Source organism: Eupeodes corollae, chromosome 3 (genome assembly GCF_945859685.1).
Source record: "Eupeodes corollae chromosome 3, idEupCoro1.1, whole genome shotgun sequence".
NCBI lineage: Eukaryota > Metazoa > Arthropoda > Insecta > Diptera > Syrphidae > Eupeodes > Eupeodes corollae.
The window spans coordinates 56,966,691-57,037,772 of record NC_079149.1 but is presented as its reverse complement, the minus strand read 5'-3'; the positions used below and the strand labels follow the sequence as shown (position 1 = coordinate 57,037,772).

General features: G+C 31.8%; 9 protein-coding genes across 9 annotated transcripts; 8 read left to right on the top strand and 1 right to left on the bottom strand.

Moving 5' to 3' along the window:
- Nucleotides 1–1,943: 1,943 nt before the first annotated feature.
- Nucleotides 1,944–2,989, top strand: LOC129951401 (uncharacterized). Its single transcript, XM_056063526.1, has 3 exons — nt 1,944–2,100; nt 2,172–2,495; nt 2,559–2,989. Exons 1-3 carry the CDS (start codon nt 2,047–2,049, stop codon nt 2,802–2,804), a joined length of 624 nt encoding a protein of 207 aa, XP_055919501.1. The 5' UTR covers nt 1,944–2,046; the 3' UTR covers nt 2,805–2,989.
- A 9,804-nt stretch (nt 2,990–12,793) lies between these two features.
- LOC129951733 (uncharacterized) lies at nt 12,794–13,763 on the top strand. Its single transcript, XM_056064038.1, has 3 exons — nt 12,794–12,952; nt 13,015–13,335; nt 13,400–13,763. Exons 1-3 carry the CDS (start codon nt 12,902–12,904, stop codon nt 13,604–13,606), a joined length of 579 nt encoding a protein of 192 aa, XP_055920013.1. The 5' UTR covers nt 12,794–12,901; the 3' UTR covers nt 13,607–13,763.
- A 4,382-nt stretch (nt 13,764–18,145) lies between these two features.
- On the top strand, nt 18,146–19,153 carry LOC129951892 (uncharacterized). Its single transcript, XM_056064250.1, has 3 exons — nt 18,146–18,301; nt 18,375–18,704; nt 18,779–19,153. The coding sequence occupies exons 1-3, from the start codon at nt 18,251–18,253 to the stop codon at nt 19,070–19,072; spliced, it is 675 nt and encodes a 224-aa protein (XP_055920225.1). The 5' UTR covers nt 18,146–18,250; the 3' UTR covers nt 19,073–19,153.
- A 4,066-nt stretch (nt 19,154–23,219) lies between these two features.
- Nucleotides 23,220–26,459, top strand: LOC129950476 (uncharacterized). The gene has a single exon (XM_056062414.1). It carries the CDS (start codon nt 23,220–23,222, stop codon nt 26,457–26,459), a length of 3,240 nt encoding a protein of 1,079 aa, XP_055918389.1.
- A 240-nt stretch (nt 26,460–26,699) lies between these two features.
- On the top strand, nt 26,700–28,476 carry LOC129950475 (uncharacterized). The gene is made up of 2 exons (XM_056062413.1): nt 26,700–26,751; nt 26,891–28,476. Exons 1-2 carry the CDS (start codon nt 26,700–26,702, stop codon nt 28,474–28,476), a joined length of 1,638 nt encoding a protein of 545 aa, XP_055918388.1.
- An 11,699-nt stretch (nt 28,477–40,175) lies between these two features.
- LOC129951241 (uncharacterized) lies at nt 40,176–41,183 on the top strand. The gene is made up of 3 exons (XM_056063315.1): nt 40,176–40,334; nt 40,408–40,740; nt 40,806–41,183. The coding sequence occupies exons 1-3, from the start codon at nt 40,284–40,286 to the stop codon at nt 41,121–41,123; spliced, it is 702 nt and encodes a 233-aa protein (XP_055919290.1). The 5' UTR covers nt 40,176–40,283; the 3' UTR covers nt 41,124–41,183.
- A 1,139-nt stretch (nt 41,184–42,322) lies between these two features.
- LOC129952630 (uncharacterized) lies at nt 42,323–43,253 on the top strand. Its single transcript, XM_056065361.1, has 3 exons — nt 42,323–42,407; nt 42,517–42,849; nt 42,912–43,253. Exons 1-3 carry the CDS (start codon nt 42,357–42,359, stop codon nt 43,206–43,208), a joined length of 681 nt encoding a protein of 226 aa, XP_055921336.1. The 5' UTR covers nt 42,323–42,356; the 3' UTR covers nt 43,209–43,253.
- A 12,609-nt stretch (nt 43,254–55,862) lies between these two features.
- On the top strand, nt 55,863–57,046 carry LOC129951555 (uncharacterized). Its single transcript, XM_056063775.1, has 3 exons — nt 55,863–56,020; nt 56,076–56,396; nt 56,454–57,046. Exons 1-3 carry the CDS (start codon nt 55,964–55,966, stop codon nt 56,877–56,879), a joined length of 804 nt encoding a protein of 267 aa, XP_055919750.1. The 5' UTR covers nt 55,863–55,963; the 3' UTR covers nt 56,880–57,046.
- Nucleotides 57,047–63,384: 6,338 nt separating this feature from the next.
- Nucleotides 63,385–64,228, bottom strand: LOC129952034 (uncharacterized). The gene is made up of 3 exons (XM_056064456.1): nt 64,006–64,228; nt 63,783–63,947; nt 63,385–63,718 (listed from the first exon to the last, which is right to left on the bottom strand). The coding sequence occupies exons 1-3, from the start codon at nt 64,051–64,053 to the stop codon at nt 63,452–63,454; spliced, it is 480 nt and encodes a 159-aa protein (XP_055920431.1). The 5' UTR covers nt 64,054–64,228; the 3' UTR covers nt 63,385–63,451.
- Nucleotides 64,229–71,082: the final 6,854 nt, after the last annotated feature.

Genomic DNA, 71,082 nt, shown 5'->3' with positions numbered 1-71,082 from the left:
TTAGTGAGACGGTCACCGTGAAAAGCGAGCGATACATAACGATGATAACTAATTTCTTCTGGCCCAAATTGAACCATATGAACTTAGACAAAATGTGGTTCCAGTAGGACGGCTATATGTGCCACCACGATTGACATTTCGTGTTAACTCAAATCGTTCGGGTAAGGTTATCTCTCGCAGGGTTGATGTGAATTGGCCACCAAGGTCATGTGATTTGGCACAGCTAGAATTTTTGCCTGTGGAGTTTCTTGAAGTCGCTGGTCTATGCAAATAAATCACAATCGACCGATTTCCAAAAGTGAACATAACACAAGCCATCGCTCAAATTCAGCCGGATCTTTGCGATGTTAATTGTTAATACTTCACACGCAGCTTGTTTTATTCCATTTCAACATCTACCCGCCTTTATTGAAAACCCCTTTACTTTGGCGTTTTCTTTGAGAATTTCTCGAGTTATTTCTAGTATTGGACTTGCAGGAATACTTAACATACGATGCAATATATTGTCAGACATGTCATTCTTATATCTCGACCCTAAATCATTTGAATTCCAGGAAGAAAATGAGGATATGATGATGGCTCACGTTTGTATAGAATATGAGCGCTAAAAACAATAGTTTTAAATTAACTTGAAACACGCATGGGCTCTTGAAAGACTTTGATAGCTACAGAAAGAGTAAAGATAGATTCAGGACGTGAATTGCAAGGAGATTAAACAGAAGCAAGAAAGTTGTAAGCAATCATGTTGCTGATCCACAAATCCACATTGCTTGCAACTTGTATTACTATAATTTGAGAAAAGATTAGCTTTTTGGGAAGATATCATTAGCCGTATATCGTGTATAATAGTGTGGACAGCTATAACCTACTATGGCACAAACAAATTTTAGTTCTTGTCAACAATAATAAGCGTTAACCCTAGAAAGATAACCATATTTTATAGACTATAAGTGATACACATGATTTATACGTCAATTCAACGGAGGTTATCTTTCTAGGGTTAATAACTATTAATGTTTGCTGGAACAGTTATTACCAAAACCGAAAAGCATTTTTGAACCTCTACCTCGGATTTTCCAAAAAAAAAACAATACCCCCATTTACACTTTGAGGGTTGTTAAACGTTCACTGCATTTTAACAATTCCAAATAGTTAGTCAAGGATATCCTGTAAAGTTTAAGAAGTTGGAAGAAAATTTGAAGACAAAGACACCTTGATCAAATTTGTTCGTGTTTCCTGGATAAAAATTTTATGTGGATATTATTCCATTCCAAACCGTTATAAATGAATGTTGTTAAACCATACAATTTAAATATTTTATTAATTTTCGTTTTTTTTTCAGAAATTTTGCATGGGGCCTGATCTTAGTGACGCACTTTTTATACTTTCTAAAGTAGTTTAAGTTTTGATCTTGGGGAATTCCAACGCTCGTTACCAATTTACCTTTTTATTTGATACATTTTAAATGGCGAAGAACGTACCTATTCACCGGTAGTGAAAGTATCCTGGTACAACACTTTCATCAGCTACTAAAGCGAAAATCGGTTCCAAAATTGTCAATCACTTCTTCGTTTAATGCAGTTCAATGACCACTTTTGTCACAGAGATAAAACAAAATTTTCATACTTTACAAATACCATTTTTGTATGGAAACTGTTGTAAAAGATCTTTTTTTCGGTTGTGTTATTTTGATTGATATGAAAAACAAAATAACTGAAATAATTTTTAATGAAACTAAATCTTTGTTCAATGAAAATAATATTGATAACAAACAGAAAATTTAATAGTTGGTTTTTAATAACTTTGAGTATCTACACTATTAAACACATAATTCAATGTATTGATTTTATTAGAATGTAGCTATCCTTATCATCGATAGTAGGTAATTGATAAATGATTAGAGTGTAACTTTATTATGCAATCACCTGCATTCTATAAAAGCCAATTACAAACACAAAGTCTATTCAAAATCAAATAGAAACTCATAATTATTGAAGTTCTTAATTTTGTTTGTCTAAAGTGAGCTAAATTTTGATAAAAGAAAAAATGTGCAGTAAAGTATTATTTCTATCGGTGATTCTTGCAATTGAACTTTTCAATGTACATTAAGTTGGTTTAAATTATTTCTACGCTTTTTATTTATCAAATATTATTTCTTACTACATAAACAGGTGAATGCTTCCATTAGACCAACTACTCTATTCATAAAACAAAGAGCCGAAGAAGCTCTTCAGGAGCAAATTCTGAAATCAAAATCTGACATAAGTTCATGTCATACTTACTATTCGGAAATTTTGAAAAATCTTCTGGAAACTTACGATGCAGCTGTTAAGCAATGTGAAGATACTGAAAAAGAACAACTTTCTGATCTTCTGACTCAAGGGCAACAATCCAGGGACACAACAACAGAACTTCTAGATAAAGTCTGTTTAAATCTCCAAAGGTGCAAAGAAGAACCTGAAAATTTGGAATTCTTCGATTGCGTCGATGATTCAGTATGAGTCTTTTTTGTTGTTGTATTTATTGAAATTTTGTTGATGATTTTTATTTATAAACAGGGTGACTCAAATACTCGTTCTATATGGAAAGCATCAAGGGATTCATCAGATATCGCAGCACACATTAGAGAACAGAATCATGCGATTAAATTCGAAGCCGAAAAATGCAGTAGTGATGCAGAACGAGAGTATATTGTGGGCACAACCAAAGCTACTGATGAAATGGTAGCTTGCTATGCTAATGGAGGCAGACCACCATCGACTGCTTCATCAGAACCTGATCAAATTGATGAGAGCGCTCGTTAAAACAAAAAAAATAAAGAAACATCTTGCTAGAAACTAGAAAACTAGGATTAGAACACTCTTAAAAATCAATATAAACAATCATAGTGTCAAAATATTAAACTGATTTGTTAAAATTACAACTAGTATTTTAGATAAAATTTTCTATACACTTTATGTGTGCTTAATAAAAGGTGTTCCAAAATTAAGTCAAGATTCTAATTTTTTCTATTGGCGGTTTAACTACACAAACATTCTCAACATTTTTCTGATTTCTGTATTCTTTCTTTCAAAAATTATGACAAGAAAAATGGAAAAACGAAATATAACTGAATCATTATTGGAAGATGCTGCTGATGGAATTTTCTGATTGTAGTGTGAACTCTGCCGATCATACATTTCTAACGGAGAATGAAAGCTGACAATTTGTGAACAAATCTCGATATATTTTAAGCCTTTGTATGTCTGTTGAAAAATAGGGTTAGAGAAGAATCTAAGCAAATTTCATTGTCAGTATATTTTATTATAGACTACCAAAAAATATAGATTGATTTTTAAATGTTACATTTTGATGATTGATTGCAAGAAATAAATCCAAGACACTATAACGAAATAAGTCAATAATCTATTTAGAGAAATTAAAATAAACATTAATTCGAATTTATTAATATTTTTGTCATTCGAAGTGTTTTTATTTTGAATATTGTAAAATTTCGCAACCACAAAATCAATACTACATAATTTCACAATATTAAGCCCTCACAGTGTTAATCATCATCATCTTTTCTTATAAAGTGACGAATATATTTTATTGTTTATGATATGATTAAGTATCTATTATTAACTAAAATTTTGCAAACAAAATTTATTGCACTGATACAGTTTCTTTTATTTTATACACAAAAATTATCAAACATTAACGTAGGTATACATAGATTCTACATTTACTATAGTTATTGATATTATCTTATCACAAACATATTAGTTTAATTAAGTTATAATTTTAAATCTATGACAACATTTTTATTATAGTTAAATGTTGGGCTCTCTATAATGCGTACACCTACGTACATGCGTCATTTAATAAGTGGCGTCAATTGTATGAGAATGAGTATGTAACGACTTCATATCGTTTTGGCAAAGAATCACATAATGTTGTTGTATGAGTATGAGTCAGCCATGTCAATGAACTTCTTTGAACGTTTACAAAATTTTCAACTTCCCATAGGAAGTTATTGTAATCGGTTCGACTTTTCGATTTGAAAATTTTGATATTTCTCGACTTTTCAAGTTCCCTAGAAACTAAATCTTTATTTTCTTAAAGATTGATGTGTATGCTCTTACATTTACCTTTTTCAGTTTTGTTTGGCAGACTTTAATATCTAGATGTGCAACGAGAACCTTTTTTTCTATTTATTTACCTGACATATGTATATAACTTAAAGTTAATATCTTTCTTTGGTCGGTCTCCTAATACTTGAGTTGTAGGCTTTCGCAGTTTGTTAAAAAGTTGTCACTTGATTTTTTCAAGAAATCATCTTAAAATTACCAACAATCAATTAAAAAAAAACCGTCTATTGATTTTCCAAAAAAAAAACTTTTTGGAAGACATAAGCAAATTCTAGTTCTTAAATAATTTTATAACTAAAGTTGTCACTTTAGCCCTTGAAATGTGCAAATGTAAGGTTAAGATGAACATTATTATTTATTATTTATTTTATTATTTATTAATATCATATTCTCCTTACAATTTTTAGATATCTTATTTCTAATTTAATAATATATGTATTTTGTACAATTTTTTTATGAAATGATCACTATGATTGATTTGAACTGCATAAACAAAATTTTAATTATTATATACGTAAATAAATAAAGGGAATAAATATTATCAAATGACGTAGTTTAACAAATATTCAATGTTATAAATATCGAAATCAAGAAGACATAATTTTAAGAACTGTGGACGGTTTCTAATGCTTCGTAATTGAGCTGGAAGACTGTTGTATAATTTGCGAGACACAATAGTGTAAGAATTCCTAAAAAGTGTAGTTCGAAAAATGTTTAATCGTACCGAGTTAGAATTTCTCATATTATATGTATTACTCATAGGGCTTTCCAAAAAACCACTCCTCATAAAAAATATTTTGAAAACCTTAAAATAAAACAAGTGTCTTACTGGTAGAATACCTGTTTGTCTAAATAAATCAGCAAAGTGAGTGAGGCGGGCAGCGTTGTATATTTTTCTTAGGACAATTTTTTGAAGAACTGTTAATTGTTGGATTATTGTTTGCTTCAGAATTAAAGGTATTTATTAAATAAGATACTAGAAATTTGCTATTGAAGAGTTTAAAACTAGAACAAGACGGAGCATGGAACAATAATTCTATGTCATTTAGTCCATTGTTGAACATCATAAGTTTGGATTTGTTACTGACTAAAAGTTAATGGTCCGCAAACCATAGCCTTAATAAATGTACATCATGGTTTATATCCGAAACCAAATTTAATGGACTAAGTGTATTGTATCCAATTGCTGTATCATCAGCAAATGCGTTAACTTTCCCTAAAAATGGCAGATTGAAGATGGAATTTATATAAACCAAGAAAAGAATGGGCCCAAGAACTGACCCTTGTGGGACACTCAAGTTAATATTCTTGAAATCACTTAGAACAATACCTACTTTGACTATCTGAGACCTTTTACACAGGTAGGATTCAAATTGTAGATGAATCCTCGGAAACCAACATCATGCAATTTTTTCAAAAGTATAGAGTGACTGAATATCAAAGGCTTTTGTAATGTCAACAAAAAGCGCAGCATATTTCATTTTTTTGTCCACTCCTTGTTGTATTGAACAGCAGAAATTTAATAAAGCATCTTCTGTTGACATTCCCGATCAAAATTTAAACTGTAAGAGCTTGTGGGATATCGCTAGATTCTACTTTTTATAATTTTTTCAAAAATGTTTGAAATTGATGGTAATAATGAAATAGGTCTGTAGTTCTTTACATCTTTTTTGCTCCCTTTTTGAAAATGGGTATAACACAAGCAGATTTTAAGTCATTTGCGAAGACACCTGAAAAAACACTTTTAGTAAAAATATGCGTCAAAAAATCCACTAAATATAAAGCAGTTTTTTAAGCAATGTATTAGAAACGCCATCAACGCCAACTGACGTTGATTTATTCAGTGTATTTATAGTTTTCAGTACTTCAAGGCCATTTATTGTTTCGAAGACGGAACTGTTTTCACTATGTACCACATTTGAAGAGCTGAAGCTATTACAACATTCACATGGAAAAGAAGTTTTACGAACATTAGTAAAATAATTGTTAAATAAATTTGCAATTTCTTTTGGATTTGAAATATATGTATCTCCATATTCAACTGTCATAGAATTAAACTGACTATTTTTTTTTCTGTTTATAATTTCATTTACGACTTTCCATTCTTCTCTTGGATTATTCTTGGGATTAATTAAAGCGTAATTTTAGATTTGTATAGATTTTAAGAGCAAATTATTTATCCATGGCTTTAATTTTATATTAGTCCTTTTTTTGATGAAATAAAACGAATTGTTCATTAGCTGTTTAAAACGATTCAAAAATAAACTATGAGCTTTGGGTCCTCTTCCATATAAACCTCTTCCCAACTCTCCAACGTTAAATACTGAATTAACTTTCCAAAATCGATTTTAGATTGCCTATAATTACGTTTAACGTTTGTTTGCTGAACATTTTTTAAAACCTTGAAGACAATACTCGTCATGAAATAATCAGTAATACCAAGATCAAAGACTACTCCGGCACAATCGTTAAGATCAATTTTTGAAAACCGACCGAAGATGTGGTCAAGACAGGTACCTGAAACAGGTCTTGTAAGTTCATTGACAAATGACGTAAGTATATTATTTTAGTCTTCAATTATTATGTTATTTAAATTTGTTCAGCGTCCTTTAGATAACATTAAAGAACATTTTTAAATGGTGAGTAAAAACTCATCAATATGTTATTTATTATTTATTTACATCATTTAGAGATTTTAAATCTACAGTTAGACTACCGAATACATGCTAATACATCAAGATGGACTTATAGCGTATTACATACAATAAAATATTTTTAATAAAATAAAAATAAACATTAACAATATGACAACAGTAAAATTATATTGTAAAATTAAAAAATCAATTAAAATGAAAATACAATAACAATCTATTTTTTAAAGAAGATCTACTCAGATGAAAGTCAAATTCAATATGAGACGCAATAAGATTAGTTTCACTGACACAGCGGGTTATAGGTTCATTTTTTGCATAGTTAACTCTATGATCATCTTCACGAAATAAAGAACGTACTCTCAGTTGTCGCGATGGAGCATATAAATTAATTAAGGATAAAAGAAATGGGCACTTAATATGGTACGATAAAATATCACTTATAAACATAACTGAATACATTTTTCGTCTATTTACAAGTGATTGCATACCTAAAAGTTGACATCTGGTAGTATATGATGGAGTTTCGATGTTCAAACCTAATTTCCTAATTGCCAACCTAGTAAATTTTTTTGAATCATTTCAATTCTATTTGAATGAACGTTATAGAATGGATTCCAAATAACATAGCAGTATTCTAATATGGATCTGACATAAGATGAATAGAGCGATTTAAGAGCAAAAGGGTCTTTGAAATCATTACTATTACGTTTAATAAAGCCTAGCATGGAATTTGCTTTGGATACACTGAACTCTATATGCTTGGCAAAGTTTAATTTAGAATCGAAAATTACCCCCAGATCTTTCTTTTCACAAACTCTATCAAGAACATGGCTATTAATCTTATATTCAAAGATAATTTGGGAAAAGTTACGACAAAAAGTAAAACATTCACACTTAGAGGCATTTAAATATAATTGGTTTACAGAGCACCATTCAGATAATTTACGAAGATCATTTTGTAACAGATGACAATCCGTAATGGACTTTATACATCTAAAAAACTTTAAGTCATCAGCAAATAGAAGTTGAACAGAATTTTCGAAAATATCAGGTAAGTCATTGATAAAAATTAGGAAAAGAAGTGGCCCAAGATGGCTACCTTAGGGAACACCTGAGGTTACCAAAACTGGACTTGAAACCATATTTTCAATTCTAACGAATTGAATACGATTCCTAAGGTAAGAGTCCAACCATTTCAAAAGATTTGAATGAAAACCAAAAGAAATTAATTTTTTCAACAAAATTGAGTGATTTACTCTATCAAAAGCTTTCGCAAAATCAGTGTAGATTACATCAATTTGGTGACCTTTTTCGAGTTTATTTAAAATAAAATTGGAGAAAATAGATAAATTGGTTGTTGTTGACCTTCCCGATACGAAACCGTGTTGAAATGGTGAAATCTGTTCTTTCACGAGGAAAGCTAACTTATTGTATATTAATTTTTCGAACAGTTTTGGTATACATGACAATTTACAAATTGGACGATAATTGTTTATTTGATGCTTTGATCCAGATTTATGAATTGGAGTTAAAAATGATTTTTTCCACACTGATAGGAAGTCACCATTAGATAGAGAGCTTTTGAAAATAAAAAAAAGAGGTTCAATTATTGCTAATGCACATTTTTTAAGGATAATCGGTGGTATTTCGTCCGAACTTGGATTTATGTCCTCATTCAAACTCAAAAGGCCACTTTCTATTTCAGACATATTTAGCTCTATTTGGCCAATATTCACCTTACAATTTTGAGATAAAAATTCCCTATTACTTGAAGTTTCTTCGTCAGATCTGGTGTAATTTGATTGAAAGTAATGAGCAAATGAATTACAAATAGATAAAAGATCTGAATGCGTTGAATCAAGGTAATGCATATTACTAGGAATGCCACAAGAAGATTTTTTGTTTTTAATATAAGACCAAAAACTTTTACTGTTTTTTTTAAGGTTTGATTCAATTGCTAGAATATAAGATTTAAACAGAAATTTGTTAAGAACATCGAATTCTCGTTGTAATCGTATATAAACACCTTTTAAGTCATTATTATTACCCGATGCCCGCGCTCGTTTATAGGCCTTGTTTTTTTTTATTACATAAATTACAAAGCCTTATATTAAACCAAGGAGGCTTCGACTTATTTTTTACTTGAACTTTTGGTACATATATATCAATTGCCGATTTCATATTATCAATAAAATAATCATAAAATTGCGATAAATTGAAAGAATTAAAATTTTCTTACCACGGAATAACGGACATATAACTCGCTATGCCTTCGAAATTAGCTTTTGTGTAATTAAATTTTACCTTATTATAATTTGAAGACTTAACGTACTCATAAAATGAAAAATGTATATCAAGAGCAATATGGTGGATCGAGTTAGAAAAAATTGGATTTAATGATTTTTCTACATTAATAAGTAAATCTTTATCTACAAAAATAAGATCTAGAATACGATTTAAATCATTTTTGCAAGAATTAATTTGAAGTAAGTCATAACTTGTAAAAGAATCAATTAATTCGCTTTCAAAATCAAAATTTACATTAAAAGGTAATAGATGAAGCTCTTCGGGATCAAAAACCCATTCTAAATTAGAGAGATTAAAATCACCTAGAATTATAATATGTTCATTGTTTTTAAGATTTGATAAAAAATATTCACAATTTTGTACATGTAGTTTATAGAGATCGAGTGAACTTTTTGGCGGTATATAACTTACAATGACAATCAATACATAATTTTTATTAAAATTGATTTTAATTATTATTTGGTCTATATCATATAAATCAAAAGAACGAGAAGACGGCAATTCTAATTCAATACAAGAGTATAAAGAGTTCACTGCTAGTAAAACCCCTCCTCCTCTTTCTAATCCAGTTGTTTGCGGACAGCGATCTTTGCGAAAAATGGAATAATTGTTGTTGCAAATTTCTACATTGTGATGAGTTTTTGCTAGCCAAGTTTCTGTGAGAGCAATGAAAGTGAATTGAGAAGATGACAAAGACAAGAAAATGTTTTGTAATTTTGTGCGCATCCCACCAACGTTTTGCTAATACCCGAATAGCTGATTATTATTAATACATTTATCCGTGTGAGAAAACGAGTAAGAATGCGAACAATGAAGAGACGATGATGATTGTCAATTGAGAGGCGGCTGTTGTAATGGTTGTATGGTTAACAATGACGACGACGGCGACGTCGCCGCACCCGAGGTAGATGGTTGCAATGCCGGTGCTGGTAACGGCTGAGATGGTTTTGATGAAGATGACGACGACGACGATGGTTTAGTATGCTGAGGTGTATTTGCATGAGTAGAATTGAGCGACAGTATATTATTGATATTATTGTTGATATTACTGATTTCTCGCAAGACAAATTTTTTTATGCGGATAAAACATGGCCAAATAGATGGATCCATGACAACTGAATATTTAAAAGCTGGAACTCCCAATTTAAAAGTTATAAACTTCAGAGTTGTCAAATCAGTTTCTTTTTTCACTAACGCATAGCATTTAAAATTAGAAGGCGAAATGTTTGTTTTTTGTGAAATATGATTAATTATATCATCGGGTTTAGTGTCTTTGCTAAATTTAGATAAATAAATCCACTTGTATTCTGGTAAAGCACAAAGGGAAGTTGAAGAGTCCGTTCCGATTAGAGTGTTTTTAATTGACGAGTTTGAGATTTTTTTTTTATCACACACTTGAATCCATTCAGAGTTATCCTTGATAAGAGTAAGTTGAGATTCAGCTACTGTCGGTTTTGATAAATCAGGGTTAATTTGAGAAGAAGATGAAGACAAATTTGAAGCTTGTTGAGATAAATCTGTTTCCCGAGGTATGTTAAGGGATGGAGTTGGTAGGACAAGATTTTGAGAGTCCAAATTAAATGATGTGATTGAGGATGAGTCGGTGACTCTCTCAGAGTTTTTACAATTTTTTTTTGCGGTTTTACGTGGGGGGGAATTGATTGCAAACAATGACTTGAGAGCACTGAGATCATTTTTGATATCACTAACACTTAAAGAAAGATTATGGAAATTATTGATGAATGCTGAGAAGTTAATGTTCAAACAAGAATCACATTTCCAAAACAAATTTCGATTAGTTAATGAGTTAAGATTTTCTTCAGATAACTCTACACAATTTTTGTGAAAATGACGACCACAGTAAAAACCGCACTCGACGGATTCACAAGTTTTCGAACGCTTTATAGCAAGATTGCACTTAGCACAGATCTTAGACATTTTAGAAGATAATCTCTGACAGGCTCGGAGAGAAGTTAGTCGTAGACTGATGTTAAGTGTGTGACTCCCACGACCCCCCACCTCCCCTGATTAAAGTCTGGATCCAACCTTTAACAAGTTGTTACTTAACAAATTTTCAACTGTCGCAATTGTCAATTTTTATGAAAGAGGCCTCCGGTCACTATATTCTACGTACACATATGGACTGATCATAATATAACCAATTTGCAGTAATTTACAATAAAATTTTGGAGCTTTTGAAAATAAGTCTTTTTATTTTCTCCTTTTTGTTTCGCTATCTTCCGGTTGGGACCTCCAATTTATCATATTGAATATTTTTGTTAGCTTCCCATAAAAAGATATTTTAACGGTACCAATTTCTAGATTTGAAGTCTCCGATATTTCTGGACGTTTCATGGTCTGCAGTCCTAATCAAAGGTTTTAAGGAAAATGTCTGTGTGTGAAAAAAAATTGAAAAATTTGATTAATTTCAAAAACCTAACCAATAATGTCTGTTAATTCAATTAAATTTAAGATTTATCATTAGAACATGATACCAAATTGTTATACCTAAGTTCAAAAAATAACCTATGAATTCATATTTTTATAAATTGAAAAAACTTAACTCTTATTTTTCTAAATTGAAAAAACTTAACAATATTTTACTAAAAAATTTCGACTAAAATATCTCGTACACAAAAACAGATGTGAGATAAAATATGTTTTATTACATACAAAATTTTGTTTTTAAGTTTTTAGAAAAACCTAATTGGGAACTTTTTTTTACAATTGAACGAAAAACTTAAAAAAACGACAAACGACAAAAAACTGATAAAAAATAGTTTTCGACTCAAGTATTTTGCAAAGAAAGAAATATATTCACTACTTTGCTTATCTTACGCAAAATTTTGTTATTGGTATTTTATAAACATTTTAGAAAAATCACCTTACGGCCAGAATTGGAAGTTATAAGTTTAAGTGAATCAAGTCTCTTTTTGTCTTTTAAAACATGTATTTTTAATAATTTATTAAGTAGTTTATATGGGATTTTAAACTTAAAAAGAGGATGGGATACCCACACGTAAGGTGGTGCTACGTGCTCGTCTGTCTATATTTCTTTAAGTTCAACAAAATAAAAGATGTCTATACTGGTTCTTGAGATATGAACTACGGAAAATGGTATCCGGAATGACGTACGTACATTGGGACCTTGAAACGTTAAAAATGTCAAAATTTTCAATTTGACAAATCAGACCGATTACAATAACTTCCTTTGGGAAGTTGAAAACCCTTCAGCAATAAAATGTTACCATTCAAGTCTTTCTGAGCAACAACTTTAAATGATGAATACAAATAAATTCATGAAGATCATATCGATGTTCTTTATTAATCATCAATTAATTTAAACAAAGGAATATAATTTCATTAAAAATTGCAACTTTATCAACTACCTATTTCCACCGCACGTTTCTAAAAGTAATTATTCCTGAAGACCCATTCAAAAGTTCTCCTTTAATTTTGGATTCAATTTCAATCTTGTTTTCAATCGAAACTAGATTTCTTCCACGATAAAAACAAAAAAATAATTAGAGATATTCGCATGCCTTGTACATGGTAGCTTGATAAGATAATATAAATACCATTCCTATAGCATAAAGACTTAAGACCAAACAAAAACAAAATAAGAAAGCAGTAAATCAAAGCTATTTTCACTTATCATCATCGCTGGGTTCTTTTTTTGGATTCAAATTGAAAAATTGGTCAAAAACAAATCTGATTTGATATCGGTATAAAAAGCCACAAACCCGTTCAATTAATCGTTCAGTTCTAAACATTCCCTGTTAACGACACCAACGACAACAACTCCACATCATGAAATTCCTTTGCAGTATTTTAATCCTTGCTGGAGTTTTTGCTCTAAATGTAAGTACCTTCTTCATTTATTCTCAATCTTATTCTCAAAATGTATTTTATGTTTTCAAAAGGATGCCTTCCCCTCATCCGATGATCAAATGCGTCTTATCAGAGACGAAATGATATTGGGCGACTTAAGGCAACTGACAGCCAACAGGGCCTCCTCATCTGATTGTTCGACAGAATATCTTCAGAAATTAACTGCTGTTTTGGAAACTTACAACACTAATTTAAAGGAATGTGATACTGCAGAACAAACGTTAATAGCAGAACTGAATAAAGAAGCTACTGCTAAAATTGAAGAAATCAACAAAAATATCACAGGCACATGCAGTAGCGCTTGCCAAACTGATTCTGATCCTTCTGAAGGCCTTGCATGCATTGAAGAAGAGGTAAGAATAGCGATTTAGCTATGGTAAATTATTTAATTAATACTTATTTGTTTTACTCAAATAGTCTTCGGCGAGCTCTAGATTGTTGTCAGAGATATCAGTTACAGCTGCAACTTATGCAGTTGAATTGACCAAAGCCATTGAAAATGCCGAAGGTGTCAAAAAGGTGTGCGTCCAATTAGCTTACAATGATTACAGCGACAAATCACAAACTGTGGAAGATGAATTCAAGAAATGTGTCAACCAGAAAGAAGCAGCACAGAGCAATTAATTTAACCAACAAAAAATCTCAATGGTTTAACCAAGAACTAAACATCAACTAAATAAATGATATTGTTTTAATCCTTTGACAACAAATTTTGCTATCTATTGTGAACTTTTTAACAACTAAGTTTCAATAAAAAAGCAGATTCAAGCATTTAAACAAATTTCGTTTTTGTGTACAATTATTTTGAATTTATTTTTTAGTATTGTAGATTTAGAGTATAACACAGAAGTCTGGAGATTAGTTCCTGATTAAAATTTGTTTAGAGGCACTCTGTACCTGCGGTAAAAACTTCTGATTTTGTTTGGATGACAAAAAAAACATTCGTCTCGAAACATGTTAATTGTTACAATTGGAGGGCTTCGAAAATAAATGTTTTCATATTTAAATAAGCCAACTTAAGACAACAAATTAAGGGAACATTTTTTAAAAATCTACAGAGCCGTTTTTAAAAAACTTTTAAATTTTGTGAATTGTCTTTTAAAAAAATGCTTAGTGAAGCTTTAATTTCTTAATCTGAACTCAATCGACAGAATGCTTCAAGCTATATGAGCCGTTTATTTTGAAAGTGGCATAAGTCACATTTGTTTTAAGTCGAGATATTTAAGATATTTGTTATACCGTAATACTTCCAAAATAAACGGCTCATATATTTCAGGTATTTCAGGTTGATCAACAATTTTTTCGATTTCGAGACTTCAAAAACTTAAACATATCTGAATTATTGCGTGATTTTGACTGCGTAGAATGGAACTCACTGTACCATATGCAAAATGTAAATGATCAAGTCAGGTTTTTACGGCATGACGTCAATCAGCTTTTTGAAAGGTATGTTTCTATTCCTTCTCATTAGGCATATGGCCCCACCTTGGCTAAATAGTGACATCTCGGCTCTGATGTCACGACAAGATCCCGCCTACAGTCAACGGAGACGGTTTAACCTGGAGCACTTCTACAAATTGTATAGTAGGCTGCGTAATCAATTTGTCGTAATGGTCAGAACAGCAAAAAGACTTTATGAAAATAAACTTGGTTCTTTAACCCCTGGCAAAAAATTATGCAAAAACCTGAGTGAGATCGGTATTGGCCAACAATCTAATAAGCCTGTTGGTACGTGGATTGTGATACTCTCAACAATAAGTTTACGTCTATGCCCTTAAACTGTTCTTCACATATTTATTCCCTTACCGAGGAGGAACCAACTGCTATCAACAGCTCTCTGATTTTTATAAGAATACAAGAGGAAGACATTGTATAGGCAATGCTACTGGCCTGGACCAAATAGACCCTAAGTTCCTGAGACTTCTGCTTCCATATATACTGCGCTATATAATCTTCATATTTAAGAGCATATTGACTATTTCCGAGTTTCCTTAAGAATGGAGGAAGGCAAAGATTATAAACAGGAACTGCTACAGAATTTTCATTCTTTCATTTCTTTCGAAGGTGTTTGAAAAACTATTCTGGGGCAGATCTAAAAATATCATACAATAAACAATCTGTTGAGCACTTGTCAGTCTAGTTTTCGTAGTTTCAAATCTGCCTAATTTTTTGTCACTAATGAAATAAGAATGTTACATTGCATTTCTTTAGAATTCTGTAAGCTTGTTCTTTCGTATCTCAGCGGAAGGCAACAATACGTTGTGGCCAATGGATACTCTTCCACTTTTCAGTGGAGTGCCACAGGGATCTATCTTTGGACCAGTCCTCTTCTCACTTTACATAAATGAGTTACTTCAAGTTGCTAAACATTGTTTAATTCATCTTAATGCTGATAATTTGCAGCTCCTGATAAGTCGACCTTTTGCGACTAAAAATGATGCCCTAGCTTAAATGAACGAGGACCTGCTCCGCCTTTCACAGTGGTAAAAAAGAACAATCTCCGCCTTTACCCTGTCAAATCAACATCCCTTACTGTCTATCGCAAAAACTTTGATCTATCGGGCTTAAACCCAGTTCAAACTTAATTGCGAAACCATTGAATATGTTAGCACTGCTAGAAACCTAGGAGTAGTATTCAATCGCACTCTTACTTGGGATGACCACCTTAATAGTGCCATTGGTAAAGTCTATATCAATTTTGTATTTATATTGTACGACTTTGGAACTTTGCCCATCGCTATGAAAAGAAAAGGAGGCATAAGTAGTTTTGAATTATTACATTTTCACTTACTTAACATATCAAATTGCTTTGGTCTAAAGTTTGAATCTTTATTTAATCGTTCATGTTGAACAGTGTCAAATACAGAAGAAATAATTTTGAAGGCATGTACACAGTCATTTGTTAAGTATATAGCACAATACCTTTGAACTGTTTACCTTTTGAAATTACTTACATTTAGAATTTTGAAATCTGACGAGTTTCCAAAAATTCCAACAGTAAAATAGATGTTTGTATATTGCTACTCTCAAAGTGCAAAAAATTTAGAAACAAAACGCTATCAGGGCTTAGCAACGCCATTCCACGGATAATGGCTATCACACCATCACAAAATGAATAACCATACTCCCACTTCAGATATATAAAAAAGAAACATTCTAATTAGAATCTTATCAAATGATTTGCAATAAAAAAAGCAAAGATTTTTTATTTGAACATTTCCTTTATTTTTTCTTAATCTTAATCTTTAATTTCTTAAATTTCTAAGATTTACACGTTTATAACTGGCCTTAATATGAATGATCGGAAAATCATACCACAAATTGTATGGCAAAATCTAGTTTGTTGCGTTTTATTAAAGATTAATTAACCTCATATATTTTAAGAAAAAAACCTTGAATGTAAAAAGTTTTTACTCGTTTTTTTGTATAAAGTCCAAAAAAAAAATTACAACTAAACAAAACTCCAAACTTTTTATCGAAACTACTGATTGCTTATTATTGACAAATTATCTAACTACCCGTAATCATGTTCACCGTCCTCCGATTTTACCTTCTTACTACAATACATCTCAAAATTTTACTAAAGTTATTCGTAAAACATCAAAATGGCTACTTTAACCTTAAATAATTTTCCTAATCCGTTTCTCAGCAAAAGAATACAATTTAGGAGCAGTTATTGAATGTTAAATACACTGGTGGGCAAGGTTTTCTTTGATGGCAATAAAATTGTACTTTTCCAACGCTAATGACTTAAATTCAAATCCGGCTTCAAAATTAATGTATCCGGTAAGGGTTTTAAGATATTACTTGTTGATATTAGAAAAACTCGTATACTGAAATTAACACTAACCATTAATGCAAAAACGGCTTTTAACAGAAAAGACTCAATGGTTTCAAACTAAGCTTTGTTCATTTAACGAAACTGTTAGTTTCATAATTCTACTACCTACAATTTTTGAATTATATTAAAAAATATGAATAAAAACACTGAAAGGGGGTATTTTTAAAACTTGAGTGACACTAAAAATTAAGCCTAAAACGTATTTTTCCAAACTATGAAATTACCAAATTTAAGGTTTTCTTAAAACTTCAAAAGAGACTCATGACTAATGAGAATAACCACATACTTAGTAAGATACTAAAAAGTAAAAAAATCTTTTGAGTTTAAAGGGTAGATTCTCATTTGGAACATCTAAATCATTTATAAAAGTATTGTGTTTTTGGGAAAGAAAAAAACGTAATTTTGTCGACCGTTGATTTTTAGAAAATGGGTACCTAAAATCAATATACCAAAAATTATTGTTGAAAAGGTTAAAATAGTAAAAACTTTGAATATTTTTACAATTGATTCGGAGCATAGCAGAAATGTTGAACTGGTTGCATCATCAACCAAACGCAAGATCAGTCTTAAACACCTTCACTGTCCATCCTGAGATCATCCTAGGAGAATCTGATAAATTCTATTTCGTGCTGATTTAGCGACTTTTAAAATACTTCAAATTTTAAAATGTTGTCTTGAGACTTGTACCCAATTTTAAGTGAAATTCTCTTAATGGGCTGTTTAAAACTGATTCTAACCAGAATTTTGGAATTTCTAACACTTTTTGAAATGAAATGAGTAATTTCAAAACGGTAGAAAATTTGAGTCATTGGCATGACGGGCAAAATGTAAGGATTTCTGCGTGTAGAACTATTACAAACTTTAAGAAACCATAAACACAACTAGTCCAATTTAATGTATGTACGGTTCATGTGTGTATTGTAGTATTTAATTAGAATATCAAACTATTTTTAAAGGTGTTATCAGTTGTTTTAAATAACAAAATATAACAATATTACCTTACTTTGTCTGCTCATAGGTTATCATGGAAAAGTTCTAAGAACCCCAAAAAGTGTTTATAAATAGTTTTCAATGTTTTGGTATATGTGTTTGAGAATCGATCTCCTTTATTTGTTATTATTGATTAGTATTTGCGGGTCTACATTTGGTCAGTGATAAGATAATGTCTTTGCGTCTTTCTTAAGCACTTATATCCTTCCTATCTTATATCTCAAAAAAAAGAAAAAAAGAAATAAAAGAGATCGTTTTGTAGATACTACATAATTCAACAATAGGTACTTTAAGTTTAAATTTAGACAACAACTTTTTTTGGCCCATAATCCAACAACAAAAAATTGGTATAAAAAGGCTGTTAAGCTTTCAGTCAAGCGTTCAGTTTCAAACGTTTCCAGTTATCGACGACAACAACGACACAACACAACACCATCATGAAATTCCTATGCAGTATTTTAATCCTAGCTGGATTTTTCGCACTGAACGTAAGAATTTCGAAGTTATAAATCGAATTTTTATATTTTATTTATCTAATTGTGTTGTAAAATTAATTTCAAGGATGCTTCCTTAACGTACGAGGAGGAAATGCGCATAGTTAACGATCAATTGTTGTTGGAAGAGTTAAAGTTAATGACAGAGAACCGAGGAGCAACTTCGATAGAATGTTCCCAAACATTACTTACGAAACTCACTGATATCTTAGCCACTTACAATAATGAATTGAATTTTTGTAATCAAACAAAGGAAGACACAATAGCAGATTTGAATAAAATTGCTAAGAAATTGGTTAAGTCTTATGGTAAGACCATGGAGAGCTCATGCAGTGCACTCAGCACTTGTGGATCATTGAGTACACCAACTGAAAGTTTTGCCTGCTTTGAAGAACAGGTATATTTCTTTTTTCTTCAAACTATTGGAATTTTTATTTTTATATTTTTATATATAATAATTTATAATTTTAGGGTTCTGATGAAGCTAAGACATTAACAAGTGTATCAAATGATGCTTCAACAAAGAAAAGTGAACTGGAGAAGGATATTGAAAATGCTGTCAGTACCGAGGATGTTTGCAAGACTCTAGCTTATGCATTATACAGCGACCAATCAACTGAAGCCAATGCCGAATTCACTAGATGTGTTAATAATAAGGATGGTGAAAGTGAACAAAAACCTACATCGACAGCAGCCCCTGCAGAAGAAAGTGAAGAAAAAGATGAACGTCCAAGTTTCAGGGCCAACAAATTCATGAGGTTTTAAGTTCGAATGCTCACAGATCTAAGGTCGAACTGATAAAAATCTACTTGGTGCTGAACAAACAATAAAAATATTCTTTCTTGACGTTTTTGATTTTATTAGTGCCAATTTTCGAACTAAGAAAACATTGGGGCAGATGTAATTTTTACGCTGTATTATGGCGGAAGTGTGCAAATGATTGGATTTTAATTGGCTTTTCGGAGTCGGCGATAATTTTTAAAATAATCTTTTTTGCTTTAACAACCCAAAATATTTTTAGTGGCCTTTAACTGTTCCTACTTCTGCCGAACTATTTCTTTACAATTCTGTGCAAATTTGGCAAGTTTTATTTTAATTTAATATTTTTTTTATAATTACGGCTTCAAGAAATCAGTCTTCATGTGTTTGGATATTTAAGATTAATTTGGCTAATGATTTTTGTTAAAGACCATTAAAAATATTATTTTTCATTTACACTAAGGACTACGTACAAGACAAGTTGCTTCAGTTAAAATGTTTATGAAACCTTTTAAAATGCCAAAACTTAGAAAGAAGAAGTTCGATTTAATTCAATTTCGAGATTGCGCAGAATTTTGATTGGAAATAATGGAATATTAATTTGTATATTACCACAAATTTCCTCTTTCAATTTTGTTTCTTTTTAACAATTTCAAAATACATGTTTTGTTTTAAGACACATTTTTATTAAAGGAACTTCAATGAAATAATTGAAAATTAAACTATTATCTTTCGAGGTATACCTTTAACTAATTATGCAGTATTGTTGGTGGGACTTTAATTTTTAACTTCCCATGTTATTGTAATGGGTTCGATTTGTCGAATTGAAAATTTTGACATTTCTCGACGTTTCAAGGTCCCTAGAGTCGAAATAAAAGATTTTTAGAAAGATGTCTGTAGGTGCGTGTGTACGAACGTTCGTTCGCCCGTACGTTCGCAACGTTTTTTTTCGTCCTCCATAGCTTAAGAACCAGAAGAGATATCAACTTCAAATAAATGTTGTTATACAGAAAATAAGGCAGAAAGATGCAGAAAGGACTCTCACAAAAATTGCGTGGGTGGTTTTTTACCATAGCAGTTTGAAAAAAAGGTGAACATTTTGGTTAACCCTAAATATCTTACGAACCAAAAACGCTAGAGACTTGAATTGAATTGTATATAATATATTGTAACGTGATACCAAACAGGTATGTAATTTTTTTGAAAAAAAAATCAATATAACGGTTTTTTTATTAATCAATAAAACTGAAAAAAAAATTTGTCACCTCCAAAATTTTACAACTGAAACATGATTTCATCTCTAAAACAATTTTGTGCAACGAAGAATAATGTTTTTGACATTTGATAAAATTTTGAGAAAAATCGAATTGACAGTTTATTTTTATAAAAAATAAAAATCTAAAAGAAACATTACTCAAAGTTCGTAAAAATTGAATATCGATTCAAATATCTTTTCAAAAACTTGAAATTTAAGCTTCAAGCTTATTTTATCTTATAAGAAATATTGTTTTCAACATTTTGAAAAATGTTGAGAAAAACCGAACTGACAGTTTTTTTTACAAAAAAGAACACCTAAAAAAAAAATAATAAAAGTTGGTAAAAATTGATTTTCGACTCATATATCTTTTCAAAACTTTGAGATATTACCTTCTAACTAATTTAATCTTATAAGATATATTGTTTTCAACATTAGGACAAATTTTGAGAAAAATCGAATAGACGGTTTTTGTACAAAAAATAAAAACCTAAAAAAAATATATAAAAGTTGGTAAAAATTGATTTTCGACTCAAATATCTCTTCAAAAATTTTAAATAATTGCTTCAAACTAATTTTATCATATAAGAAATATTGTTTTCAACATTTGATGAAATTTTTAAAAAATTCGAATTGACAGTTTTTCTTACAATAAATAAAACTCTATAAAAAGAACAATACTAAAACTTGGTAAAAATTTACTTTCGGCTCAAATAGCTTTTCAAAAATTAAAAATATTTTCTTCAAACTTATTTTATTTCACAGAAAATATTGTTTTCGATATTCATTAATTTTTATATAAAAATCCAGTCCGTTTTTTCATAAAAAGTACAATCTACAAAAAATAGTACGCAAACTTGTTAAAAATTAATACGTTTGCATATAGACAAACTTTTAAGCAAGACAAATTGAAAGACGGGATGAGAAGTTATCTGTGTGGGTCGCATCCGAGCCTCTTTTTTAATTTACAATTAAGAAGCATATGAAGTATTAATACATCATACTGGTAAAAACATGCTTACATAAATTCTGTAATACAGAGTTATAAAATTTGTGGTTTCAAAAGTAAACCTAAATAAAACACATATAAGATATTTTTTTTCCTGATACTTCTGTATTATAAAGTTTAAACGTTGGCATCATATGTAAACACTACATATTGACTTCCACGCAAATAGTTTTAAAAATCGATTCTTTTGAGGTAATTTACCGCCACTTTTTAACACATATTGGGCGGTATCTCAGCCATAACTTCATGGATTATGTCTTTTAAGTGCTCAAGAGTTAAAGGTTTATTGGAATAAACACGGTCTTTTGCGTAGCTCCACAAAAAAAATAATTTTAATCCATTTCTTGTAATCCATTCTTTTTTTAATTTTTTTTTTGAAACTTTTGGTGAGCGCATTATTTCGCGTCATGGGCTTGTGGTGCTGTTTCCAAGATCGTTCGATTTATCAACGTTGGAGTTTTTAACTTCCCATAGGAAGTTATCCGATTTGTCGAATTGAAAATTTTGACATTTCTCGACGTTTCAAGGTCCCTAGAGTCAAAATACAAGATTTTTAAAGAGATGTCCGTACGTTCGCGACGTTTTTTCGTTGTTCATAGCTCAAGAATAAGAAGAGATATTCACTGCAAAAGAATGTTCTTATAAGGATAATAATGCAGAAAGATGCAGAAAGGGCTCTCAAGAAAATTCAGTGGATGTTTTTTTTCTACCATAGCAATTTAAAAATAGTTGAACATTTTTGTTAACTCTAAGTATCTCACGAAAAAATTTCGCAAAAGACTTGAATTAAATTTCATATTTAATACTGTAACGTGATACCAAACAAATATATTTTTGGTAAAACAATTAAATCAACGGTTTTTTTATAAATCAAACAAACTAAAAAAAATTGTCACGTCGAAAATTGTACGAATAAAAATGATTTTATCTCCAAAACAATTTTGTGCAACTAAGAATAAAGTTTTCAACTTTTGGTACAGTTTGGAAAAAAATCTAATTGAAATTTTTTTTATAAAAAATAAAAACCTAAAAAAAACATTACTCAAAGTTGGTGAAAAATCAATTTCAACTCAATTATCTTTTCAAAAATTTGGTATTATGGCTTCAAACTAATTTTAACTTATAAGAAATATTGTTTTTAACATTCGAAAAAATTTTGAGAAAAATTGAATTGACAAAAATAAAAACCGTAAGAAAATTTAACAAAAGTTGGTAAATATTGTGTTGGATGCTGCCACAATCGGAATGTCAACTTACCATTAATCTAATGTGGGATTAAAAATCACCAACTGTTATACAAATTTCATAAAAAGAAGGTCAGATGGAGGTTACTACAAGAACCATGGACACTTCGGTTTAAATTGTGATTTGAAAAGGGTGTTTTCTAAAATAAAGAAAAATTTAATAAATTTGAAGTTTTGAGTTTCCTTTTATATTTTTTATAACAAAATCAAACTTTTTGTGCAGAACATTTTGGTCCTTCGTTGCCTATTAAAAAGCGAACCATAAACACTTAATTTTGCTACACAAATCCTCAAAAATTAAAAGAGTGTGTGCCGACATCTTGTCGTTTGATAATATATATTTAAACTTTTAAAATTACAAACAACATTGAAACAAGTTTCCATTGATAAAATAATTTATAAAAATAAAGAAATTCGTGCAATCCATCGCCGATCGTCTGAAGAGTAATCAAATCGCTACCCATCGCAAACAGCTACCCTTCGCCAATCGCTGCCCATCACCAATCGCAACCCATCACAAAGCGCCATCAATTTTAAGCAGTCATTTATCTGGAATAAGTACAAAATCACAGTGAGTACACTTTTCGTTTATTTGTTGAAATAATTACAATTATAGAAATACAATTTGTTTTATAAATACAAACAATGAACGCAACCAAGATCGTAAAACACACCTGCACGCAAATTTCAAAAGATTTTGAAAATTTTAAAAAGACTGTGAGCCCCACTCGGAGAACCAAAAATTATGTAACCACACGTCTCGAAACCCTTGAAGGCAATTGGGTGAACATAAAAAACCAATATCAAATAGTGATTTGCAGTGATGACGTCAAAGAAGATGTAGTAAAAAGCACCGAAGAATTGTTTAATGAAGCAAATGAGATATATACGCTCTACAGATCTATGCTATTAGATGAGTTGGACAAGTTTGCAGAGGCGAAAGCGAAAGAAATACCTCCTGCTGTTCCTCCAGTTGCAAAATCTGACGATAATAAGCATCACGATGTACGCTTACCCAAAATTAATCCTCCGACTTTTACGGGTGAATATCAGAATTGGCGTTCATTTAGAGATCAATTCGTTTCTTTGGTCCATAGCAATAAATCACTAACAAATATAGAAAAGCTTCATTATTTAAAGTCATGCTGTAAAGAAGGAGCAGGCATTTTGCTCGAACATATAAACGTAGATGATGCTAGCTATGAAAAGGCATGGGAATTATTAAATTCACGGTATGATTTTAAGAGAATTCTTGTTAATAACGAGTTAAAGTTGTTTTATGAATTACCAGTAATTCATGAGGAGAATTCGAAAGGTATCCGCGAATTGTTGGATAATTCAACCAAAATTTTACACGCCCTCACAAACCTAGGACTGCCAGTCCAACATTGGGATGCAATCATCATTTTCATGCTTTTAAAAAAGCTTCCATCAACAGTACAAACGAAATGGGAAGCAACACTTGGAACTAAGAAAGAGATACCCACTTATAAGGAATTTTCGGATTTCTTAGAGACAAGATTCCGAACATTGGAAATGGTTGATGAGCAACAAAATGTGAAATCAACCTCAACACATAAAAAACCATTAAAAACAGTATTTCATGTTAATGCTGAAACAGCAAATTTTTCATGCAAACTGTGCCATAAGGGTGCACACTCATTAAGAACATGTACAAAGTTTTTAAAAATGGATGTCAACACAAGGCAACGAACTGTAAAACAATTAGGGAACTGTTTTAACTGCTTGGCATATAGCCATAAGACAAATAGTTGCCCTAGTGATAAAAAATGCCATTTTTGTCAAAAGCAACATAATTCATTGCTTCATTTCGGTAACGCACAAAACCAACTCAACTTACACAATCAACAAAACACATACCAACGACAAACATTCACTCAAGCTAATCAATTACCACCCAATTCAAATAACACAATCTCTCAAACTCAAACCAGAACTATGCCACACAATAAAACAAATTCATTCAACAACACAAATCCAAACACATATAACACAAACAGCTCACATGCACACCATATATCAACAGAATTCAATCCAAATGCATCAGCCTTCTATCCAAACGATCCACCACCATCAACATCATCAAATTGCTTTCACTTGAAGGACTTTAAAAATACACAAATTCTACTTGCAACAGCAATCATAAAAGTCAAATCATCTGATGGAAACTTTATAAAATTAAGAGCTTTGATTGATCCTGGATCACAAGCTACGTTTATAACGGAATCAGCATCTCAACTTTTGCGACTCAAAAAATACAATACTTCATTTGATATTTCGGTATTAGGGCAGAACAAAAGCGGTTCTTGTCAAAACTATATTGAACTTACCCTAAGTTCAAATTATTCAGATTTCACTATGTCGACAAAAGGTTATGTATATAAAACATTAACAGGGCTTTTACCAAGTCATGAAATTATTTCAACAAAATGGAAACATATCCAAGGTTTAAAATTAGCCGATCCAACATTTCATCGACCATCAAACATCGATATTTTGTTAGGGAATGACGTTTATTGCGAAATAATTTTGAATGAAGTCATTCGTGATGATGAACAAATATGTCCAATCGCTCAAAAAACCGAATTTGGTTGGATCATTTTAGGAAAAGTACCGCTTGAAAAACCCAACTCTATTCAAGTCTACACACAAATTGTCGACATAGACACACAAATGCGAAAGTTTTGGGAGATTGAGGAATCTCCATACCAAAAAACCGAAACAGAGGAAGATGAAGCGTGCGAAAATCACTTTTTAGAACACGTCAAGAGGTTGCCGGGAGGGCGTTTTGAAGTATCGTTACCTTTCAAGGCAAATCAACGGCCAGAGCTAAAATCAACACAACAAACAGCATTAAGGATGTATTACAAGCAAGAAGAAAAGTTACTTATCAACCCAACATTACACGAAGAATATAATAAATGTCTGGCAGAATATCTCAAACTTAACCAAATGGAAGAAGTGGATATCACTCAAGACAGCATCTACAACTCACCTTTTCACAACATCGTTCCACATCATGCCGTCATAAAAGACTCCAGTACAACCACAAAACTGCGTGTAGTCTTCAATGCATCATTTAAAACTTCGAATGGAATTTCGTTGAATGACCATCTTATGACTGGACCTAAGACACAAACAGATATTATAGCAATAGTTTTAAGGTGGAGAACACATAAAATTACCTTTACATCTGATATAGAAAAGATGTATAGACAAATCTACATTCATCCAGATGATGCATATTATCAAATGCTGTATTGGCGTGAAGATACAACAACACCAGTTAAACTCTACAAGGTAAAGGTTTTGATGTTTGGTACTGCTCCAGCTCCATATTTAGCGAACAGAACTCTCAAAAAACTTGCCTCTGACGAAGAATCAGCATACCCACTAGCCGCCCAAATGATCCGTGAAGACATGTACATAGATGATTTAGTTTCAGGTGCTGACACATTAGAGGTAGCCAAAGAAAAGTACCATCAAATTTCAACATTATTATCTTCAGCTGGATTTCATCTTCGTAAATGGATGAGTAATGACAGGGAATTTTTGAAATCCATTCCGGAAGAAGATCGAGAAACAAGTGTTTCTTTGACTTTCGGATCTCTGGATCACACGAAGACTCTTGGAATCAGTTGGTTCCCATCTACTGACTCATTTTCTTTCCAAAAGATCGTTCTCGACAATATCGTTACAAAACGTTCCATTCTTTCAACCATCGCTCGTCTTTTTGATCCATTAGGATGGATAGCACCTTGTATTATCAAGGCTAAGATCATCATGCAGCAATTATGGCTGAAGGGCCTCTCATGGGACGACAATATTCCAGTTGAATTACAACAAGAATGGCTCTCTTTTTAAGAAGAGTTAGAAATTTTAGAAGACATACACATTCCAAGATGGATAAACACTCAAACTGACATCAAACAAATAGAACTCCACGGATTCAGTGATGCATCAATTAAAGCGTATGGAGCCGTCGTCTACCTTAGAGTATTAGACAACCAGAACCTCATACACACTCATTTGCTCATTTCTAAAACAAAGGTAGCGCCTGTAAACACAATATCGTTACCAAGATTAGAACTTTGCGGAGCTGTTATGCTGGCAAAACTTCTCGATTATACCCGATCAGTTCTTCCATTTGACCAATGTAAGTATATGGCGACATATCCCCACCAAATTAAACCCAGCTGATTTAATATCTCGTGGTATCCTTCCATCGAAATTGAAGATCAATACACTATGGTGGAATGGACCACACTTTTTTCATGAAAAATGGGATTTCTCAGTACCGAAACAACCTGCCCAATTAGAAACTGAAGAAGAAAAGAAACAAATCAAGACTCATGTCACCATCAAAGATGCTAATGGCATTCTTGATGTAGTTTGCAAAAAATCCAAGCTTATCAAGGTATTAAGAATCGTCGCCTTAGTAAACAGATTTATCTATAATTTAAGAAAGGATGATGTTTTAAGAATGAAATCAGTTCTTTCACCCATAGAACTTGACATTGCATTGCGTACAACCATAAGGAGTGTTCAACAATTCATGTTTCCCGATGTCATAAAAGAACTCGAACTTACTAAGAGAACAAAGCTTAATAAATCTCTAAACATGTTTATTGATCGATCTGGTATTATAAGAATTGGTGGCCGACTACAAAATGCCAATCTTACATATGATCAAAAGCATCCTATTGCATTGAAACCAGATCATAACTTCTCGAAACTCATCATTGAAGATGCTCATGAGAAAACCCTACATGGAGGTATCCAGCAAACAATCGCTTTTATTCGAAATCAATTTTGGATTTTCAATATGAAAAGAACAGTGAAGAAGTGGTTGAGTAAATGCTTCACTTGTTTTAGTAATCAACCCAAATCAATGCAACAACTGATGGGAAACCTTCCTGCACCCAGAGTAAATATGTCACGACCATTCACTCACACTGGTGTAGACTATGCCGGCCCTTTGGAAGTTAAAACTTGGAAAGGAAGAAATTCCAAGAAATTTAAAGGATATTTTGCAATTTTCATATGTCTCTCCACCAAAGCAATTCATCTTGAAGCTGTAACAGATCTCACAACTCAAGCCTTTATCGCCGCGTTCAGAAGATTTATATCTCGAAGAGGAATATGTTCAAATATTTATAGCGACTGCGGTACTAATTTCAAGGGTGCTAATACCGAACTTCAAAAGATGTTAAATGTAGCCAAACATGATTATAAAGAAATAGCTGACTCACTAAGTAAATTGGGTACCAAGTGGAACTTTATTCCTCCTGCTTCTCCTCACTTTGGTGGTTTATGGGAAGCAGGAGTGAAATCAGTCAAATACCACTTAAAACGGGTTGCCCGAAACCAAGCCCTAACATTCGAGGAGCTCAGTACGCTTCTAACACAAATAGAAGCTTGTCTTAACTCGAGACCCCTTTGTCCCGTTACAGATAGCTTGGATGATTTTAACGCCCTAACACCAGCGCACTTTTTGATCGGCACATCAATGCATACAGTCCCTGAAGCCAACCTACCAACCGAAAAGATAGGCTACTTGGACAGATGGAAACGACTACAAGCATTACTGCAGTCATTCTGGAAGGAATGGAGCGGAGAATATTTAACAAGGCTTCAAAATCGACCGAAATGGTTGAAAATCGAAAAACAACCTAAGATCGGAGATTTAGTCTTGCTGAGAGATGAAAGACTTCCACCGTCACAATGGTCCCTAGCAAGGATTGTTGAAACCTATCCAGGACAAGATGAATTGATCCGCGTTGTAAAAGTAAGAACCCAGAACAACGAATTCAAAAGGCCTATCACAAAAATCTGCCCACTCCCATCGAACAACATTGATACAGAAACCACAACAGTGTAAAGATCAACTTAAATTGAAAAGAAAAAAAAAATTAAAATACCGCAAAATTTGTGAAAAAAAAACTTAAACCCAAACATATAAGAAACTGATAAAAATTATATCCAAACAAACCAGAATATATGTATATATGTATCTATAGATATGTATAAATATATACGCACATACACACGCACACACACATATATTTTCAACACAATCAAAATTCGGTTAAGCCAAATTACAATGTACTGAAAAAATCTTATATTATATTAAAATCACATTTAAAACACATTTACAAATCATTTAAATAAACTCAAAACATATACATCATATAATCAACACATTTATATAAAATTAATTATCAACACATATTTAAACAACTTCCACCCAAGCAAAATAAAAAAAGGGGTGTTTTGTGCTCAAAATACAATCCCACATATATATTACAACTCAACTCAACACATACAGTCCACTAAAGAAATGCTAAAAGAGAAAACATACTAAATAGTCAAAATAAATTTAAAATTGATAAACTCATAACATAATCTAATTAAAATTATTAATATAAAATATAAAATATAAAATCAAAAACAAACAAAATAAAACTCACATAAATAAATTCATCAAATTAACTGAGGTGGCAACCATAACAACACCTGAAAAAGAAAACAAACATATATACATATATTCAAACCATTATTGCGAAAAATAATTGCAACTTACCATCGTGCGTCGGCATCAGCAGCTTATCTATGCTTAACTATAATAATCACCAATCAACCTGTTTAAGAATGAAACAAAATATATGTACAAATGTATGTATAATAATTCACATATAAACAAAATAAATAGGAGGTATTCAATTAATAATGCCGCATGAAATATAAAGATATACACAGCTAAAAGTAAATTAAAATCACAACACTGGACAAAATCTCAATGACGCGAACCTCTTCAAAAGAAATTACACATTATGTACATAGTTAATTGAGGATCCAAAGTAAGAAATAACGGAAGAACATTTCAAACATATAGCACATAAATTATATTACACAGATTATGGTACACAAATTAAACACTTTAGATTGAATTAAATTATTTATTACTTACTGAAATATCAAAATAATAAGGAACAATTAACATATACTTACCAAACAAATAAATGAATGGAAAACGGAACACACACCGATCGCGATAATTATGTTTTTTTATTTTTTTTTACCAACAATAAAATATACATAAGTACTGCACAAAATAAACCTGAATGAAAAATAATGTCGGAATCGAAAGGAAACTGCATATGTTGTCTCGAGTATCGAACTTTCTTAAGCTTCGATTGCAATATGCAATTATAAGTCAGGGATGTCGTACAAAACTGACGTTAACTTTTTGTTAGGGTTTACATGATGCAAGGCAAAACGAAGGTTGAAATTTATTAACTATAATAGGTTTTGGTGAAGTAAATGAATTTGATACATACCTATATTGTTTAAAATAAATTATAATTGAAAAGATAATTAATCACATCTCTCTTTGCATGTAATTTTCTAAAATAATACATTTGGTACCTCTTTAACGCTTATGGTCGACCAAAGTGATATGACCGTTTACCTTGTGCACTGGGGGGGGAGAATGTTGGATGCTGCCACAATCGGAATGTCAACTTACCATTAATCTAATGTGGGATTAAAAATCACCAACTGTTATACAAATTTCATAAAAAGAAGGTCAGATGGAGGTTACTACAAGAACCATGGACACTTCGGTTTAAATTGTGATTTGAAAAGGGTGTTTTCTAAAATAAAGAAAAATTTAATAAATTTGAAGTTTTGAGTTTCCTTTTATATTTTTTATAACAAAATCAAACTTTTTGTGCAGAACATATTGATTTCCGACTCAAATATCTTTTTAAAACTTTGAGATTTTAGTTTCTAACTAATTTAGCTTATAAAAATATTGCTGTCAAAATTCTGTAAAATTTTGAGAAAAATCAAATAGACACTTTCTTAACAAAAAATAAATACCAAAAATAAATAATAATATCTTTTCAAAAATTTAACATATGGGCTATATAAAAATACTGTTTTCAAAATTCAGTTATTTTTAATAAAAATCTAACAGTCTGTTTTTTCATACAAAATTAAAATCTAAATAAAATTGTAAAAATTGATGTTCGGTTCTCGATATCTCGTGAATAATAGAAAAAAATGGCTTCTTATTAATTCCATTCATCCAATTTGCATGTGTTTATAGGTATTAGAAATAAAAACTTTTAAGAAATGCTACTAAAATTGGTAGAAATTGGTTTCGAATACAAATCTCGTTAACTATAATAGATTTTGAAATCAAACTCTTTTATCATATGCAAAATATTGTTGGTGATTTTTAATTTTTTTAAAAATTATTTAACTGATAACTTCTTTAACAAAACACGAAATCACAAGCCTTTCAAGCAAGACAAATCGACTGACGAAATGGGAAGTTAATAGTGTGGGTCGCATCCCAGCCTCTTTTTGTTGTGAAGTTATGTCCATGCAAATATGCACAACACGATTAAAACCTTGTGATAGAATATTCTGCGTGTTATTCGAGCCAGCCGCTGCTGTTACTTGCCAAAACATAATAACAATTCCATGTCCTTACAATAAATCTAAATTATTGGCTTTTTTGGTAATAGTAAGCTTTCATTTAGTATTAATTGACTTAAATTTTGTTGTCTGTTATACGACCAACTGGATTGGTATCATTCACACATTCATTTTTTTTTATAAATGTTCAATTTAAATATTCTCTATTATGATTAAGGTTTAAAAGGCACTCGGGATAATTTTCAAATACTTTTTTAAAAATTACAATTACAATTACAATTACTTGGAATTCAAAATTTCTTTTGAAATTAACGAAATCGATTAAGGTTATCCTATGGGTAGGCAACGAATTATTGTGCTTAGATAGTATTGCATTAGGTATTAACTTTGTGATGTGATTTTTGTTTTTCTAGTGGAAGTTTAGCTCGTCTGAATGTTAAAGAACGTATAGCTTTAGTATAGGAAATGTCTTAAAATCTTTAAAACAACCTTTTTTTATTAAAAATATAACTCTTTTTACATATAATACTAAATATGTGATATATTAATGGAATCTATAATCTGGCCTTTGGTTTCTCATAGCAGGAATAATGGCCTTGGTAGCGTTTAGTCCTAGTACTACGCCCTTACAAATCGGCTTGGTACCATATCTAATTATCTAAATCTGATCGAGAATCTGATTCAGCTTGCCCATGATGAAGATTAAACGAAAGCGTGATAAACGTACTGGAGTATAGGTCTCCATATTGGATACATAGATATTTTATTTTGTATTGGATGTGAATTAGATGTTGATGAACTGAAAAACGTGAAGTATGACTAGGTGACGTCTTATACAAATACTATCGTCTTGGTGATTACTGTCTGATAACGGTGACGACGAATGGTGTCCGCTTTTATAAAGCATGGAACGCTTTTATTTTAACTTTCCAGTCTTCCAATATATTGTAAGCATTTTTCTTCAAAATAAAACGGCAAACTTTTAGAACTTTTATAGAACTATATTACGAAAAAAGGTAGAACAGACAACCAATTGACCTTGGACTTTCATTTATATGATAAAAGTATACAAGGTGAGCTATCTACGTAGATAATGTTCACTTGGAAGAAATTAATCATAAAATAATCAGATGATAATAATTACTTTTTAAATAGTTTTATGAGCTTAATAGTAAGGCCTTATGCTTCAAATAATTTAGAATGTTTAAATAGATGCAGACCCTTCTGAACGGAAACGCTGAGTTTGAATATTTTTCACTTAAATTTATCATTTCGCATTAAAGGAAATATCAATGAAATGATTACAATCCAATTAAGTGGGCGAAAAGCACACCCACCAAAATCCAAACTTGATTTTATTTGGTTAACGTTAGTTTTAAACATCCGTCTTGTCACTGTTTTATGATTTCAAGGAAAATTAGAGCATATCACCAATCTTCTTATGGCTTTTAAAATTTGTTATTATTGATAAATGATAACATTATTATATTTGTACGTAAAACGTCGTCGTTTGTAAACCAACAAAGGAAGACTTACTAAGATAGAGATAGTATTTCTTATAATAGATGTAATCTTAGATATAGAATATTTATGTGTTTCATATTTATCTTTTTTTTGTATCAAATGAATAAGCAAAATTTATGATTGAAATAAATGATGAAGTAAATATTCAATAAAAATCACACACATCTGAAATCTCAGGCTTTATGATATTGTATAAATGGATCCTATTGGGTATGAAATGAAGAGAGGAAAAGGCTTGAAGATAGAAGCCAGAAACGATATCAAACAGAATACTTGGAAAGAAAAACTCATCACAATTTACTCTGGGACCTGGGTTGCTAGATTCTTCGTTCGCTTCTAAGAGGATAATATAGGAAATGAAGACATTACCTCAGTAAGGCTTTCACATGAGGCAATTCAAATCTGTTGCAATGGCTGCCGTATCATAATTAAAATTTTTTGAAGACTAGATTAAAAAATTTAAAAAGATGCTGGAATACGTACCACACTCCTCATCTGTGGAAGTCAGTCGATTTTTTTTTTTTTTTTTAAAGCTTTGACAAAATAATAATACATATATTTTTTGGGTTATACGCAAATTTGAAGTCAACGTATTTCTTTGTTTTCAAAATTCTTGATTTAAAGACCATTTTTTTTCAGTTCTTTGTTTTTATTGTAGGTTTGAGTGTTTTATTAGAAAAGTTGTCATTTGTTTTTGTTTTTTTTTTTTTTTTTAATTAACTAAATGATAGCAACAATATTTTGCAAATAATAAAAAAAGTTTGAAGTGGTACCCGTGGCATGATGGTTACTGCGTTGGACTGTATATCCAACGTTGTGCTAAGACATTTACCGACGGAAGCAATTGACATTTACACCACACTCTTCAACAATGCACTGAATAATGCATATTATCCAATGCATTGGAAGACCGCTGTGGTTCATCCTCTTCCGAAAAAGGGAAAGGACAACTCCAACCCGTCAAATCTTCGGTCGATAAGTCTTCTTCCGAGCATCAGCAAAGTTTTCGAAAAGATCATTAATAGGGCTCTGACTAAGTGGGCTGCGGACAACAAAATAATTCCGGATAAACAGTTCGGGTTCAAGGCGGGTCATAACACAATTCATGCTGCGTCTAAACTCGTTTCTGATATCCAATGGAATAAATCAAAACAACAATGCACAGGTGCTGTTCTGGTTGATTTGCAAAAGGCCTTTGACACCGTATGGTTAGAGGGTCTTTACCTAAAACTGAGCAGGCTTGGCATAAGCAAGCCATTGTTGTATATACTTTATGATATGCTTAACGGTAGAAAGTTTGTTGTCAAAAGTGGCAATGTAACTTCTACCTCAACATTCTCAATTAAAAATGGTCTTCAACAGGGAGCGGTGAATTCGCCGATTCTCTTCAACATTTACACCAGCGATCTGATTGGTAGTCTTACAAAGGCAATTGCGTACGCCGACGATCTAATTGCGTACAGAACGGCCCGAGAGGTTGAGGTTATTAGAATTCTCTTGCAGCGTGATTTCGACAAGATTAAGCGATATTGCGACGACTGGAAACTGAAAATAAATGTCCAGAAGTCGAAGACAATTCTGTTCCGGACTCCGTTGGCTAGGGCCACGAGGGATACGTGTAAGAATTGGCGCAAGATGGTCATCGTTGATCTTCACGGGCAGCCATTAGCGAGCAAAAGTGTAGTGAAGTACCTCGGTATCTGGTTAGATCAGTATTTATATTTCGACAGACATATAAATTCTGCTCTGACCAGGGCCAGAGGAGCCTTCGCTCTGACGAAACGGCTGTTTTTTAGCAGTCGGCTTGACCCCAGAGTGAAGGTAATTTGCTACATGGCCCTCATACGGCCAATGATCGTTTATGATTGTCCTGTGTGGTTCAACGTTGAACCTTCCCAGATGGAGAAGTTTCGGGTGTTCGAGCGGCAGTGTTTACGACGCTGTACCGGCTTTTATCGAACAGCCGAGTCTTCTTATGTGCATTATTTTTCCAACGAGGTCCTATACAACGGGGCTCGAATCAACAGAATTGACAATTTCGTGATAAAACTCGTTCGACGTCATATTGCAAGAGCTATGTCTTCGACTAACAATTTAATTTTTGGGGCGTTCTATCCGAACGACGAGTATTTTGAAAGTGCACGCTTGAGCGACTTTATTCCACCAGAGGCATTCCTCTTCTTAGACAAATGCGGTCTGATACAGGATAGATTGGCAGTTCCGTTAATCTACCACGTCAGACGAAGAACCGTGGCGTGGATAGGCGACTCCCGTACAGTCGGGAAGTCATGGCACAAGGCGGAGCGGAGCTCCTTCGGTTCAGTAGGGCTGTGTCCGAACGGGACCGAACTGATAGGGTGAAGCAGGAGAACCAGTTTTGGTGGCTTCAATCGGCACTTGATATTGGGTAGTCGGGATGGGGTTTTAAGCCTTGGCCGGCTTACATACTTGTTTTATAGTTTTAGGGTTTAGTTTTAAGTAGAATAGGCATGGTGGCACAAAAAGAAATAGAAAAAAAATAATAAAAAAAAATACAAAAAAAAAACATTAAAAAAAAAAAAGAAAACATGGAACAAAAAAAAAAATAAAAAAGACAACAAAATATGAAAAACAAAAATGTTAGATAGTTAGATTTGCTGCTGTGGTTGTTCTAGTTTTAAGTAGTTTATAGGTAGAATAGGTAGTTTTAGTTAGTTTTAAGTTTTATTTAAGGACCTTATTTTAAGTAGTTTGTAAGTAAAAATAAAAAAGGATATTGATATTAGTTTTTTTTTTTCAAATTTTCTAATAAATACAAAATAAATAAAATTTAAATAAAGTAAAATAGATCTTAGGGCCGAAAGGCATTAGCTTTAAGTGTTATAGTTTAACTTAGAGTGTCCGTATGGGACCATTAAGTTAGTTGTAAGTTATGATTAATTAGGCTAGTTTTATGAATTTTTGTCTAGCTTTAAGATAGGTTTAAGATTGAATAAATAAAAATGAATTTGGAAAAAAAAAAGTGCGTTGGACTGTCATGCTAGAGGTCTTGTGTTCGATCCCTGCCTATGCCATCTAAAGTCTTTTCACGGGTACTGCCTCTTGCGAGGAATTAACAAATTCTCCAAGAGTAACTATTGTCATGAAAAAGTGCTTTCTCAAAATTAGACGTTCGGAGACGGCATATAAACTGTAGGTCCCCTCCATTCCTGACAACATTACTCGCACACAGGAATGGTTGAGAGTTGTAAGTCACTAGGCCTTGGTTCTCAACGGACTGTCGCTCCACCCAATTTATTTTTTTTTTTTAAATAAGTTTGATATGAATATCTGTTAATGTTCACAAAATATTTAGTTGAAATAAAATTTGTACCAGTTTTAGCCACATTTTTTGAAAGTTAATAAGTTAAGCAGGCCATTGTATTTTTCTAAATTCTTGACTACATGTTAAAAAAATAAAATGCACGACTAAGTCGCACGAACTTGCTCCTGTACAAAACGGAAAAGTAAAACAAAATGGCTTAATATTTTATCTAATAAGGGGATGAGAACTTTTGCATGCTTACGTCAGCTGTTTATGATCTTTTACCGATATTTGTTTTTATTTAGATTCAGTCTGGTTTTACTTGTGTACGATCTTTGTATATGAAAAATGGTTTGTATTATATATAAAGCTACGATGCGATTCATATAGATTCAACTTGTTCCTTCAAACCTTTTTTTCTTTGGATAGCTTTATTGTAATTTCATATTAGAAGAACCAGGATCTAAAATAAATAAGATAAGAAAGAGACAGACCATAATGTTTAAATTGTAAAGCGATCGCCTATTTGTTGTGTAATTAGGTAGCAGGTAGATGTCTAAAACGAATAAAGAATAGTTCATTGGCGTGCTTAGCTTTATGCAGATAGATAGATAAGGACATGTTTATGATGATAATAAAGGAATGTTATTGGTAGCTAAAAGGTACATACTACATTCCTTCTTTACTACAAGTTTTCAGCGCAAACTTGGAGTTTTTACGTTCAGTTTATTTATTTTGTTAAAGTTTAAAAAATAACAAGCATACGAACAGGTACAAGAAATTGCTATTCATGTGGTGTTTACAGTCAGGCTTTTATACGTTTTGGATTTTAGTTATGAAGTGACACGTTAAAAAAGTAATTCTAATAGAAAATACATATACTCTTTCTGGCCCGTTTCTTTAACTTGTACTAAGTATTTATTCTTTTATATGGGCGAAGCAAGTAAATCATGTGTCAAAACAACCTTATTCGTAAAGAATAATATTTTAAAATCACATACAAAGTTAAAAAGTGATAGACACTTTAAAATTGATTGTTGATTAAATATACCATATAAATGTGTACCAAATGCATTAATTTAGATGAAAGATCCGAATGTAATTACGATTTTGTCAAAATACTGCGCTCTTTCGGGCGCATGCATAGTTAAAATATTAAGAAAAAAAAAACTATTTTAAGATTGAAAATTTCACCCGAAAAATAAGTTTGTCTTCAAAAATTTAAATGCCATTTTATAAATAAAAAAATCTTTGATTTTTCAATGTTTTTTTTTGAAAATTAATTTTGTATATACAAAATTTTTAAATTTCGTTCTAAAAATATTTTTGGAATGCAGTTGCTTAGTGATTGTTAATATACGCTATACACTTGAATTTCGTTAAAAACTGTTGAACAGTTTTTGAGATATAGAATTTTGAAAAAAGAAAATTCCATATTTTTTGTTTTCAAAAAATCCAAACAATAAAAAATTTCACTTTTGTTAATCAGATATTATTAAGGCAGTATAAGAGCTTATTCAGAAAAAAATTTATTGAAATCAGTTCATAAGTTGCTGAGAAAATTAAAAAACAAAATAACGGTTCTATGAGCGGCACCGGTACAATACAAAAATTTGTTTTTCTTATTAAAAGAAGCAAGTTAAAAAAAATTTTAGAGAAAATTTAAAAAAATCTATCGGTTTGTTTTTGAGAAAATTCGAATTTTCGTTTTTTGACCAAAAAAATTGTATGGGGGCCACTGTTAGTTTTGATCTTAAAAAAAATGAAAAAAACGCCTAGTGCGAATCTGCTCAAAACCCTAACTTCCAAGTTTTAACTCAATCGACCCAATGGTTTAGGCGGTAGGAGCGTGGACAGAGAAACAAAACCGACCGGACGGAATCGCGCGACGCACTTTTTTCGCCTTCTCTTCCATCGCAATATCATGTTTGATTAAAATCTCGAGTTTGAAATTTTGCACGAATGCAAAACTTGCCATATAGTTCCTATATTTCGCAAGTAAAAATTGTTTAGAGCGAATGTATTTAGTTATCGAAAGATATTTGTGTTCGAACTATCGATATCTCTTGAAGGCATTGACTTCAACATGATTTCATTCTGTGCTAAATTTTGTTGTTAACGTCAGATATTGTTCTTAGATAAACCAAATCTGTATTTGTTGATATAAGAAATACAATTTTTCAAGAAATGCCAATTGTTTTTAAATAAAAATATCTTCAGTAATAATAGGTTTTAGAATAAAAACTATTTCATTATTGTTGGTAAATTTAAGTTTCTTTTACAAAAACAAAAATTGGAAACAGCAAAACCAACAAAAAACTGATAAAAAATGGTTTTTGGCTCAACAATTAGAAGATATTGATATTGACTTTAAATTATTCATCTAACTCTTAATTGTTATGAATATTTTGTTAAACTGTTAAACAGAACAAATCGGCAGACGGGATGGAAAGTTATCAGACAGGGTCGCACTCTTTTTTTAAAATTAAGAAACCACCAACTCAAATTTCTTGAAGGTCCTTTGAACATCTTTCACTATTATTATCTGTGAAAAAAAATTATTTGTAGTCGATATCTCTACTGATTCTTGAGATATGGACAACTGAAAAGGTATCTGAAAAACATATCTCTAAAAACCTTTGATTTAGACCTTAAAACTCCGATTAATTGTAAGTTTAAGCTTAAATTATTTTAACATTTCTGGGATAATTAAACAACACGAAAAGAAAACATCCTTTCAAAATAATTACTGAATTATATTTCCAAGCTATGGATCTATTATTTTTTAAAAATATTGATCGTGTTTTTAAACACAATACACACAAAAGAGAGATTTCTATATTATAACTATCTTTTCTTAAAAAGAAGTCGTTTTGAAATACTTAGGATATTTCAATTTAAATTTAAATTCAACAACTCAAAATGTCAAACTTCAGAAAATATTTAACTTTCCATAGGAAGTTATTGTAGTCTTTCCGATTTGTCAAATTAAAAATGTTGACATTTCTTGAACTTGAAACGTCCCTAGAGTCGAAATAAAAGATTTTTAGAAAGATGTCTGTGCGTGTACGTACGTTCGCGAAGTTTTTGTCGCCGTCCATAGCAATAAATTTTATATTATATATTTTAACGTGAAGCCGAACAAAAAAAAAATTTGGCCCCTTGAATATTTTAAGAACGAAAAATGATTTTATCTCCAGAATAATTTTATGCAACGAAAATAACGTTTTTGGCATCTGGTAAAACTTTGAGTAAACATTAGTTTTCGGCTAAAAATCTCGTTTCCGAAAATAGATTTTGAAATCAAACTATTTCATCATCTGCAAAATATTGTTGGTAATTTTTAATTTTTTTAGAATAATTCAATTGACAACTTTTTAAACAAAACACGAAAACCTTCAAACCTTTTAAGCGAGACAAATTGACAGACGGGATGGGATGTTATCAGTGTGAGCTGCAACTTAGCCCTTTTTTTGTTTTGTATTGAGAAGAACTATACTCTGATATATAAACATATTTCGAAAAAAACTTTGAAATTAGTTTTTTGCTCTTCATTTCTTCATCCAAAAGCAACACAAATCGAATATTCTGAACTCGTATATCAACAAACCTAAAGCCATAATAAAACAAGTTAGGTTCTATAATTTTGTAATTTTTATTTATATTTTTTTCACACACAAGATTCCTTTATTTTAACAACAATTAAAGGAATTTAATAAAACAATGTGATGCAATTTCTAACACTTTATGTTTTTGGTTTCTTTTCTAACAAAATTGGTACAACCAATCTTCAAGTGACTTCAGACACAAATAACATAAAAATTCTATAAATGAAAAATTCAACTCATTGCTTTCATTCAGTTTTTAATTCTTATCAGTTATTTTAAATAAAAAGATAAATCAATAAAAAATTGGCACAATATTAATGGCAAAGTCATAACAAATTCTAAGAATATCTCAAGATATCTATAAATACTCGTATTTCTTAATTGTGTGCGTTTTACAATAATTATACTCAAAACGCAAGAAGCCAATTCCAATCTCTTCTTTATCGATTTTTGATTAAGTGGATGGTTAAAAAATAAAACATCAAAATACAAATTAATACGAAACACCCGTAAGTATTCGCATGCCTATTGTGTTTGTATGATAAGATACTGACTACGCCTTTCTTAACACTTTTAGCGCTCCTTTCTAATTCGTCCAAAACAACAGAGATATAGATATAAGTCATGTGTATGGATGTAGACCAATTTAACCATATACCTATACTTAAATTCGTTTACAGTTCTGTTTAAATTTTAACAAAAGATTGGACAAACAATCATGCATTAAATTGGTATAAAAAGCCAGAAACGCTTTCGGTAAAGCATTCAGTTTCGAACATTAACTGTTAACGAACACAACGACCAAACAACATAACACCTTTCAACATGAAGTTTATCTGCAGTCTTTTAATCCTTGTTGGAGTTTTTGCTCTTAACGTAAGTGTTTTTAATATTTCTTAGTTTTATTACAGAATTGAATTACAAATAATTATTTTACTTCTACTTAAAGGATGCTTCAATACCATACGAAGCACAAATGAGAATAGTTAAAGACAAAATGAGGTTGGCAGATTTGAAAAAGATGGCATTGAACAGGGATATGAGTAGTTCAATTCAATGCTCTCAAGACCTTTTGGCTATTCTTACTGAAATATTGGGCACTTACAATTCCGACTTAGATAATTGTAACAAAACAAAGACAGAAGAAATAGAAGCTCATAACGCTGCCGCTAGAAAACGGGTTGAACAATTTAGTGCAGACACGCAGAACACGTGCGATTCTCTCAATGCGTGTAATGAATTGGATTCAATTGAAGCCATTTTGTTATGCTATGAATCAGAAGTGAGTATCCCGTAAAAAATCTCCCTTTATACCTATTTTGTTTATTAATAATGTGAATTTTTCAGAGTTCTCAAAGTGCAAGGACGCTTACAGCCGTTTCAAACGAAGCTACAACTGCTAAAGTTGAACTGCAGAAAAATATTGAAAACAGCAACGGCAAAGAGGATATCTGCAAGACCAAAGCTTACACCGATTACAGCACAAAATCAGACAAGGCTAACGATGATTTCAATAATTGTGTGAACAATAAAAATGGTAATAAGCCAACCACTACCACAACTACTACTACAAAAGCACCTGCTCCAACACCACCCGCTGAAAACGGAGAGCCAGCCAGTCGAGGAGGACGTCAAAATAGACACCATAAAAATATGGGAGTTTAATCCTCAATTAGCTAATACATCAAAGTTATAACACTGAATCGGTTCTTCAGCTAGATAGAGTTTCTTTGGAAACTGTTGTTTGCTTCATGAAAAGATTGTTATAAATTTGATTTAAATATAATAAATATATTTTGAGATCATAATTGAATTGTTCGACTATTTCTTTATACTTAATTTCAAACATAGTGCAATTGTAAGAGTTTTTAAAAAGTAGCTCAAGGACTTTGAAACATAAATCCTCTGGATTTTTTTTACTTGGAGTTTCAGAAATTTAGACGATTTTTTTGTCTTTTCACAGTCTTTCACTCTTCCCTTTTGAATGAAGTAAATTTGTCTTTATTTAAAATGTATGTATTTTCGAATGTTTAAGTGTTCTTATGTCGAAATTATTCTAAAAATTACCTGAATTTTCTACTGTTTTGGTAATTTTTCAACCCATTTATTTATTTAAACGAGGAAAGTTGAGCTTGGAAACTAATTAAAGAAACAAATGCCATAACACAGCCTTATATATAGAACAAAAACAAATTAAGGTCCTTGTAAATAAGGGTTAAATGAAGAAGCAGAGTGTTAGAATTAAGCTCCTCTTATTTTATTTTCCTTTTTCTTAAAGTTTTTACCCGTTGCTTACCGTTTTTTACACATCATCGTTTTTAAACATCCTGAAATGATCAACGAAAAATTGTTTTTAACATTGTCGATTTTTGAAATGGTGTTTGTTCTATTTGTTTCAAATATTATTTCAAAATTTAGTAAAAGCAATGATTCCGGGAAAAATAAAATTTTAATTTAATTATATTTTTCTTGATTTTTATGACTTATTTTATATAAAATGATGAATCAATAAAAGATTGGCATAGTTTTATGTCCAGCACAAAGAAAATTCGTAGAATATCTCAAGATGTTTGTAAATACTCGAATTTCTTTAATGTGTGAGTTCTGCAATAATTACTCGAAATTCAAGAAGCCAATTTCAATTTTTCTTTATTGATTCTTAATTAAGTGGTTGCTTCAAAAATACCAATTAAGAAGATATGCTCTTAAGTATTCTCGAGTTTATTTTGTTTGTGATAAGAAACACATTAAATACGTCTCTCATCACATCTCTTTTTAACTTTTTAACAAAATATTGGACCAACAATGATGAATTAATTTTATATAAAAAGTCAGGGACACCTTCAATAACGTATTCAGTTTATAACATAACTATCCGAAAACACCACATCTTTAAACATGAAACTTCTTTGCACTTTTTTAATCCTTGCTGGAGTATTTGCTCTTAACGTAAGTTTTTCTCATATTTTTAAATTTTATTTAAGAGCTGTAAATTTAAATATTTTATTGATAAACACAAATTAATAAATATTTAACTATAAATTGTTCGTACTTTAAGGATGCTTCAATGTCATACGAAGCACACATGAGAATATTTCATGACAAAATGAAGTTAAATGATTTAAAACGGGTGGCACTGTACAGAGATTTGGATAGTTCAGTGCAATGTTCTCAAGACCTTTTGGCTTTTCTTACTGAAATATTGACTGCTTACAATAGCGACGTAGCAGCTTGTAACAAAACTAAGGCAGAAGAAATCGAAGCTCATAACGCTATTGCTAGGAAAAAAATTGAAATATTTAGGGAGAACCTGGAGAGCGCGTGCGGTGTACAGAGCAGATGTGACGAATTGAATACAACTGAGGCCAGTTTGTCATGTTATCAATCAGAAGTGAGTGTCTTCTCTTCCACTCTCTTTTATAGTGTATAGTTTGAAAATTTTCAAATTTTCAGAGTTTTCAAGGTGCAAGGATTTTAACAATGATTTCAAACGGAGCTTCAACAGCAAAAGTTGAACTGCAGGCAAGTATTGAAAACAGCAAAGGCAATGAGGAAGTCTGCAAGGCAGAAGCTTACACCTGTTATAGCCAAATGTCAGAAAGGGCTAACATGGATTTCAATAAGTGTGTAAAGAATAATGAATCTAAGCAATTGATATCTAGAACAAATGAACTTTCTCCAATAACACCCTCTAAAACTGAAGAAATTGGTCATCAAAGACATGGGATTTTAATGCTTGGAAGCTTATAAATCAAAGTCAAAGTTATAAAAATTAATCGATACTGCGGAGTTCCTCAAAACTATTGTTGTATTCTTTATGAAAAGATTGTTTATATATCATAAATAAATTTTGAAAACAATATTGATTTTTAAAATTTTATTTTTTTAAATTAAAAAATAGATAGTTACATAAATATGTCCTGGTTTCCGTTTATATTAATCAACGAAAGCAATTTAATCTTAAAAGTTAAAGAAAGAAATAAATGCGTCTTACTGTAGCTTAAGTATATTGAACAATCCAAGACTAACAAAATTGGTTTCTGAATCAAATTAAAGATAAACCTTGCATAGAAATCTTTATGTAAAGTAGTCGAGTGACAGAAGTAAGCCTCTTTTTTAAGTTTTATATTTCTTAAAATTGTTCCACATAATTACCGATACCATATAATTACCGACACGGTGTTGCTCAAACATACAAAATGGGGTTTCAGACTCCAAAAACTAATTTTTAAATTACAGTAATAATTTGGGAAAAGGGGAATTTAAAGCTTTCTTAGATTTCTATATCTATCTGTGACAAATTGGAACTAATTATTCTTGCTTTGTGTATACAAACAAATTTTTCCATCTAGAAGTTTCTGTTAAAATAATAATAGGTTATTTTGCCATTCACAGCTGGTTTTTGCTCAAAATATTTTCAAAAATTCAGCATTTAGAACAACTTCGAAATATATGAAAACTTACTTTTAAAATAAGTGTAATAATAAGTTTTTGAAAAGAAGTTTTAGCTGAAATAAAATACACACTGCACCCGTTGACCCGTTTTTCTTGGAAAGTGGAGTCACAGCCAACTGTTAAGACTGACATTGAATACATGGATTTGGGTGACCTGTGATTCATATGCCATGCATAACACGACTTCATTCCAAAACAATGTTGTCAGCAGTCTTTTCGATTTGAATTCTGTGCTTCAAAACTGCGATTTAAATCTAAAGGCCTTGATTTTTTGGGATCTGTGTCTATGTTACAGCACTTAAGTCTTATGACATCCAACTATCCAAGCGAGCCGTGATTGAGATCCCAAAACCATCAATAAGGTCTTGAAAAATGCACTACTGCGAACGTTGTGTTACATAATTAAAAACTTTATGAAACAAATATTAAAGGGTGGGTTAAGTTTTAGGGTCCTCCATCCGATGGCCCAAATTATAGACATCGAGGTGGTATAATTGAGGTTCACTGCATTTTATGTGCCGAATTTTTGTATCCTTTATCTTTTAGCCATATCTTCCAATTCGGTAAATAAAAAGTTCGTTTTCATCTCATGATCATCATTCAAAGTAAGTGCCTAACCAGCCTTACAGCTGAAAAAATACTGCCCGATTATGCCACCACACTATCGCAAATAGCATCAATATTTTCTGCATTACGAGCTGTTAGAGCATACACTGGTGTTTTTACATCGCCTACAGACCCGATTTGCTCAATTTTTTGCATTTTCCGACAAAAATCACGAAGTGCACGAAATTCAGTTTGATTTAAGGCCCATTTTTATAACAACCCTACAAAACTTTAATGCGTTTTTGGATTGTGTACTTTTTCATAATTCAAATTGAATTAGTCTAAAATTGAGAAAAGTGAATTGAAATGCAGACATAAAATGTACGTTAAGGTGTGGTTCACATTCAACATCAGCCCAAAAATTTAACCACCCTTTACGTGATAAAGTAGGACTTGTTCATTTTATTGCATTTTTAAAATTGAAATTTGTATCTGGCGAACCCTTTACATTTCTACGTAATTATTTTAAAAATAAATGCTTCAAAAACATTGAATACTACTATTATTGTCTTATTTAGAGGTCATCTTTTGTTCATAGCCTTAAACTTAAAAAAAAGCCATTCACAGAAAAATTAGATAAATTATATTACAGATAACATAAACTCAAATGAATATTATAACTATTTATTTATTCTTTTTCAATTATGTTTACTTCTTTTTTAATTAAAAGTCACATATTAAAAATTAATTAATATAAAACAAAAACTGTGTTTAAAATCAATTTTCAATTAAATGAGGAACAGGAAGTAGTTCAAAAATCTTATGAAGGTGTACAGCTACATTATATACTTAAAAACACCAAAACTAATTCAGACCTCATATTTTAGATGTCGCTCACGTGGACTAATAAACTTTTTCCATAATTGATAGAAACACTTGGAAAAATATATCGCTTATCGTGGAGAATATTTTGAAAAATTATTTAATATTAATTGTGTTATCATTGTAAGTCCGGAAATATAAAGGTCAACTTTCATTGTCCCTTAATGGTTAACCATGAAATGGTTTTCAGTTTAAAGCCAACCAAAGCTTCAACTACACAAATGATAGTAAAATAAAATTGAGATTAATTTTAAAAAGTAATTAAAAATGATTTTTTGTTTTCGTAAAGTCCAGATCAATAAAATGTCTCTGAGATATGACTTCTTTAACAAGTATTTGTAAAATATAAAAAAGCAAGCGATTTAATTCAAAGTTTTCAAAGCACATCATAGAAATCTACTCCAAAAGTTAAGAGGAAGATCAGTTAACACTATTATTATTTTAAAACTATTTTTTACCCTGTTCAAGTTCAGGAAAACTTTAAAACCTATGCATTTCCATAGTATTACGGCTACAAGTAGTCTCTAAAGTAGATAGATAATTATAATTTATTTAAGTATCATGTTCAAAAGTCCAAACATCAATAAACTATATCTCAAGTTGATTCTCTTGAAACTATACTCGAATTCAAAATTATTTGGAAACAATTTTAAATCGCATTAGGACATAACTAATATAACTTATAATAGTTATTAATCTCACATATACTCTTCTACAAACACTTAATTGAATTAACGGTAGGAAATTGCTACCAATTAAAATAATTTAATACCAGATTATTGTTTAAAAAATGTCGATGATTAAACTAAACTACTCAAAAAAATGTTTATTTTCGTAGAAATTTGATTCATATTGCGACAGTAGTGAAAACATTAGAATCAACAACTAAGGACTGAAATTTACGTCAACCAACTTATTAAGGTATTTAAAATAAGTGTAAACGTTTTGAATTAATTGTTTATTTGAAATTTTACTAATTGTGAACAATATCTTCTTTGCAATTTTTTCCAACTGTACAAATTCTTGGTAATTTGAAATGTGGTATATTGTTTAGCCATAATAATGGCTTATTTTATATTGTTAACAATAATAATAATATTTTTCAAATGCACTCAAAAGTTCCGCTGCAAAAAAAAAAATAATGTTTACTCAAATTTTAAAAAAAAGCGTTGCTTATTAGATACATTTTTATGAAATGATTTTTGGTATAATTGATTTATGAAGAGCAAACAATTTGAAATCATATAAATTTTGAATAGAACACAAAGACATTTAGAAGGGAACTGAACTCTAAGAACAAACACATTTATCTTTCTATTTACAAAAAATAATTAAATATTTAGCTTTGTTTGGAATTTTTATTAGAACATATGGTATTTATTACTCTTTTATGTATCTGCTTATTGCCAACATAAAACTTAATAATATAATACAATTCTAATCGTTTAAGCCGTCTTTTATAATGTTAAGTCTTAAAAAAAACTAATTAGGTAATTTTATCAAACAATAATAAATTTTAGAATGCTATATCAGTGTTACATGCAATTTACACAATTTTACCTGCATTCAATAAAACAATATAAAATTTTACACTGAACTTTTCAAACTTTGCACTCTTGGGTTAGAAGGATGTATATGTATTGTTTAAAAAGAGGAATAAGTCGTTTATTATACGACAATCGTCTTGTTGTTGTTCATTGTTTTTGTTCTCTTTAAAAATTGAAGCATTTTATCATGACAATTATATAAACTTTAATTTTTACCCCCGCTACTCAAAGTTTTTGAATCTGCGCCTTTTTTTCTCATAGCGAAACAAATTTTAATGGATATTGAAGCCTTTGGAATTGGAAAAGTAATTCTGTAGGAATTATTGGAATTCGAGGAATAATTATTATATCTTCATCCTTTATATCGTGAGCTGGCAACAAAAGATATTAACGGTAATATTGTTTTGCTAAAATTTTGTGACACGACGTCTTGTACTATAATTGACGGGCATTTGAATTTCGCATAGCTATCTTCCACACAAAAAAACTTGTCATAATATTACTGCCTTACTACGTGTAGGACGGACAAACAAACAAATAAACTGACTTTCCCATCTAAAGGGTGGTTACATTTTGAAGGCCGATGTTGAATTTAAATAAAACACAAATTATATAAGAAATTATTATAATATCTCTTTAATGATGTGGTTCAATTATATTTGGAACAAAATATTCAATTCAATTATGTTTTGAAAAAAATATCGGCCAAATAGCTCCCTGACCTCAGCGGCACACCTCTATCCGATGGTCCAAATTTTCGATGAACGCTGAGACAAAATTGATTGAATGTGCCAAATTATCTCATCCTTTAGCTCTGGAATTGAGATAACAGGGGCATTGAAATTGTAACACAAAAGAACCATTGTTTTTTAAGCTATTTGGTAAGTGGAACCGTTTTGTTGAAACCACATATCGTCCACATCCATAAAAAAGTTTGTTATCATCTCACGATAACCATCTGACGATGACGTCAGCCTATAAACCGCCACAAACAGTCACTCTTTGTAGGTGCATTTTTTCTTTTATTATAATTTGTTCAAATTCGGTAGTTCTGCTTATTGACGAATCCTCTAAGGTGAAAATGTGCCTTATAACTAAATATGATTTGTTTCTGAAATTGATCATCTATACTGTTGCCATTTCCTTCCACAATGCTGACGCTTGAAATGGTCAATAGGCTTTACTTTAGAGCCGTGTTAATGCAAGTATTTAGACATGAACATTTCACTAAACAACTTTGACAAGAAATGCTTTTCGGCTAAAGTATTAAGAGAACTAGAATTGAAAAAATTAAACGAAGATAAGCAACCTGGATTTGACGGTATCGCTCCCGTCGTTTTAAAAAAATGTGCATCTGTATTGGCAATCCCTCTTCAAATTATTTTCAATCGCTCTCTTCGAGAAGGTGAATTCTTGAGTGAATGGAAAATTTCTTTTATATCACCTATTTTCAAGTCTGGCTCGAGAAATGAAGTCACCAACTACCGTCCCATTTGCAAAATATTCCCAAACTTTTTGAAAAAATTATTTATAATAAGCTAGTTTTCCTTCTTAAAGAAGTAATATCTCCTCTGCAACATGGTTTCATTAGTGGAAGATCTACTACAACAAACTTAACTATTTTCAGCAATTATGTCTTAGGCATTCTTGAAAAGGGTCTTCAATGTGACGTGGTGTATACCGACTTCTCTAAAGCTTTTGATAAAGTCAATCATTCGCTTTTAGTTTCCAAACTCAAAAATTTAGGTTTTCACTCTAATTTACTAAGATGGTTTGAATCGTATTTAGTAGGTAGAGTTCAATATGTTCGGATCAATAATATACTTTCGGATCCAGTGGAAGCTACTTCTGGCGTTCCACAAGGAAGTCATTTGGGGACAATCCTATTCTTAATCTTTATTAATGATATCCCATCACTTTTAAAAAATTGTTTTTGTCTGATGTATGCCGACGATCTGAAACTATTTTTAAGTATTCGAACTATATCTGACTGCATACATCTGCAGAATGATTTGTCCAAGCTGAACGTTTGGTGTGTTATAAATGATCTACATCTTAATGTTTCTAAATGTTAGAGTATGACATTTTGCAGAAGTTTTTCACCAATCATCTATCCTTACAATATTGAAGGAATCTCTTTATCTAGAGTAGACGAAAAAAAGGATCTGGGTGTAATCTTTGATCGAAAATGTACGTTTATTAGCCATATTGACTACGTAGTTGCCAAAGCCAGCTCAATGCTTGGGTTTATTTCCAGAAATTCTAAGGACTTCTCTGACCCTTTTACTTTTAGGTCACTCTATTTTAGTTATGTTAGATCAATATTAGAATATTGTTGTACCATATGGAACACAATTTATGCAGTTCATTCCACAAGAATTGAAAGAATCCAGAAAAGATTTACTAGGGTAGCTATTAAGATCTTACGTTGGAATGTCGATTTGCCTTCTTATAGCTCAAGGTGCTTGTTACTAGGCATCCAAACTTTGGAATCACGAAGGAAATATTTTGATGTAATGTTCGTAAGGGATGTTATCAATTACAAAATTAATTGCCCCGATTTGCTATCATTAATTAATTTGCATGCACCTTGCCATGAATTGCGGCACAATATATTCTTTTATGTCCCTTTTCATAGGGTTAATTATGGAAATAATGAACCCATAACTCGTTGTTTAAGACAGGCAAACTCGGTATGTTGTGTACTTGATTTTAATATGTATTTAAGCAGAGATAGCTTTAAAAAGCAACTATTATCATTTATGAACACTGGTGGATAATCTGTAGGTATGTTATTTGTTGATTGTTAAGTACTTCTAGTAGTCTATAAGAGACATTATTGCTCTGCTTGATGAATAAATAAATAAATAAATAAATAAATTTTGACTTTCGATTTTTATCTCACACAAAATATTTGTACTAACATTTTCTCAAAGTTTAAGACAAATTGACAGACAGAATTGGAAGTTATGAAGCTAAGTCGCATCCTAGCTTCTTAAGGTTTTTAACGTTTTTTTGAATACCATCATTTCATTCTTCTATACATTTCAAAAAAATTTTAAACATGTTTTGTATTTTAAGTGAGAGACCTCTAAAACACGTTTTTAAAATAATAAAAAGTTATCAAGGCTGATTGACCATCCATTCAAAGTTTTTTAGTGTCTAAAATTCTAAATTTTCAACTGGTCTGCGTTTTTATGATAAAGAATGATTTGATCTCTTTAATGGATTTTTGAAATTTTACCATTTCCATTAAATAAATGCTTCTATAAAATTTACAATTAACAGTTCTACGTTATTTGAATCGTATGGTGGTCACATGCCCGGTTATAGCAAAGAAAAGGAGAACCATTTACTTGAAAGTATTTTCAAGCAAGGTTAACTCTTTTGTCACTTTGGTTTATCTAGACCCGCTAATACAGTTGGCTTCTGTTTAGTTTGAATTTCATTGATATAGATTCATGTTTTAGTACCAGTGCCAACATGCATACAATTTACTCAATTTTGAGTCATCGTCCTTTAATTTTTTGAGCGTTTCCTTAAAGTATTATTTCTTCAGTTTCGGATTCCGAAGTGAAAATATCATATCACAATTACATAGGTGTGTTAAATTTATCATGATAATTTTGAAGGTTTCCCTTGCCTGTCGCTATTTCACTTGACGATCTTACACTGAGGGATTTTTCACAGCACTTCAACTAAATTTAGACAATCCTCACGAATTTCGTCGCTGAGTAAAGAGCGTCCAAGACTAAATTCTTTTAGCTAGACTTAGCTGGTAAGAACATTAGAACATTATTGTCTTAAAAATATGTAGTCCTAAATACGTTCACAAAAATAAATTCTGCTTAATTTTTGTATGTCAGATTTTTAATCGGTAATGGAAGAAACACCAGAAATAAAAACACTATTCCCTATTCTAAAGCATTTATGTAAGTCTTTTTACTCGTCACAAAACAATTGATACAAATTTTAAACAGTTATAGATAAGTATTTTTTTATTGGAAGATATTTTTGAGGTTAGCATCTATATATTTCAAATGAAACAACTCTTGTTTAACTTTTTTAACACTTAAATAAAAATTTTATTTATTGATCTTTTACTAGAATAATTGTTCCAGGAATTTGAACTTTAATTAAAATCTCAACTTTAAAATATTTTAATACTTATTAAAGAAAGTGCGTATACGCAAGAGTGCACATTTTAAAACATCTTCATCATTTTGAATGTAGTATCAATCGATTATTTAAACGATTAAGTTTTGCAAAAAACATCATTTTCGCAATTATTTGACAATTCTATTTGATGTTCAAGTATCTTTAAATACCTAAGTAATATGTATCATCATTTTCAAAAATGCTCCAACACCACAATTTTGTATATATGCTTTTGGGCTAACAGCATCCTATCGCCTCTAAACAAAGGTACTCTTTTGGCATTCTTAATTTTATTCGCACATTGTACACCAAATGCTTTGAATTTTAGCCTTTGCGGCTTGAATATTGGACATACACTAATGACATGAAAACATCTTAGTTTGAAGATCATAGATATTTCATTATAGCTTAGTGAATAATGAAAGTTGTTTCTGTTGTAATGGTTGACATTGAGCTGGCTATATAAAATACTGCTATCAGACGCACGAGCTCTTGCAATAAATCTATCTCGAGTAGCTACTCTATTTTGTATGATCCGATAAAACTGTTCCTTCAAGCTGTTTAGGTTGTTCAAGTCAATATGTAATCTCTTTCCACAAGATTCACCAATAGATTGCAACTTTGCATACCACCAGTCCTTGTTCCTCAACTCGTATAAGAGCATTTTTTTTGTAATCCTTGATTCTTGATAATTGCTGCAGAGTTAAAGTATGAAGTCAACTTGTGGCTTGAGTGTATTTGTAAACATCTTTGGTAGCTAGATGTGTTTTGGGGTAAATTGAAGAGTTTTTTAACGATATTTTTATGGATCTTTTGAATAACTTCATGCTCACCCAAATCCTATCAAAACTGCGCACTACAGCACTAATTGGATCTCAGGCTAGGTTGCCATTTCATTACCCAAACCTGATAAACATACAGTTGATTTTACCACCGAATGCAATATTTTATGTTTTGTTAAAAGAATTTTGCTTTGTTTTAAAAAACATTTTTTCCATGATAGATTTAGTAAGCTTTGATATCTATTGGCTTGCTTAGTAAGGTGTTTACTGAAATCTAAAGTTGGATTCAGCCTCACACCCAAATATTTAATCTCTTTCGATGTTTCCAAAAGATTTCCGTCATAACTATAACTCCTTAGGTTTTGAGTATGTTAGGTTTTTGATTTTTCAGTGTTAAATTATAAAACTCGACATTCGATTGATCATTAGTTGTAAGTTTTCTTGTGATTCAGAGAGAATAACTTTATCATCAGAATATAACAAAGCTTTTACACTCAAATTATAGATTTTTATTTATCCAGGTAGAACATCTACTAAATCATTAATAAACAATGAAAACAGCGAAGCGCTCGGTAGAATCTTGTTTTTGACCAGTACTTGTTCGAAACCACTCCGAGAAGATTCTGATATCCCAAACAGCTGCAATTGTGTCCGTGTAAATTTCTGATTCTGGTTGATTTGTGAGAGTTTATAAGAATGTGCATTTCTGTTCAGTAGATCGAAGGCTGCTTTAAAGTCCAGTCGACAAAGGACGAATAAACTTTTCTATTCTTGGCTTGATACGCTTGAACAATCGATAAAAGTGTAAAAACCTGATCAATAGATCCACAGATTTTTCCAGTCTCTCTACAAGGATACTGCAAAATATTTTAGCTATAACATTCATAAATAAAATGCCCATTTAATTTTCAGCAACGTCCAAGGGGTCTTCTTTATGTAATGGAAATACTACAGACTTTTTTAACGAAAAGAGATATCAGCATTGGAAAAAACTTTATAAAAATTCTTAATGAGTGGAACTGGAAAACGTTTAGCAATTTTTTGAAAAAAGTATACAAGTAAAGAATGCTTATAATGACAGAATTCATTTCATTTTTGTTATAATTATAATAGATTTTTATTAATTTGCTAACCAGGCTGACGGCTTAGTCATAGCTATTAAATTCATACAAGTGTACACTTGTAAGTATTTTTTAAAGTGATTGAGAAACCATGAAACATTTTCTATGTAACTCCAAAGAAAACAAAATTAGGATGTTTAATCAGAAGATCTCAGTGAAAAATTGTGAATCTTTATTTGAGAAATAATAAATAAATTGCATAAATAAAATTGTTTCAATGCTTTTGTGGCAATTATTTATATTTCAATGAGATTTTAAACAATAGCATAATTTAACTTTTCAGATGTTCAAAATAAAAAAACTCTCATTGGAAAACCCCCAAGATTCTTTGGCCTAAAAACATTAATGTTAAATCAAGAATACCCGCGGCCAATAAAGTTATTTTTTTTAAATTAAAATGTTTATTCTTTTACACAACCTACAAATGATAACCTTGAAGTAAAAATACTTTTTTTTTAATCAATTATTAGAAGACCCAAAAGTCTTTTATATCTGTATTAATCAAAAAAACCTTGACTTTAGCATGAACTTGAACTTATTTCCATCGCTTATTCTTGTAAATTTTGATGTTGTTTATGAGCGTCTAATTCAAAGACAAAAGAATATAAGAACAAATTATCAAATCAAAAATCGTTCCTATGAGATGTTTTATAAAATTTACAATTTTAATAATTATTATGCATTATCTTTGATAATATTGTGTATCTATTCGACAGGTTTTTGTTTATAATTTTGTTTGTTGATGGTTTTATGTTGATTGGTATACGATAAAGATACATTTTATTTCTTTCAAGAACCCATTGTTTGGTATATTTGCAGATAATTTGGACCCTTAGTGTGTTTTATTTTGAAAATATAACTCTCATCAGAGCCTACGTCACAAAGCCAATGCACGCTTATTAATATATTGATGAATTATCAAAACAATTAACAATCAATTAAATATCCAATCAATAATGAAATTGAAAGTTGTGCATGTATAAGTTCCTTACCAGTAAGGAAATAATTAATTACTTACTTCTTAACAATACATTAAGAGCTGTGTTTAATGTTTTATGTCATAATTGGATTATTTTATACATTTCTCAAATGATATCAGATTGACTTTGAATACAAATGTATAATTCCAAAACTCTTTTGTAGAATAAACATTTTCATTAGATTAATGTATCAAGGTCAACTTGACTGAAATTTCAATAACAATTTTGCTACTACATTATTTAAAGCTACATCCAAAATAACTACTTTAACAAATATTTTAATTGTCAATAAACATCGTTTCCTTTGAAATTAAACATAATAAAATATATTAAAATACATATTTACAAAAAAAAAATTATGTGACGTTAAGATATTTTATCTTGATTGCCAAAAAAAAAATCAATAAAATAATTAATTTCTCTAATATAAAGACTAACTAACTGTTTATGGAAATGATTTAAACATTTCTGTTGAATCGACAAGAAACTCAGTTTAAAAAAAAATACGTATCCAAAAATAAAAAAAAAATGTTAATAGGTCAAGTGCGTAGGACTCACCTTTTTTCGCATTATCAGATTTTTATTTTGGGACTAAAAGCACTCAAGTTCCTTCCGATAAGATATTATGGCGTTAATGTTGAGCAAGAAATTGGGATTCTTATTAAATATAATTAGAGTTTTCGATACATAGCGAAGGTCTGCAAGGCGGCTGCAGAGTCACGTAAGAGACTTACCTGAAACAAAAAAATATCAGCTTAGTTTAAATAAAGAATACATTTTTTTAAAACATTAAAGCCTTTTTTTTTTTTCTTCATTCAAAAATGTGCTTCAATACGTCTGCATAGTTCAATTTAGTCCTACGTCTCTCTAATAATATATTTGCTCAAAGTCTGACTACATCACAAAGGATCTTTCACACATCCAAGGTATAATATTATTTGTACATATTCATTTCATTTGTTCAGCCAGAACCAACTTTTTGTAACCGGACAAGTTAGCTGCGTATATTCGGTAAAAACGACTCAAGGTTTTAGTAACAAATAATTCTATGAATATTAAATTTTTCAATTGCAGTTCGAGGTCTTGCAAAAAAAGCTTTTTGAGCAAGTTACTCTTCGAAGAATTAGGATTCATAACCTTTAGGTATTTTTTCTTTGGGCCACGTAAAACGTAAGGTTTACGAAAAGCTTCACAATCGTTTAAAAATTGCAATTGGAAAATGTTTCTAAAATGGCAAGGATAAAAAGTTGTAACTTTTTAAAAGTTGTGTCCACTCTTCGAAAATTAAACTTTCTTTATTATCAAAATTCTGCTTAAAAGAATATATTTTCTAAAATGAGGTATGAAGAATTATTGAAATTTCAAAGTTTATGTTAGGCCACTGAAATTTTAAAGAATGATATGACAATTTCTTAAAATCGCAAATGGTTAGCTTTTTGAAAATGAATACGAACAGAAGTCCTTGAAAGAAAAAAGGACCATACAATTTATATCTTCTATTAAAAACAGATATTTCATTCAATATTGATTACGTCTGAAAAGAATTCAAACAAATTATGATTGATCGCACACTTTCTTTGAATTTCCGAATGACGGATATGCTTCCCTTACAGACTTAGAACAAAGTCTTAATAAAGATAAAATATATAAAAAGTCACCAAAAAAGGCTATTTAGATTAAGCAAACCTAAATATACCCGAAATAATAGTATTTTTGTATACTTTTTTTTTAACTTGATACAAAATCAGCTGACAATTCCATTTAATTGGTTTTTAATTATTTTATTTAAGTATACCTGCCGCCCATAAAATAAAATACAGGTGATTCTGTAGATAATAACAAAACAAAAGACGATCTATTACCAGTCAAAAAATGTGTGTTCAAGTATATGTGATTCTTATTTTTTTGACACAGTATAAAACCAAAATTTGAAAGCAAAAATTTATCAGTTAATCATTCGAACGCTTTCAGGCGTAACCTTTTCTTTTAGCAGTCTATGATCAAAGGTTAAAGACGACGAAAAAACATTACAATATGTTTTCAAAATCCATGCTTTCTATTGCTTTTGTATTGGCTGGTTTTTCACTATGCGTAAGTAGACGTTGAATATTTATTTGAATTATCCAAAATAACATGGTTTTTGTAGGTTGAGAGTGGTGGTTCCAATATCAGACCCATCGATTATTCTCTAGGTGCCCTAATCGCCCGCAATGAAGACTCTTCTGAATGTTTTAACGAATTCTCAATCAAACAGGGGAATTGTGTTGAAAGCTTGGGACGAGATCGGAAACAGTGCGCAGATTCTCTAATCAAGGCTAATAATAGAGTGAATGATGATTTGAAAAAGTTCGCTTATAAAATAGCAAAAATACCGAACGATATTTGTGTTCATATAGATGATGATTGCAGGAATAAATTAGTAGAGGACGGAGATATTGTTGCAGCTTTGACTTGTTATGAGGAATTGGTAAATTAAATGTTAAATTTTTTATCAAATAACTTTTGTATAAACTTTTACTTATAGTTCAAGGAGCGAATTCGAATCTTAGAAATGGCACAAGATTGTAAATTGAAAAGAATTAATGTTAACAATGAGAGACATATGATATTGGCAACTAAGAAAAACTGCACTAACAATGCTGACTATAAGTATTTGGAAGAATCTGATGATCTTTTTAGAACTTTGATAACAACCTGCGACAATTCTCCATCGGATAGTTCAACTACTCTTTCAACTACTATCCAAACTACTCAGAACTTCACACAATCCCCTATTAGATCAACTACTCCAAGAATTCCTGAAAGAACTTCGACAACAGAAGCTGCATCGGCTTCAACGGAAGAAAATTCATCAGAAGAAGATTGGGAAACCAAGTCCACTACCAGAAGAAACCGATTCCCATGGGACAATGAGCCCACAACCAAGAGAGGTCGGTTCCCATGGAATTAGATATAAATACAAAAATCTATAGAAAGCAGGAATCTGTCTTTGATTCAACATTTGGAAACATTAAAAAAAATAGAATGTCTTTAAAATTGCATTGAAAATTTAACTTACAAAAAATATGTTAAACTATAAATAATAAAACTACTTTCATTAATCCTGATGGCAATTAATTTGTGACGTTTTATTTTAATTGAGTTTGTATGAATTTATAAGTTGCTTCGTTATGTAAACTATACTATGCATCGAATTTTGAAAAGTTTTTGGGTATTTATTATTTTTTTAAAATTGAAATGAAATTTACTTCATTCGAAATATTTTTCTAGCATTATTACTTATTGTTAAAAATTAATTCTGTAATATGATTTCTACATCATATGACAAGCACGTCTGGTTCGGGGATAGTTGAATCTGTAGGTCCAATTTTCGATTGCATTTTCCAACATATTTTGCCGTATATGGCCAATAAGGCAACGAATATTGTAATTCAAGTGGTCAACAGTTTCGGGCTTATCAGAGTAAACTGTCATATTTTAGATGTCCCACCGACAATAGTCAAGCGGCGTTAAATCGTACGATCTTCCAGCACAATTTAAGGGTCCATAACGTGAAAATAAGAAATAACAAAAAAAATTGTCAAGAAATGAACTGTGGCACTAGCTTTTTAAGCCATCTTGTTGAAACCACAGGTCCTTTATGTAAATCAAAATTTGATTAGCGAAAAAGTTAATAATCATGCGCTTTATCGTTTTTAAAGAAGTACCGGCCAATTATTTCACCATTATAAAACTATTAAACACAACAAATAGTTAGTTTTTGTTGATGTAACGGTGTCACAAAATATACTTGAAAATTTTCATTACCATAAATAGGGAAAATTTTTTAATTTAAGCAAAAGCTATAGCTTCATCAAAATGGACGAAGTGCGCGATGCTAATTTCGAACAGCCTAACTACGACGTTGAAGGTTGCTTCTAAGTCTGGCTCATTAGTTTCTAAAATATTTTTTTTACCAGTTTTGACCCATGACAAAAAAGGAAAACCAGAAACACAAAGGTGTATCTTTTAAGGACGTTTTGAACTTTTGAGGAGCACAGTTGCCCATCTACGAAAAATCTTGATTCAAAAGAAATGTTTGACAAATTTTCAAGGTATCAACAAATGGATTGATTTTATAGATTCTTCTAGCTTAAGGATGAGTTCAAAGAAGGCATTTTGAGTTGCTATTGGAATGAAGGCTTGTTTGTTTGATGCCATGATTTATTGTATGAGATATGTATGAAGGCCCAGACTCCAGTGGTAAGTTACTCTAGTTACTATGAATCAGTGACATAATTTTAACTAAGCCAATAAAATGAAAAATCTCATTAACATTTACTCTAAAAAAGTTTTTTTGGACTTAGTATAGATTTTTCTCCGTAGAGATTTGGTTTATAAGATCAGGTGAAAATAGAACTGTATTGGAACTTCCACGTCGAATAATTTAGCACCCAGTGACCTGTCACCAGTCAAATATAACTGATAAGCATTCAACTCTATTTTTTTTTCTTCCATCGCAATGTTTGCTTTTTCAGCATTGGTCGTTTTGGGATAGTGCCACCTAAAGAAAATGGAATAGGTTCTATTTCTACTTCAGAACCAGCGTCACGATAGTTTTCAATATAGGCCCAGACAAAAAACACAAAGAACTTATATTAATATAATATTTTTGGAAACATTCCACCCAAACCTTATACATTTTTGCAAATTTTTTAGAATATAACAAGGGATTAAACGGTCTGCTGCAAGCTAAATATAGAATATTAAAGTGAATAATAGTAAATATCAGAATTTTCTAAAGCAATTGCCCCAAAATGCAGATCATAAAATATATCTTAGTCTTGCCATAAAATACGTTACATTCAAATATTCTAATTCCAAAAAATATACTTTTTCTATAAACCAAACACAATTTTTATTTTTTTTTAAATAACCGAAGGAAATTGCATATTTCTAGGAAGAGTTTTAAAAACAACTAAAAACAATGAGTAATACGTACAACTACAATATACGATGTCGTATAGGCACTTCAAATGATAAACATTTAAAAACTAGAATGAATAATAAAATGCACAACTATGCCATATGAACTTGCTTTTTATTTTTTATTAAAAAGTGTTTGGTAAGAAGTATTTAAGTTGTTTATCTTCTAAAACAGCTTCCTTTTGATATCTTCTAAAACATTGAATTTCTTTAAATCTAGTGTTTCGACCAAACAAGTTTAAAGATTTTCCAATATTAAGTTTTTTAAAGTTTTTTTCTTAAATTTCAATATTATTATTCAAACAATATTTTTATTTCATGGCCGTATAATTAGATCCAATTTTGATATATAAAAAAGTCGATTTAAATAATTTCAATAATATGGGCGTACCTTTTTCAAAAAAAGGTAGTACACTGAAATTTGTTTACTAAAATTAATTTTATGTTCAAAGCTTTTCTTAAAACAAACCTTAAGACTGTCAATTTTAATCATTTGTCCAATTTTAATCAAGCATGAGAGAAGCACAAAAAATAGTTTCGGTCTTATTGTTCAAGACAGATATCTCCAATAAAATGGACAATTTTTTGTTTTGCACTGAAGATGTGTTCACCAAAGATGGCAAAAATACTGCATAAGCTTCCCAACCCATACCCTAGGCTGCAAGTCTCTTTCAACAGAATTCCCTTATCAGCAATGACGCAATTGAATTTTATATTATATAATGTGACGTGAATCAAAATAAGTATAATTTATTTATAAAATATCAAAAAAACTGAAGAAAAAATATTATTCAAATCGAATATTTTTTTAACAAGAAATATATTTGTATAACAAAAAATAATGTTTTAAATATCTGGTACAAATTTTAGAAAATTCGAATTGATATTTTTTTTTTGAAAAACAATGACAAAAGAAAAAAAACTACTAAAAATTGATTTTTGACTTGAATATCTTGTCAAAAATTAAGATATTTTCTTTTAAGTAGATCTATTCTATAAAATAAAGGGTGATTTTTTTTAGGTTAGGATTTTCATGCATTAGTATTTGACAGATCACGCGGGATTTCAGACATGGTGTCAAACAGAAAGATGCTCAGTATGCTTTGACATTTCATCATGAATAGACTTACTAACGAGCAACGCTTGCAAATCATTGAATTTTATTACCAAAATCAGTGTTCGGTTCGAAATGTGTTTCGCGCTTTACGTCCGATTTATGGTCTACATAATCGACCAAGTGAGCAAACAATTAATGCGATTGTGACCAAGTTTCGCACTCAGTTTACTTTATTTGACATTAAAGCAACCACACGAATGCGTACAGTGCGTACAGAAGAGAATATTGCGTCTGTTTCTGAGAGTGTTGCTGAAGACCGTGAAATGTCGATTCGTCGCCGTTCGCAGCAATTGGGTTTGTGTTATTCGACCACATGGAAGATTTTACGCAAAGATCTTGGTGTAAAACCGTATAAAATACAGCTCGTGCAAGAACTGAAGCCGAACGATCTGCCACAACGTCGAATTTTTAGTGAATGGGCCCTAGAAAAGTTGGCAGAAAATCCGCTTTTTTATCGACAAATTTTGTTCAGCGATGAGGCTCATTTCTGGTTGAATGGCTACGTAAATAAGCAAAATTGCCGCATTTGGAGTGAAGAGCAACCAGAAGCCGTTCAAGAACTACCCATGCATCCCGAAAAATGCACTGTTTGGTGTGGTTTGTACGCTGGTGGAATCATTGGACCGTATTTTTTCAAAGATGCTGTTGGACACAACGTTACGGTGAATGGCGATCGCTATCGTTCAATGCTAACAAACTTTTTGTTGCCAAAAACGGAAGAACTGAACTTGGTTGACATGTGGTTTCAACAAGATGGCGCTACATGCCACACAGCTCGCGATTCTATGGCCATTTTGAAGGAAAACTTCGGAGAACAATTCATCTCAAGGAATGGACGGGTAAGTTGGCCACCAAGATCATGCGATTTGACGCCTTTAGACTATTTTTTGTGGGGCTACGTCAAGTCTTAAGTCTACACAAATAAGCCAGCAACTATTCCAGCTTTGGAAGACAACATTTCCGAAGAAATTCGGGCTATTCCGGCCGAAATGCTCGAAAAAGTTACCCAAAATTGGACTTTCCGAATGGACCAAATAAGACGCAGCCGCGGTCAACATTTAAATGAAATTATCTTCAAAAAGTAAATGTCATGGACCAATCTAACGTTTCAAATAAAGAATCGATGAGATTTTGCAAATTTTATGCGTTTTATTTTTTTAAAAGTTCTCAAGCTCTTAAAAATTACCGTTTACATTGGTGCTAAAAAAATGTCAGTTGATAGTCTGACATTTACGAAAATGAGAGCTAACACAACAACTGAAGTCAACTGACCATTCACAACGTTCGTAGATACGTTTAATGGGTGCTTGAACAACAGGGCGGTGGACGGCGATTTTTCGAACAAAATTCTCACTCCGGTGGGTATGTTTGTTAATAAACAAAATTGTTGCATTTGGGGATCTGAGATTCCTCAAGCAATTGAAGAATTGCATCCACAACTCAGTCACAGTCACTGTTTAGTGCCCCCTTGACGATAGAACGACTATCACCGTCAATTGCTAACGTTATGGTCATATGATAACCGTTTTTGTTTTGCCTGGTATTGAAGAATACGACTTGGCAAATATATGTGGTTTCAAGGAGACGGTGCCAAATGTCACGCAACTCGAGCGAAAATAACTTTATTGCAAGAGATATTTCCTGGCCCTATAATTTCTTGTCGTAGCGATATCAACATGCGATTTGACAAAGCTGGAATTTTTGTCGGTACGGCTAGCGAAAGATCGTGTTTATTTAGATAAACCTTCAACTTTTAAACACTTAAAAACCAACATTCATCAAGTAAGTTGCCGCACAATATATGTCAAAAAATGGTCGAAACGACCTCAAAAGAATCGATTCTTGCAACGATTGTCGTGATGGTCATTTAAAGTGTGTAGTGTTCCACACATAACGTCGACGTTCAAACTTTACCAAAAGAAATTTCATGAAACATATATGGTATATGTGTTTTATTGACAACTTTTGAAACCGAAAAATGGATTTGTAATATTTAAAGACAGTGTTTTCATATAAAAAATATATTAATTGAACTCCTCGGTCCATCTCCACAGAAAAAAGCTTTAACTTAAATGTTTGATTGGATAACTTATTCTTTCAATTTCTTCTAATAATAAAATTATTGACTTGTTACTAAAAGTTTCCTTTTTTTTCATTTTGACATTAAATATTACAAACTCGATTTTCTCATCCACTTTTAAATCTCAACACAAAAATTTCAATAATAAAAACGAAAAAAATGCTTGAACTTGCACCATAAGAAATATCCTTAAGAAAAAAGGCAAAAATCCAAATAGCAAAACGTTTGATGTTTTAAAAGTTAACTTTCTAGTCTGTAACTCTCAAAATAAAGATTGGTGTTCCCTAGGGCAATTATTTGTGTTATACTCTCCGAATTATTGTATTCGTGTCGTGAAAAAAAGCCAAGTGAAATGATTGCAAATTTCAAAAATTGGCCTTATTTCACTTTTGTAAAGTGTAATAAGGCCAATTTCAAACAGTTAGTCTTATTACACTTAAACAAAGTTAAATAAAGCCAAATACACTTAACCGCGTACCTACCCAAATCCACTAGTATACTCAAGCAGTCGGGGTTGCATAGTGGACAGCATGCCCCCTTAAATACCTCACTGCAAAAATAAATTGGTCTTATCTTTCAAAATAGTTTGACCAAGTTTGGAGCAAGTTCTGAAATTGGCTTTATTTCACTTTTTTTCATGTTTTGAAAGTTGGCCTTATTTCACAGCACCTATTATATTCATAAATTATTTCCTGCTTGCAACTCCTAATCCATCATTGAACTGTTTTTCTGATGTTTATTTGTATATTGATTCATGGTCTTATCTTCAAAAGGGAATTTTAATGGCAGCGTACGATAAGCAACAAAAAAGAGCATTTCTTGAACAATGTTTAATGTGTTTTGTTTTGCAACCAACAATATGAGCCCCCCCATTTTGCTATAATCTTTCTGAAGATGGTAAAAGTTATGCATATGTAGTAAACTTCGATTATTACATTTCGGTTAAGTCTTAAACAAGTTATAGTTTTTTTTTATGTTAATTTAACAGGTTAAAGTTCATTAAACTACATACGTATTATGTACATACATTCATTAAGTTTAAGAATCACTTTCAAACATAAAAAGTGTAAATTGAGATGTTTTGAAAATATATAAACTTTTGAAAAACAACAAAATTGATTTTAAGTCAATATAACCCCAATTGTAACTGTTGTTCCACCAAATTGTTTTATACAACGGACCGTTCGAAATAAACCTACGAAAACTTTGTTTTAAATTTCAAGTAATTTTTTATGCCACCCCATTGCACAGACAAACTTTTGAAATTTTCTAATTAAACAAAAATCAAACTCATTTGTTATTCTATATACGCTTGTCAGTGTTCAAGTGAAACACGTGTTTCAATATTTATTTCAAGACATCAATCAATATCACATATTTTCCTTCTTTGATAGCCTGAGTACATTATCTTATTTTTTTGTGTTTCTTTATTGTCCTCAATCAATGTCTCCCCTTCGTTTGTGTTCGAAGAATTTTGCTTTATTTCACTTTCCTGTTGATGGTTGGTATCAGTAGTTGACATAATACAATCTTGTAGTTCTAGAAAAGTCAAGTAGTAGTTTTCAACGTATCCTCTTATTGATGCATTTTGACATTTTTCAACTTCATAATTTTGTTTTTCAATATCCTTTTTTTAACAAATGTTTAAATATGTAAAACTTAAATTGTGGATTTGAACTCAAGATAGATACCTTTTCTTCTACATCATCCTTAGTGTGTAAAGTGTTTTTAGAATCCTTCGAACAATTCATGTAACACTTGGAGAATTCAAAAGCCACACCATTCAAAATTGGCGCGAAGAAACGAAAACAATCATCCATTTGTGTTTTTTGCTCAGATCCTAGAATGAAGATAATCTTTGTTTTATAAAATCGTAAAATATCCTTTTTGTAAAAAGCGAAATCAATTTATTACAAATTGAATGAATATTCCCGTTGTTATGATAAATCGTAGTTTTGACATTTTTTGAACACTTGAAATCAGAAAGAAGAACAAATGTATAACACTCCATTAGACCAACTGCCGCACACTGGAAGTGTATTTCGCTTCCTCATTGCACTTGGCGTGGAGTCTTCTTCTTTTAGAAAGCTATATAATTTCACCCAAGACCAAGACCAATACCGAACTTCAAAAAGTAATTATTTTTCAATTGTAGATTATCAATAAAATACTTAAGTGTCTTTGTCGTTTTCTAATCAAAAATATAAACTCAAAGATAAGACGATTTGTTAGGTCAAAATAAATTATTTAAGTGCTTTGATAAATTATGTATTTGAGTGTAGGTAATTTTAGTTGTCAATTTTATCATAAAAACGATTATAAGTAAGAATTGACACACCTTCACAATGATTTATTGGGGATTTTTACCTTGTACTCAAAGAATATTCGCTCAACTTTAAAAAAAATCTTCTTCGTTTAGTGCCAAAATAATATGAAGGTACTTTGATTGTTTAAATTAATTGAAGAAGTCTTTATGCCACTTTCGTTTTTGAAATGCAACTGAATTGAATTAACAAAATATTTATGTTTGAATACAAAAATGCAAGTATGTTTACTATAACCATTTCATCAAAATAAAGATAAATTTACAAAAGTATAAACGAACCTTAAGTTGCAGTAACTCTTGGTTTTTAATCGGTCAAAATATGGTTTGTTTTCAAAATTCAAATGGAATTAAATGATAATATATCAATTTATTGATTGATAGCCTTATATAGGGTATTCCAGTAAGAAGTTTCATTTTAAATATCCCACTTGTCAGGACAGCAGTCATATTTTGACATTTGATAACTACGTTAAGTTACAATCACATACAGGCGTAAATGTGGGAATTTTTCATGGGAACTTTATAAAATAATTAAGTTAATATCCAATAATCTCTATCAAGACGAATATTCGTGTTGTACAATGCCGAAATTAACACCTTTACTACTAACAAAAAAAAAGGATGGGATGCGACTCACAATGATAGCTTCCTATCCCGTCTGTCGATTTGTCTTGCTTAAAAGGTTTGTAGGTTTTCGTGTTTTGTGGAAAAAGTTATCAGTTAAATTATTCTACAAAATTTAAAAATTACCAACGATATTTTTCATATGATAGTTTGATTTCAAAACCTATTTTGGTTAGCCAGATTTTGATTCGAAAAACAATTTTTAGCTATTTTAGTAGCATTTCTTAAAATATTTATATCTAATATAAACAAATACAAATTGGATGAATGGAATTAATTTGAAGCTAATATCTTCTATTGTTGACGAGATATCGAGAACTGAACATACATTTTTACAAATTTTGCATACTACTCGTATTTTTTTAGATTTAAATTTTTTAAGAAAAAAATTGACTTACTTACTTACTTAAGGTGGCGCTACAGTCCGGGGCGGACCTGGGCCTCATCCAACATGCTTCTCCAGCCAGCTCGGTCCCTAGCTAGTTGGCTCCAGTTTCGCAAGCCAAGTTGGTTAAGGTCCTCTCCCACCTGGGTGCGCCACCTGAGTCGGGGTCTTCCTCTAATGCGCCTTTTTAAGTTAGGTTTTTATTTTTTTTCTTAAAATTTGATCGATTGTTCAAAACAATGGTTTTTATAAGACAAAATTGGTTTAAAGCCAATATATCAAAGTTTTGAAAAGATATTTAAGTCGAAAATCAATTTTTACCAACTTTTTTTATTTTGTTTTGGTTTTTAATTTTTTCGTTTAAACTGTTAATATGATTTTTCTCAAAATGCAACTGAATATTTGAAAGAATATGTTTAACAAACAGAATTTGTTTGAAGCTTATGTCTTAAAGTTTTGAAAAGTTGTTTGAGTAACAATACAATTTTTACTAATTTTTATTAATTTTTTTTAGGTTTCTATATTTATAACAATATTTCTTACAAGATAAAATAAATTGGAAGCCATAATATCAAGTTTTTGAAAATATTTGAGTCAAAATTCAATTTTAACAACTTTTAGTAATGTTTTTTTTTTTAAATAAAAATAAATAAATTGGGTGGCGCAACAGTCCGTTTGAGAACTAGGGCCTAGTGACTGACAACTCCCAACCATTCCTGTGTGCGAGCACTGTTGTCAGGGATGGCAGGGACCTACAGTTTTGAGCCGAATCCGATCGGCAAAATTGAGAAAGCACTTTTCATGGCAAGAATTACTCTTGGAGAATATGTCAATTACTAGCTAGAGGCAGTGCCAGTGAAAAAAACTTTAGGTGGCATAGGCAGGGATCGAACCCAAGACCTCTCGCATGACATTCCATCGCACTTTTTTTTTAATTAATTTTTATTAGTTCATTCTTAAACCTAGACAAAAATTCATACAACTAGCTTAATTATCTATAACTTACAACTAACTTAATGGTCCCATTCGGACACTCGAAGTTAAACTATAACACTTAATACTAATGCCTTTTGGCCCTAAGATCTATTTTACTTCAGTTTATATTTTACTTATTTTTGTATTTATTAGAAAGTTTAAAAAAAAAACAATATCGATATCCTTTTTGATGTTTACTTAAAAACTACTTAGAATAAGGTCCTTAATATAAAACTTAAACTACCTATAAACTACTTAAAACTAGAACAACCACAGCAGCAAATCTAACGTTTTTTGTTTATATAATTTATTGTCTTTTTCATGTTTTTTTTTTTTATATTCCATTTTTTTGTTTTGTTTCTTTGTTTATTTTTGTTTTCTATTTTTTTTCTATTTTTTTCCATGCCTATTCTACTTAAAACTAAACCCTAAAACTATAAAACAAGTATGTAAGCCGGCCAAGGCTTAAAACCCCATCCCGACTACCCAATATCAAGTGCCGATTGAAGCCATTAAAACTGGTTCTCCTGCTTCACACTATCCGTTCGGTCCCGTTCGGACACAGCCCACTGAACCGAAGGAGCTCTGCTCCGCCTTGTGCCATGACGTCCCGATTGTACAGTAGTCGCCTATCCACGGTTCTTCGTCTGACGTGGTAGATTAGCGGAACTGCCAATCTATCCTGTATCAGACCGCATTTGTCTAAAAAGAGAAATGCCTCTGGTGGAATGAAGCCGCTCAAGCGTACACTTTCAAAATACTCGTCGTTCGGATAAAACGCCCCGAAAATTAAATTGTTAGTCGAAGACATAGCTCTTGCAATGTGACCTCGAACGAGTTTTATCACGAAATTGTCAATTCTGTTTATTCGAGCCCCGTTGTATAGGACCTCGTTGGAATAGTAATGCACATAAGAAGACTCGGCTGTTCGATATAAACCGGTACAACGTCGTAAACACTGCCGCTAGAACACCCGAAACTTCTCCATCAGGGAAGGGGCAACTAAATATAAATACTGATCTAACCAGTTACCGAGGTACTTCACAACACTTTTGTTCGCTAATGGCTGCCCGAGAAGATCAACGATGACCATCTTGCGCCAATTCTTACACGTATCCCTCGTGTCCCTAGCTAACGGAGTCCGGAACAGAATTGTCTCCGACTTTTGGACATTTATTTTCAGTTTCCAGTCGTCGCGATATCGCTAAATCTTGTCGAAATCACGCTGCAAGAGAATTCTATAATAACCTCAACCCTTCGGGCCGTTCTGTACGCAATTAGATCGTCGGCGTACGCAATTGCCTTTATAAGACTACCTTTCAGATCGCTGGTGTAAATGCTGAAGAGAATCGGCGAATTCACCGCTCCCTGTTGAAGACCATTTTTAATTGAGAATGTTGTGGTAGAAGTTACATTAACAAAAAACGTTCTACCGTTAAGCATATCATAAAGTATATACAACAATGGCTTGCTTATGCCAAGCCTGCTCAGTTTTAGGTAAATATTCTCTAACCATACGGTGTCAAAGGCCTTTTCCAAATCAACCAGAACAGCACATGTTCATTGTTGTTTTGATTTATTCCAGTGGATATTAGAAACCAGTTTTAAAGGTTGGAGTTGTCCTTTCTCTTGTTTGGGAGGGGATGAACCACAGCGGTCTTGTAATGCACTGAATAATTGTTGAAGAGTGTGGTGTAAATGTCAATTGCCTCCATCGGTAACACTAACAAGGGACTTGGTCAAGTTTGCTCGGCGATTATGGCATTTGCCAAGGAATCGTTATTGAACCGCATGAAACCGCGGTTCTCAGATCGTTATTGTGTAATATCATTTCGAAGGTAAAAGTGATTAAGTAGGGATCTGTCCATCGCACTAACCATCATGCCACGAGTACTTCTAATTTATTTTTTAGGTTTTTATTTTATATAAAAAAATAGTCAATTCGATTTTTCTCAAAATTTTATCTGATATGAAGAACGATATTTTTCGTTCCACAAAAGTGTTTTGGAGATACATTTTTTGTCCCTAAAATTTTCAAACCAACACATTTTTTTAAGTTTGTTTGATTTATAATAAAACTGTTAATTGGATATTTTACCATAAATATACTTGTTTGGTATCACAATACAATATATTATATAAAATTTAATTCAAGTCCCTAGCGTTATTGGTTCGTGAGATATTTAGGGTTAACCAAAATGTTCTTACTTACTTACTTAATTAAGGTGGCGCTACAGTCCGGGGCGGACCTGGGCCTCAACCAACAAGCGTCTCTAGCCAGCTCGGTCCCTAGCTAGCTGTCTCCAGTTTCGCACGCCAAGTTGGTTGAGGTCGTCTCCCACCTAGGTGCGCCACCTGAGTCGCGGTCTTCCTCTACTGCGCCGGCCGTCCCTCGGGATTGGATTCGAAGACCTTCCGGGCTGGAGCGTTGATGTCCATCCGCTCTACATGACCTAGCCATCTAAGCCGTTGGACTTTGATTCTGCTAACTAGGTCAGTGTCGCTGTACAGCCCGTACAGCTCGTCGTTATATCTTCTCCTACATTCTCCATCTATGCGTACGGGATCAAAAATCGCCCGAAGAATTTTTCTCTCGAAGCATCCTAAGACGCTCTCATCTTTCTTTGACACGGTCCAGGCCTTAGCGCCATAAATGAGAACCGGGATGATGAGTGTCTTATAGATGGTGATTTTACATGCTCGAGAGAGGACTTTACTTCTCAATTGCCTTCTAAGTCCAAAGAAGCAGCGATTTGCAAGAGTTATTCTTCGTTTGATTTCAGCGCTGGTGTTGTTGTCTGCATTAATAGCGGTGCCTTAGACAAAGTCCTTAACTACCTCAAAGTTATAGCTGTCCATGGTGACGTTTTGTCCAATACGTCGTCGTTCAGTGTCCTTTTTTGATGACAGCATATACTTGGTCTTGCCCTCATTGACCACTAAACCCATCTTCTTCGCTTCCGTCGAAATGCTCAAAAACGCTCCACTGACATCACGTTTTGATCTTCCAATTATGTCAATATCATCTGCGTATCCGAGTAATTGGATGGATCTTTGGAAGATTGTGCCTCTGGTGTTGACGGTTGAGTTTTGCACAATTCTTTCCAGAACGATGTTGACAGTGCATCGCCTTGTCTAATACCTTTTTTGACATCAAATGCATCGGTAAGATCTTTTCCGACCTTGATAGAGCAGCGTGCATTCTCCATCGTCATTCTGCACAAACGGATAAGTTTGACAGGGATGCCAAAACTAGACATTGCTCGGTAGAGCTCTTCCCTATAGATGCTGTCATACGCGGCTTTAAAATCGATAAAGAGATGGTGGGTATCGATTTGAAGCTCCTGGGTATTTTCCTAGATCTGCCGTAGTGTGAATATTTGGTCGATAGTGGACTTTCCTGGTCTGAAGCCACACTGATAAGGACCAATCAGGTTGTTGACGAATAGCTTCAGACGTTCATATAGTACGGCAGAGAGGATCTTATACGCAATGTTAAGGAGACTGATGCCTCTGTAGTTGGCGCAGTTTAGAGGGTCTCCTTTCTTATGTATCGGGCACACTATGCTGAGATTCCACTCATCGGGCATGCTTTCTTCCGACCATATTTTGCAGATGAGTTGGTGCATGCTCCCTACCAAGTCATCGTCTGCTGCTTTGAATAGTTCGGCGGTGATGCCGTCAGCTCCAGCAGCTTTGTTTGACTTCAGTTTAGATATAGCTATCTTCACTTCGTCAAGGTCGGGTAGGCGGAATTGTTGATCTGCGTCGCCGAGGTTGAGTGGTTCTATCTCCCTTACAGCGGAATTCGGTTCGTCATTGCCGTTATATAATTTGGAGAAGTGATCTTTCCATATTCTCAGCATCGTCTGCGGTTCTACTACGATGTTCCCCTGATCGTCATTACAGGCTTCGGTTCGTGGCTGGTACCCTTGGAGGTTTTTTTTTACCTTTTGGTAAAATTTACGAACCTCATTCCTGTTGTGACATCCTTCTATCTCCTCGATCGCGCGCTTCTCATGCTCTCTTTTTTTCCGTCTAAGAAGCCGGTGTTCCTCTGTCCTCTTCTACTCGTAGAGCTCGCCTAACCTAACACTTCAGAGGCGGCATCTCTGATGGCTGCAAGGCAATGTTGCCACTGGTTTTCAACGCTTAATGCAGGAAGCATAGGACTCCTTGGAGGTTATTAGAGACTCGATCGGAAAAGGACATGGCAGTCTCTTGCGATTGTAGCCGTTTAACGTCGAAACTTCTCACAGTACTTCCTTGTTTTGGCTTGGATCGGGATATCCGTAGCCGTACCTTGGCTACAATGAGGTAGTGGTCCGAGTCAATGTTGGCCTCCCGGAATGTTCGGATATCCTGGATACTGGAGAAGTGTCGTGCGTCGATCACAATGTGGTCAATCTGGTTGGCGGTTGATTGATCAGGAGATTTCCATGTCCCCTTGTGGATATTGAGATGTGTGAACTGCGTACTAGCTACCAGAACGTCTTGCTCCGCAGCGAAATCGACCAGCCTGAATTCGTTGTCGGAGGTGGTGTTGTGCAGGCTGTATCTCCCGATTATGCCACCAAAGATGTCTTCTCTTCCTAGCTTGGCATTAAAATCTCCTAAAACAATTTTAATGTCATAGCCAGGGCACTGCTCATATGTCTTGTCCAAGAGCTCGAAGAATATG

Excerpts from the sequence above, each read along its gene's own strand:
- LOC129950475 (XM_056062413.1), top strand. The coding sequence starts at position 26,700 with ATGCTGGCAAAACTTCTCGATTATACCCGATCAGTTCTTCCATTTGAC. Across the intron at positions 26,752-26,890 it reads AGTTCTTCCATTTGACCAAT|TACCGAAACAACCTGCCCAA; the intron begins GTAAGTATATGG and ends GGGATTTCTCAG.
- LOC129951241 (XM_056063315.1), top strand. The coding sequence starts at position 40,284 with ATGAAGTTTATCTGCAGTCTTTTAATCCTTGTTGGAGTTTTTGCTCTT. Across the intron at positions 40,335-40,407 it reads TTGGAGTTTTTGCTCTTAAC|GATGCTTCAATACCATACGA; the intron begins GTAAGTGTTTTT and ends TTCTACTTAAAG. Across the intron at positions 40,741-40,805 it reads TGTTATGCTATGAATCAGAA|AGTTCTCAAAGTGCAAGGAC; the intron begins GTGAGTATCCCG and ends TGAATTTTTCAG.
- LOC129952034 (XM_056064456.1), bottom strand. The coding sequence starts at position 64,053 with ATGTCAAAACTACGATTTATCATAACAACGGGAATATTCATTCAATTT. Across the intron at positions 63,948-64,005 it reads CGGGAATATTCATTCAATTT|ATTATCTTCATTCTAGGATC; the intron begins GTAATAAATTGA and ends TATAAAACAAAG. Across the intron at positions 63,719-63,782 it reads AGGATGATGTAGAAGAAAAG|GATATTGAAAAACAAAATTA; the intron begins GTATCTATCTTG and ends TGTTAAAAAAAG.
- LOC129951555 (XM_056063775.1), top strand. The coding sequence starts at position 55,964 with ATGTTTTCAAAATCCATGCTTTCTATTGCTTTTGTATTGGCTGGTTTT. Across the intron at positions 56,021-56,075 it reads TGGCTGGTTTTTCACTATGC|GTTGAGAGTGGTGGTTCCAA; the intron begins GTAAGTAGACGT and ends TGGTTTTTGTAG. Across the intron at positions 56,397-56,453 it reads TGACTTGTTATGAGGAATTG|TTCAAGGAGCGAATTCGAAT; the intron begins GTAAATTAAATG and ends TTTTACTTATAG.
- LOC129951733 (XM_056064038.1), top strand. The coding sequence starts at position 12,902 with ATGAAATTCCTTTGCAGTATTTTAATCCTTGCTGGAGTTTTTGCTCTA. Across the intron at positions 12,953-13,014 it reads CTGGAGTTTTTGCTCTAAAT|GATGCCTTCCCCTCATCCGA; the intron begins GTAAGTACCTTC and ends TGTTTTCAAAAG. Across the intron at positions 13,336-13,399 it reads TTGCATGCATTGAAGAAGAG|TCTTCGGCGAGCTCTAGATT; the intron begins GTAAGAATAGCG and ends TTACTCAAATAG.
- LOC129952630 (XM_056065361.1), top strand. The coding sequence starts at position 42,357 with ATGAAACTTCTTTGCACTTTTTTAATCCTTGCTGGAGTATTTGCTCTT. Across the intron at positions 42,408-42,516 it reads CTGGAGTATTTGCTCTTAAC|GATGCTTCAATGTCATACGA; the intron begins GTAAGTTTTTCT and ends TCGTACTTTAAG. Across the intron at positions 42,850-42,911 it reads TGTCATGTTATCAATCAGAA|AGTTTTCAAGGTGCAAGGAT; the intron begins GTGAGTGTCTTC and ends TCAAATTTTCAG.
- LOC129951892 (XM_056064250.1), top strand. The coding sequence starts at position 18,251 with ATGAAATTCCTATGCAGTATTTTAATCCTAGCTGGATTTTTCGCACTG. Across the intron at positions 18,302-18,374 it reads CTGGATTTTTCGCACTGAAC|GATGCTTCCTTAACGTACGA; the intron begins GTAAGAATTTCG and ends ATTAATTTCAAG. Across the intron at positions 18,705-18,778 it reads TTGCCTGCTTTGAAGAACAG|GGTTCTGATGAAGCTAAGAC; the intron begins GTATATTTCTTT and ends TTATAATTTTAG.
- LOC129950476 (XM_056062414.1), top strand. The coding sequence starts at position 23,220 with ATGAACGCAACCAAGATCGTAAAACACACCTGCACGCAAATTTCAAAA.
- LOC129951401 (XM_056063526.1), top strand. The coding sequence starts at position 2,047 with ATGTGCAGTAAAGTATTATTTCTATCGGTGATTCTTGCAATTGAACTT. Across the intron at positions 2,101-2,171 it reads TTGCAATTGAACTTTTCAAT|GTGAATGCTTCCATTAGACC; the intron begins GTACATTAAGTT and ends CTACATAAACAG. Across the intron at positions 2,496-2,558 it reads TCGATTGCGTCGATGATTCA|GGTGACTCAAATACTCGTTC; the intron begins GTATGAGTCTTT and ends ATTTATAAACAG.